Source organism: Oncorhynchus keta, chromosome 4 (genome assembly GCF_023373465.1).
Source record: "Oncorhynchus keta strain PuntledgeMale-10-30-2019 chromosome 4, Oket_V2, whole genome shotgun sequence".
Classification (NCBI taxonomy): Eukaryota; Metazoa; Chordata; class Actinopteri; order Salmoniformes; family Salmonidae; genus Oncorhynchus; species Oncorhynchus keta.
The window spans coordinates 7,230,849-7,302,937 of record NC_068424.1 but is presented as its reverse complement, the minus strand read 5'-3'; the positions used below and the strand labels follow the sequence as shown (position 1 = coordinate 7,302,937).

At 44.0% G+C, this 72,089-nt stretch overlaps 1 protein-coding gene across 3 annotated transcripts; it reads left to right on the top strand.

The window, feature by feature from the left end:
• The first annotated feature begins 30,846 nt into the window (after positions 1–30,846).
• LOC118382281 (polypyrimidine tract-binding protein 2-like) lies at positions 30,847–51,115 on the top strand. Of its 3 annotated transcripts, XM_052499197.1 has the most exons (14): positions 30,871–30,963; positions 31,748–31,775; positions 31,894–32,029; positions 33,263–33,329; positions 34,675–34,877; positions 36,570–36,866; positions 38,215–38,325; positions 38,499–38,700; positions 39,124–39,239; positions 46,247–46,280; positions 46,814–46,906; positions 47,314–47,530; positions 48,198–48,275; positions 48,554–51,115. In XM_052499197.1, exons 4-14 carry the CDS (start codon positions 33,281–33,283, stop codon positions 48,681–48,683), a joined length of 1,530 nt encoding a protein of 509 aa, XP_052355157.1. In that variant the 5' UTR covers positions 30,871–30,963; positions 31,748–31,775; positions 31,894–32,029; positions 33,263–33,280; the 3' UTR covers positions 48,684–51,115. The 3 variants fall into 3 exon arrangements, with proteins under 3 accessions (XP_052355136.1, XP_052355157.1, XP_052355147.1); XM_052499176.1 differs by lacking the exon at positions 31,894–32,029 and having other exon boundaries at positions 30,847–30,963; XM_052499187.1 differs by lacking the exons at positions 30,871–30,963; positions 31,894–32,029 and adding an exon at positions 31,465–31,485.
• Positions 51,116–72,089: the final 20,974 nt, after the last annotated feature.

Sequence of the window (72,089 nt, the reverse complement as noted above, 5' to 3'; positions counted from 1 at the left end):
TGCTAACCATGTGTATGTGACAAATAAAATTTGATTTGATTTGATTTGATTTGACTACCATCCTTACGTATAGTCCCTGACTACCATCCTTACGTATAGTCCCTGACTACCATCCTTCTGTATAGTCGTATAGTCCCCATGACTACCATCCTTACGTATAGTCCCTGACTACCATCCTTACGTATAGTCCCTGACTACCATCCTTACGTATAGTCCCTGACTACCATCCTTACGTATAGTCCCTGACTACCATCCTTAGTATAGTCCCTGACTACCATCCTTACGTATAGTCCCTGACTACCATCCTTACATAGTCCCTGACTACCATCCTTACGTATAGTCCCTGACTACCATCCTTACGTATAGTCCCTGACTACCATCCTTACGTATAGTCCCTGTCATCCTCACGAATAGTTTTTGCTGTGCACGTGATGTCATCACATAACTATAAATCTCCGTTCCACATTTCATTCTAAATGCCTACTGCTTGCTAAATCTATTTTTCAACTATATCAAAATAATGTTTCTTTCAAGAATGGCTGAATTGCTTGGTCTTTATTTTGTTGTTTGACTGGATGTAAAGTTTCACCGTCCAATATTTCAGATCTACAAAAGTGCAAGTGTAACCATGGCACGGACCGTGGCCATACTGTGGCACGTGAGAATGTCACGCCTTGACCTGAGATATGGTTAGGTCAGGGTGTGACTAGGGTGGGTACGCTAGTTTTTGCATTGTCTATGGGTTTTTGTATGTCTAGGTGGCCTGATATGGTTCCCAATCAGAGGCAGCTCTTTATCGTTGTCTCTTGTTGGGGATCATATTTAGGTAGCCATTTCCCTTTGGTGTTTGTGGGATCTTGTCTATGTGTAGTTGCCTGTCAGCACTCGTTTGTATAGCTTCGCGGTTCGTTTTTGGTATTTTGTTCGTTTGTTCAGTGTTCATTCTTTAAATAAATAAGAATGTACGCATACCACGCTGTGCCTTGGTCCGATCCTTATAACGAACGTGACAGAGAGTTAATGGAATACGGCAAATATTAGTAAATTCTTGCATTCTATCCATGCTGGCTTTTGCGGGCTACCTGAAACAGATCGGTGAGAGGGCATACAGACTGTCGCCAATTTATTCAAGCACAATTTGTCTAAATGGATGATAGAAACGCGTCAAACCCTCCTTTTTCTATTTGACATTAGTTTTTTTGCAAAACAAATGTATGTATTTTCTGTTGTGAGAGAACAATTATAGGCAATTGTCAATGTAAACTTTCTAAATGTTGACAACAACAACAAAAAACGCTTGAAGGAGAAGAGGTTCTCAATATACATCCTATGGGGAATGATCAAAGGCCTGGGTTCATTCAGAGGTCTGCAGTGCCACGGCAGAAATGCATTTTCGACGGCTCCCGGTCATTTACAGGCCAAGTTTGACTGTTCATTTGGAGCCGGGTGAACGTGGCCCATCCGTCATGAGCTTTTAAAAGTCAACGTGTGAGAAATGACAAAGCGGTTCTGGAACATTGCTCAAACCTAAAAGGTGAGTTCATATGTGCTCTATAAAACACAAGGCTAGTAAGCTATTTCCCTCCTCCAACCCTCCATCCCTCTTTCTCTCTCTCTCTCTGACAGGCTCCAGATGGTTAGATAAACAAGAGGCTAGACGAGAGAGTGCAGTTGTTCGACTTGACATTTAAAACAGAGAATCGTAAACTGTGAAGTGTAGCTCTAAAAGGGCACGGAGTTCAAAAATAATAATAATAATCTTTATCTGTTTCTGCATACTAGTATTTGTATTTTTTGCCTGGAGCTTTGCCCATACTATGACATGGAGGTAACGGAGGAGAACCTAAACATAATATTTACACGCAAATACTTTTTAGATCCCAAACTGGTCTTGAAGCTGTAGGTAAAGATTCATCATTTTGAGTGACCTGTAATTTTAGCCTGCAGGTAGAAAGCTTTAAAACTTGTGAGCCTTTATCATGTCTTATAATAAGGCACGCGAAAAGCAGTGACGGCCTCCTTTAGTTCCAAAGAGAGGAAATTGCTGCTATTGTTCACAGAGTGTGGTCAGCCAAGCCAACTGGGCTTCATGGTTTTACAAGCCAATCGGGGCTTTAAGCTTCATTAATCTTGACATCGAGAGGTAAACCTCTAATTGAGACAGTCAGTGTGAGATGACATTCAGAGGTAAACCTCTAATTGAGACAGTCGGTGTGAGATGACATTCAGAGGTATATCTCTAATTGAGACAGTCAGTGTGAGATGACATTCAGAGGTAAACCTCTAATTGAGACAGTCAGTGTGAGATGACATTCAGAGGTAAACCTCTAATTGAGACAGTCAGTGTGAGATGACATTCAGAGGTAAACCTCTAATTGAGACAGTCAGTGTGAGATGACATTCAGAGGTAAACCTCTAATTGAGACAGTCAGTGAGAGATGACATTCAGAGGTATATCTCTAATTGAGACAGTCAGTGTGAGATGACATCTAGAGGGAAACCTGTAATTGAGACAGTCAGTGTGAGATGACATCTAGAGGTAAACCTCTAATTGAGACAGTCAGTGTGAGATGACATTCAGAGGTAAACCTCTAATTGAGACAGTCATTGTGAGTGGACATCTAGAGGTAAACCTCTAATTGAGACAGTCATTGTGAGTGGACATCTAGAGGTAAACCTCTAATTGAGACAGTCATTGTGAGTGGACATCTAGAGGTAAACATCTAATTGAGACAGTCATTGTGAGTGGACATCTAGAGGTAAACCTCTAATTGAGTGTGAGATGACATCTAGAGGTAAACCTCTAATTGAGACAGTCAGTGTGAGATGACATCTAGAGGTAAACCTCTAATTGAGACAGTCAGTGTGAGATGACATTCAGAGGTAAACCTCTAATTGAGACAGTCAGTGTGAGATGACATTCAGAGATAAACCTCTAATTGAGACAGTGTGAGATGACATTCAGAGGAAAACCTCTAATTGAGACAGTCAGTGTGAGATGACATTCAGAGATAAACCTCTAATTGAGACGCTCTAACCACTAGGCTACGCTGCCGCCCCAGCAGTAAAACAGTGTTTTAAACAGTATTAAAACAATATTAAAACAGCAGTAAAACAGTATTAAAATAATATTTAAACAACATTAAAAGAGCATTAAAACAGTATTAAATGTACCCGGAGGAGCACTTTGAATTTATTTCGTCATTGGATTTATTGCGCTGCCAAATCCATGTCTGTGTTTTTTTGGCGAGTTGTTTATGGGATAGCTAGCAACTTGTAAACAATTACCCGTTCCTATATGACTACTAGTTTAATAGCAATATTGAATAATACAATACAATAATACAATCTTCAACCTAGCCTAAAACTCCAATCTTCTGATATTTAAAAAAAAAGGTTCCAAATGTAACCCCTCCCACCAGAAAAGGTTCCACATGTAACCCCTCCCACCAGAAAAGATTCCACATGTAACCCCTCCCATCAGAAAATATTCCACATGTAACCCCTCCCATCAGAAAATATTCCACATGTAACCCCTCCCATCAGAAAATATTCCAAATGTAACCCCTCCCATCAGAAAAGATTCCAAATGTAACCCCTCCCATCAGAAAATATTCCAAATGTAACCCCTCCCATCAGAAAAGATTCCAAATGTAACCCCACCCCCCTCCCATCAGAAAAGATTCCAAATGTAACCCCTCCCATCAGAAAAGATTCCAAATGTAACCCCACCCATCAGAAAAGATTCCAAATGTAACCCCTCCCATCAGAAAAGATTCCAAATGTAACCCCTCCCATCAGAAAAGGTTCCACATGTAACCCCTCCCATCAGAAAAGGTTCCACATGTAACCCCTCCCATCAGAAAAGATTCCACATGTAACCCCTCCCATCAGAAAAGATTCCAAATGTAACCCCTCCCATCAGAAAAGATTCCAAATGTAACCCCTCCCATCAGAAAAGGTTCCACATGTAACCCCTCCCATCAGAAAAGATTCCAAATGTAACCCCTCCCATCAGAAAAGGTTCCACATGTAACCCCTCCCATCAGAAAAGATTCCAAATGTAACCCCTCCCATCAGAAAAGATTCCAAATGTAACCCCTCCCATCAGAAAAGATTCCAAATGTAACCCCTCCCATCAGAAAAGGTTCCACATGTAACCCCTCCCATCAGAAAAGGTTCCACATGTAACCCCTCCCATCAGAAAAGATTCCAAATGTAACCCCTCCCATCAGAAAAGGTTCCACATGTAACCCCTCCCATCAGAAAAGGTTCCACATGTAACCCCTCCCATCAGAAAAGATTCCAAATGTAACCCCTCCCATCAGAAAAGGTTCCACATGTAACCCCTCCCATCAGAAAAGATTCCAAATGTAACCCCTCCCATCAGAAAAGGTTCCAGTTTGAACCCCTTTATACAGGGGTTCCTCGAATGACCTTTTCAGAGGGGAAAATACAATAACATAAAAAAACAAGAACAGCAACAGTACAACATGAACAGCAACAGCACAACATGAACAGCAACAGCACAACATGAACAGCAACAGTACAACATGAACAGCAACAGCACAACATGAACAGCAACAGCACAACATGAACAGCAACAGTACAACATGAACAGCAACAGCACAACATGAACAGCAACAGCACAACATAAACAGCAACAGTACAACAAGAACAACAACAGTACAACAAGAACAGCAACAGCACAACATGAACAGCAACAGCACAACATGAACAGCAACAGTACAACAAGAACAGCAACAGTACAACATGAACAGCAACAGTACAACAAGAACAGCAACAGCACAACAAGAACAGCAACAGCTCAACAAGAACAGCAACAGCTCAACAAGAACAGCAACAGCTCAACATGAACAGCAACAGCTCAACATGAACAGCAACAGTTCAACAAGAACAGCAACAGCACAACATGAACAGCAACAGCTTAACATGAACAGCAACAGCACAACATGAACAGCAACAGCACAACATGAACAGCAACAGTACAACATGAACAGCAACAGCTCAACATGAACAGCAACAGCTTAACATGAACAGCAACAGTACAACATGAACAGCAACAGCACAACATGAACAGCAGCCGATCCAATGCAGCGTCTCATTTAGTTCCTTTTCCGTTTCTCATCCAAACTCTCCACATTAATTATAGCAGGGACTGTCTCTGCATGATAGAGCCAAACTATTACAGCTAAACACACAATGCAGGAATGATTAAAGGGGCCCCTAAAAAAATGTTTTTATTTTTTTATTTCCCTGTCTGGAACACCTTTATTTAACCAGTCCCTGGTAGGCAGTGACGATGGAAATATGACTGACTATAAGCTTCAACAAAAGAACCGGACAAGAAAGGTAAAAGAAAATATTTAAAAAGTTGAGGCTGAACATTGACTGCTGCCTCAGGTATTTCTCTTTACTTTTTTTAAAATGTTTTTATTTTTTGAGAACACCTTTATTTAACCACTAGTTGAGAACACCTTTATTTAACCAGGTAGGCCAGTTGAGAACACCTTTATTTAACCAGGTAGGCCAGTTGAGAACACCTTTATTTAACCAGGTAGGCCAGTTGAGAACACCTTTATTTAACCAGGTAGGCCAGTTGAGAACACCTCTATTTAACCAGGTAGGCCAGTTGAGAACACCTTTATTTAACCAGGTAGGCCAGTTGAGAACACCTTTATTTAACCAGGTAGGCCAGTTGAGAACACCTTTATTTAACCAGGTAGGCCAGTTGAGAACACCTTTATTTAACCAGGTAGGCCAGTTGAGAACACCTTTATTTAACCAGGTAGGCCAGTTGAGAACACTTTTATTTAACCAGGTAGGCCAGTTGAGAACACCTTTATTTAACCAGGTAGGCCAGTTGAGAACAAGTTCTCATTTACAACTGCGACCTGGCCAAGAATAAAGCAAAGCAGTGTGACACAAACAACAACACAGAGTTACACGTGAAATAAACTAAACGTACTGTCAATAACACAGTAGAAGGAGTACATCTGTATACAGTGTGTACTGGAACACAGAGACTACAGGCCGTCTCGAGGCTCACTGTACATGTCACGACTTCCTCCTAGTCACCACCGATCCATGTTTCAGTTTCCTTTGTTTTGTCTGTATTACGCCTGGTTTCAATTCCCATATCATGTTCCTCATTTAACCCTCTGGCACACATGTTCTGTTCTGTCCATGATTGTTGGTGTCTTAAGTGGTTGTTGATTGTGCTCGTGTGTAGTGTATGTTCCTATGTGGAATTTTGTTTTTGACTTTTGTGAGTAAACTCCGTTGTGTTGCTCAAGACTGTGTCCTGCTCCTGGCTCCGCCTACATCTCTGCACCCAATCGCTGACAGTACATTTAATACACCGTTATACAGTGAAGTGAACACACCAGATATGCTACAATACCCACACTAGCCTTGGCCTACTATTAACAATGCATGTCCAATGGATAGTGGCATTGTGTTCTACTGTGCATACTGGAACGGGTGTCACCATCTACAACAGCATGTGTTGATAACCATAGTGTAAACGGGGCCACAGCAATACATAGTGAATAACCAGAACGTCACAGGCAAAACAAGAGACGTGTGTCTTCCCACCAGTACGTATTCGTGCTTCTACACCTGCATTGCACCCCTCATAGCCTCATTCCTCTCTAGGTTTCTTCCTAGGTTCTGACCTTTCTAGGGAGTTTTTCCTAGCCACCGTGCTTCTACACCTGCATTGCTTGCTGTTTGGGGGTTTTAGGCTGGGTTTCTGTACAGCCTAAAACCCCCAAACAGGCGGCAGCGTAGCCTAGTGGTTAGAGCGTTGGACTAGTAACCGGAAGGTTGCGAGTTCAAACCCCCGAGCTGACAAGGTACAAATCTGTCATTCTGCCCCTGAACAGGCAGAATGTTCCCAGGCCGTCATTGAAAATAAGAATATGTTCTTAACTGACTTGCCTGGTTAAATAAAGGTAAAAAATAAATAAATAAATAAAATATCAGCTGATGTACAAAGGGCTATATAAATAAATTTGATTTGTTAGACAATGTTGTAAGTCATTTATGTGTCAGCTGATATTGCTCTCTTGCAAAGAGATGATTTATGAAATCACAGATTGCAACAATCAGATCATATCATTACATCATATTTGAGAGGTAATGAAAAGATCAAGTTGTCCTTTATTGGAAATGTGAAATACTCTTAAGGAAGGACAAGATGGGGCAAGCTGTTCCTAGTACAATAGGGAATAAGTACTTACTTAGCTAATAGGAGACAATGCCAATAGTGTACAAAGCTGTCATCAAGGCAAAGGTGGCTACAGAATTTCAAATAAAAAATATATTTTGATTTGTTTAACACTTTTTTTTTGGTTACTACATGATTCCACGTGTGTTACTTCATCGTTTTGATGTCTTCACTATTATTCTACAATGTAGAAAATAGTCCAAATAAAGAAAAACCCTTGAATGAGCAGGTGTGTCCAAACTTTTGACTGGTACATTATATTGGCAAATTGGGTAAAATTGAAATATGGGTAGGTCTATTAGGAGTTACCACGACTAAGAATTAATATGTAAAACTGTGGTCGCCTGATTATTAATCCTCCCCAAAAAACAGTTACCCATTTAATTAAGAAGATCTACCGAGAGTACAGAGAGAGCTCCAATGTTCCCCAGTACAGACACATTGCACAATATTTATGCATGACCGTTCTCTCTCTCTCTCTCTCTCTCTCTCTCTCTCTCTCTCTCTCTCTCTCTCTCTCTCTCTCTCTCATGCTCTCTGTTTCTCTCTCTCGCTCTCTCTCTCTCTCTCTCTCTCTCTCTCTCTCTCTCTCTCTCTCTCTCTCTCTCTCTCTCTCTCTCTCTCTCTCTCTCTCTCTCTCATGCTCTCTGTTTCTCTCTCTCTCTCGTTCTCTCTCTTCCTCTCTCTCTCTCTCTCTCTCTCTCTCTCTCTCTCTCTCTCTCTCATGCTCTCTGTTTCTCTCTCTCTCTCTCTCATGCTCTCTGTTTCTCTCTCTCTCTCTCTTCCTCTCTCTCTCTCTCTCTCTCTCTCTCTGCTCTCTGTTTCTCTCTCTCTCTCTCTCATGCTCTCTGTTTCCTCTCTCTCTCTCTTCTCTCTCTCTCTCTCTCTCTCTCTCTCTCTCTCTCTCTCTCTCTCTCTCTCTCTCTCTCTCTCTCTCATGCTCTCTGTTCTCTCTCTCTCTCTCTCTCTCTCTCTCTCTCTCTCTCTCTCTCTCTCTCTCTCTCTCTCTCTCATGCTCTCTGTTTCTCTCTCTCTCTCTCTCTCTCTCTCTCTCTCTCTCTCATGCTCTCTGTTTCTCTCTCTCTCTCGCTCTCTCTCGCTCTCTCTCTTCCTCTCTCTCATCTCTCTCTCTCATTCTCTCTCTCTCTCATGCTCTCTGTTTCTCTCTCTCTCTCTCTCTCTCTCTCTCTCTCTCTCTCTCTCTCTCTCTCTCTCTCTCTCTCTCTCTCTCTCTACCTCTACCTCAGGGACACACAGAGAGACTTTTCGGCATTCTCAATTATCCAAATCACCCATCATTCATGATTAACACCCCGGCCGTCCTATAATCTAAACTAGAACAACCCTAAATCCTCTTAGATATCATCCTGACCAACTTGCCCTCTAAATACACCTTTGCTGTCTTCATCCAGGATCTCAGCAATCACTGCCTCATTGCCTGCGTTAATAATGGGTCCACAGTCAAACGACCACCCCTCATCACTGTCAAACGCTCCCTAAAACAGCTAGCGTTTCTAATCGGGTATCCTAGAATGATATTGACCTAATCATCAGTAGAGGATGCCTGGTTGCTCTTTAAAAGTGCTTTCCTCACCATATTAAATAAGCATGCCACATTCAAAAAATGCAGAACTAAGAACAGATATAGCCCTTGGTTCACCCCAGACTTGACTGCCCTCGACCAGCACAAAAACATCCTGTGGCGGACTGCAATAGCATCGAATAGCCCCCGCGATATGCAACTGTTCAGGGAAGTCAGGATCCAATATACTCAGTCAGAATAAGAGCACCTCTTCCCAGCTGCACACTGTACTGAGGCTAGAAAACATTGTCACCACCGATAAATCTACGATAATTAATCATTTCAATAAGCATTTTTCTACGGATGGCCATGCTTTCCACCTGGCTACCCCTACCCCGGCCAAAACAGCTCTGAACCCTCCCCCCGGATTCTCCTTTCTAAAATCTTCGAAAGCCAAGTTAACAAACAGATCACCAACCATTCCGAATCACACAGTACCTTCTCCACTATGCAATCTGGTTTGCGAGCTGGTCATGGGTGGACCTCAGCCACGCTCAAGGTCCTAAATGATATCATAACCGCCATCGATAAAAGACAGTACTGTGCAGCCGTCTTCATCAACCTGGCCAAGGCTTTCGACTCTGCCAATCACCACATTCTTATTGGCACACTCAATAGCCTTGGCTTCTCAAATGACTGCCTCGTCTGGTTCACCAAGTTCAGTATGTAAAATCGGAGGGCCTGTTGTCCGGACCTCTGGCAGTCTCTATGGGGGTGCCACAGGGTTAAATTCTCAGGCCGACTCTTTTCTCTGTTTATATCAATGATGTCGCTCTTGCTGCTTGTGATTCTGTGATCCACCTCTACGCAGACGACACCATTCTGTATACATCTGGCCCTTCTTTGGAGGGGGGCGGCAGGGTAGCCTAGTGGTTAGAGCCTTGGACTAGCAACCGAAAGGTTTCATGTTCAAATCCCCAAGCTGACAAGGTACAAAACTGTCGTTCTGTCCCTGTCGTTCTGTCACTGTTCCTAGGCCATCATTGACAATAAGAATAAGTCTTAACTGACTTGCCTAGTTAAATAAAGGTAAAAATAATAATAATAATATTTGGACACTGTGTTAACAAACCTCCAAACGAGCTTCAAGGCCAACACTCCTCCCGTTGCCTCCAACTGCTTTAAAATGATAGTAAAACTAAATGCATGCTCCTTTTTATTTCATCTTTATTTAACCAGGTAGGCTAGTTGAGAACACCTTTATTTAACCAGGTAGGCCAGTTGAGAACACCTTTATTTAACCAGGTAGGCTAGTTGAGAACACCTTTATTTAACCAGGTAGGCTAGTTGAGAACACCTTTATTTAACCAGGTAGGCCAGTTGAGAACACCTTTTATTTAACCAGAGAGTTGAGAACACCTTTATTTAACCAGGTAGGCCAGTTGAGAACACACTTTATTTAACCAGGTAGGCCTTTTATTTAACCAGGTAGGCCAGTTGAGAACACCTTTATTTAACCAGGTAGGCCAGTTGAGAACAAGTTCTCATTTGCAACTGCGACCTGGCCAAGATAAAGCAAAGCAGTGAGACACATACAACAACACAGAATTACACATGGAATAAACAAACATACAATCGATAATACAGGAGAAAATAATATATATACAGCATGCGCAAATGAGGTAGGATAAGAGAGGTAAGGCAATAAATAGGCCATGGTGGTGAAGTAATTACAATATAGCAATTAAACACTGGAATGGTAGGATGTGCAGAAGATGAATGTGCAAGTAGAGATACTGGGGTGCAAAGGAGCAAGATAAATCAAGGTGCAGCGTGGTAGGTGTACATCTATCTTTTTTTGATGACACCAAAAAAAATAAAAAATAAATACAAAACGAAACGCACAGTTCTGTAGGGCTGGAAAGCAACAGTACAAAAACAAGATCCCACAAACTAAAGGTGGAAAACAGCTGCCTCTGATTGGGATCCATACTCGGCCAACAAAGAAATAGAAAAACTAGAATGCCCACCCAAATCACACCCTGACCTAACCAAATAGAGAAATAAAAACTCTCTCTAAGGTCAGGGCGAGACAGTATGGGGATGAGGTAGATTGGATGGGCTATTTACAGATGAGCCATGTACAGGTGCAGTGATCTGTGAGCTGCTAGTGAGGGAGATAAGAGTCCAGCTCCAGAGATTTTTGCAGTTCGTTCCAGTCATTGGCAGCAGAGAACTGGAAGGAAAGGCGGCCAAAGAGGAATTGGCTTTGGGGGTGACCAGTGAGATTTTCCTGCTGGAGCGTGTGTCAACAGAGAACTCCGCACGCCCGACCAGCATCACTACTCTGGACGGTTCTGACTTAGAATATGTGGACAACTACAAATATCTAGGTGTCTGGTTAGACGGTAAACTCTCCTTCCAGACTCACATAAATCATCTCCAATCCAAAATTAAGCATATAATTGGCCTTCCTATTTTGCAATAAAACCTCCTTCACACAGACTGCCAAACATACCATCGTAAAACTGACTATCCTACCGATCCTTGACTTTGGCGATGTCATTTACAAAATAGCCTCCAGCACTCTACTCAGCAAACTGGATGTAGTCTATCACAGTGGCATCCATTTTGTCACGTATACTACCCAACACTGCGATCTTTACGCTCTCGATGGCTGGCCCTCACTACATATTCGTCGCCAGACCCACTGGCTCCAGGTCATCTATAAGTCTTTGCTAGGTAAAGCCCCGCCTTATCTCAGCTCATTGGTCACCATAGCAACACCCACCCGTAGCACGCGCTCCAGCAGGTATATTTCACTGGTCATCCCCAAAGCCAACACTTCCTTTGGTCGTCTTTCCTTCCAGCCGTTGTATGTGTCTCACTTGCTTTGCATTATCTTGGCCAGGTCGCAGTTGTAAATGAGAACTTGTTCTCAACTAGCCTACCTGGTTAAATAAAAGGTGAAATCAAATCAAATCAATACATTTGGGTGTGTGAGTAAGAAGTCGAACATTGAGAAATAAACCCTTCACTTACAGAAATTAGCATTTGCATTGACTATTTCTCAATTGGCCTGCTGACGCACCTGCATATTAAAGACATAATCTCTGAACTTTATTAATGGTGTGCTTAAAGAGGCATGTAGATGGGCAAACAGTTCCATACACCCCTGATCTGATTTAGATGAGAAGTTGCAAACCTCTCTTTGTCACTGCGAGGACCAGATGTCCACATGAAGGAGAGAGGAGTCAAAATTATCAAATGAAATGTATTTGAAGGGCACCTTCACCCATTCTTCTGCAGTGTCTTACTGTATTGGGCTCCACTTCTGTTTTCCTTATTTCTGAACGTAAAACATTCATTAGTATTGTATTATTAATTAGTATTAATTAGTATTGTATTATTAATTAGTATTAATTAGTATTGTATTATTAATTAGTATTAATTAGAATTGTATTATTAATTAGTATTAATTAGTATTGTATTATTAATTAGTATTAAATTATTAATTAGTAGTAATTAGTATTATTAAGTATTATTAATTAGTATTGTATTATTAATTAGTATTGAATTATTAATTAGTATTAATTAGTATGGTATTATTAATTAGTATTAATTAGTATTGTATTATTAATTAGTATTCTCCACAAAGTGTTGTTTACCCATTACATCTATTGGTGGTTGGAGAAATACAAAATGTAAACAATGATCTGTTGTAAGGAACCCGTCCGTCTGAATAAAGATTCAGCTGTCTTTGGTGGACACTTGATTGAGAAGTCAATGACAAAACTATTCAATATGCTTCCATTGTGGTGATAGTTTCTCTGTGAGTGAATCAGAATATTTGGCAGTGTCATATCGGGACTGAGCTAGACCCCAGAGGATAACCACGGGAACCATGTTGGACTGCACATATCTGTGTAAATCACGTGTAAACATTGCTGGGTTGATGCTGAGGGGAAAAAAACACTCAGGTCCAATCAGTTAAACGTCTGTGAACACGTCTCACAGAAATGAGTGGATTTATTTGTGCTTTCCCATGCACTCAAGGACACACACAATGAGCAAAACGGTGCACGCATTGAGCAAAACCATCGCTACAATTTGAAAAGATGATCCAAGGTCAGTTCCAAATATTTACATACAAGTGAAAGCAGTGAGATAAAGTAATTGGGAAACTGAATATGAGTGAATTCACAATCGGGAGACTGGAGACAGGAGACGGGAGACGGGAGTGAAGTCATACCACATTCACAATCTGTTAAATGGCCACTGACTAGTATATCCTTCACTGACACTGGTCACAAACTGGTTGAATCAAAAGTTGTTTCCACGTCATTTCTCAACGTATTGTGACGTGGAATCTCTCCGTGGAAAATACAATGGATTTGAAAAAAGTAATCAGCTTAAAACTGTTGATTTGAGTTATGAAGATAATACAAAAAAAAGACAAATGGGAGGAGAGGAGATAAACTACCACAATCATGCATCAATCGTGGCCTGAGTTTAGTGGTGTGGATCGCCGCCTAGCTGTGTCTCTCTCTGTCTGTGATGGCAGAGGTGATGGGCCATTAGAGACAGAAGAGGGGAGACGGGAGACGGGAGACGGGAGACTGGAGACTGGAGACTGGAGACGGGAGACGGGAGACGGGAGACGGGAGACTGGAGACTGGAGACGGGAGACTGGAGACTGGAGGGGGGAGACTGGAGAGGGAGAGGGAGGCTGGAGAGGGGACTGGAGACTGGAGAGGGGAGACTGGAGACTGGAGAGGAGGGTGGAGACTGGAGAGGGAGAGGAGACTGGAGAGGGAGACTGGAGGGAGGGAGAGGGAGACTGGAGAGGGGAGAGGGAGACTGGGACTGGAGAGGGAGGGGAGACAGGAGAGGAGACTGGAGACTGGAGACTGGAGAGGGGAGACATGAGACTGGAGAGGGGAGACTGGAGAGACTGGAGAGGGGGGAGAGGGGACTGGAGACTGGAGAGGGGAGGGGGAGACTGGAGAGGAGAGGGGAGACTGGAGAGGGAGACTGGAGAGGGGAGACTGGAGACTGGACGGGAGACTGGAGAGGGAGACTGAGGGGAGACTGGAGACTGGAGAGGGGAGACTGGAGAGGGGAGACTGGAGAGGGAGGGGAGACTGGAGAGGGGAGAGACTGGAGAGGGAGACTGGAGACTGGAGAGGGGAGACTGGAGACTGGGAGAGACTGGAGACTGGAGGGGAGACTGGAGAGGGGAGACTGGAGACTGGGGGGGGGAGACTGGAGAGGGGAGACTGGAGACTGGAGAGGGGGGAGACTGGAGAGGGGAGACTGGAGAGGGGAGACTGGAGAGGGGAGACTGGAGACTGGAGAGGGGAGAGGGAGACTGGAGAGGGGAGACTGGAGAGGGGAGACTGGAGACTGGAAAGGGGAGACTGGAGACTGGAGACTGGAGAGGGGACTGAGACTGGAGACTGGAGGGGAGAGGGAGACAGGAGAGGGACTGGTGATGGGAGACTGGAGAGGGGAGACAGGAGAGGAGACTGGTGATGGGAGACTGGAGAGGGGAGACTGGAGACTGGAGAGGGGAGACTGGAGAGGGGAGACGGGAGAGGGGAGACAGGAGACTGGAGAGGGGAGACTGGAGAGGGGAGAATGGAGAGGGGAGACAGGAGAGGGGAGACAGGAGAGGGGAGAGGGGAGACTGGAGACTGGAGACTGGAGAGGGGAGACTGGAGACTGGAGAGGGGAGACTGGAGACTGGAGAGGGGAGACTGGAGACTGGAGACTGGAGAGGGGAGGGGAGACTGGAGAGGGGAGACTGGAGACTGGAGAGGGGAGACTGAGACTGGAGACTGGAGAGGGGAGAGGGGAGACAGGAGAGGAGACTGGTGATGGGAGACTGGAGAGGGGAGACTGGAGAGGGGAGACTGGAGACTGGAGAAGGGAGACTGGAGAGGGGAGACTGAGACTGGAGAGGGGAGACTGGAGAGGGGAGACTGGAGAGGGGAGACTGGAGAGGGGAGACATGAGACTGGAGAGGGGAGACTGGAGAGGGGAGACATGAGACTGGAGAGGGGAGACTGGAGAGGGGAGACTGGAGAGGGGAGACAGGAGACTGGAGAGGGGAGACTGGAGAGGGGAGACTGGAGAGGGGAGAGGGGAGACTGGAGACTGGAGAGGGGAGACTGGAGAGGGGAGACTGGAGACTGGAGAGGGGAGACTGGAGACTGGAGACTGGAGACTGGAGACTGGAGAGGGGAGAGGGGAGACTGGAGAGGGGAGAGGGGAGACAGGAGAGGAGACTGGAGAGGGGAGACTGGAGACTGGAGAGGGGAGACTGAGACTGGAGACTGGAGAGGGGAGAGGGGAGACAGGAGAGGAGACTGGTGATGGGAGACTGGAGAGGGGAGACTGGAGAGGGGTGACTGGAGACTGGAGAGGGGAGACTGGAGAGGGAGACAGGAGACTGGAGAGGGGAGACTGGAGAGGGGAGACAGGAGACTGGAGAGGGGAGACTGGAGAGGGGAGACTGGAGACTGGAGAGGGGAGACTGGAGACTGGAGAGGGGAGACTGGAGAGGGGAGACTGGAGAGGGGAGACTGGAGAGGGAGACTGGAGACTGGAGAGGGGAGATTGGAGAGGGGAGATTGGAGAGGGGAGACTGGAGAGGGGAGACTGGAGAGGAGGGGAGACAGGAGACTGGAGAGGGAGACTGGAGAGGGGAGACTGGAGAGGGGAGATGGAGAGGGGAGAGTGGAGAGGGGAGACTGGAGACTGGAGAGGGGAGACTGGAGAGGGGAGACTGGAGAGGGGAGATTGGAGAGGGGAGATTGGAGAGGGGAGACTGGAGAGGGGAGACTGGAGACTGGAGAGGGGAGATTGGAGAGGGGAGACTGGAGAGGGGAGACGGGAGACAGGAGACTGGAGAGGGGAGACTGGAAAGGGGAGACTGGAGACTGGAGACTGGAGAGGGGATACTGGAGACTGGAGGGGAGACTGGAGGGGAGAGACTGGAGAGGGGAGACAGGAGACTGGAGAGGGGAGACTGGAGATGGGAGAGTGGAGACTGGAGTCGAGAGACTGGAGAGGGGAGACTGGAGAGGGGAGACTGGAGACTGGAGAGGGGAGACTGGAGAGGGGAGACTGGAGAGGGGAGACTGGAGACTGGAGAGGGGAGACAGCTTGCAGCTCTGTTTCGCCTCATTTCCATCATCATTCTATAGCTTCAGCTGTGATCATAAGGCTTTCTATAGCTTCAGCTGTGATCATAAGGCTTTCTATAGCTTCAGCTGTGATCATAAGGCTTTCTATAGCTTCAGCTGTGATCATAAGGCTTTCTATAGCTTCAGCTGTGATCATAAGGCTTTCTATAGCTTCAGCTGTGACAATATTGTGCAGTGGGTGACACGTCAGGGAAAAACATGATGCTATTACTCTGTTAGTATCCAGGTATAGTCTCCTACTGGCAAGCACAGGGTGGGATGTGCTGCTAAATAGGAGGCTGGAGGATTACTAAACATTGGACCAAATTTAGAAAGATTCAACCAAATTCCATTTCCCTCTTCAGTCTGTCTGTAAACTGATAAACTAATGTCATAAACAAGTTAGAAGAAAATAAAATAAAAGATAGCAACACGTGCATTGAAGGCAGGAAATGAAACAGGAAGTTAGATATAAGGTACACTTTCCAATACTCTCCCTTTACAGTAGCGGTCTATTGGTCAAATCACTGGGGAAGCAAGGACAGAGGAAAAGCCATGTTATAACCTGCTAGTTCGTATGCCTTCGGGAACAGTGTTATATAGGCCTAAGGACGAGAAAATAAGAAGACAAAAATTTAACCACACCTTTGTTTCATCACAAAACAGGAACACAACCGGTGTCTGGTGAAGTCCACAAAACAGGAACACAACCGGTGTCTGGTGAAGTCCACAAAACAGGAACACAACCGGTGTCTGGTGAAGTCCACAAAACAGGAACACAACCGGTGTCTGGTGAAGTCCACAAAACAGGAACACGACCGGTGTCTGGTGAAGTCCACAAACATGAACACAACCAGTGTCTGGTGAAGTCCACAAAACAGGAACACAACCGGTGTCTGGTGAAGTCCACAAAACAGGAACACAACCGGTGTCTGGTGAAGTCCACAAAACAGGAACACGACCGGTGTCTGGTGAAGTCCACAAAACAGGAACACAACCGGTGTCTGGTGAAGTCCACAAAACAAGAACACAACCGGTGTCTGGTGAAGTCCACAAAACAGGTGGCATGTCACAAACAGTTACATTTTTATTTGTTTTTATGCCAATTAGCTATCGCCAAGGCATCAGTTACTCTTCCTGGGGTCCAAACACATAACAGAACATTACATTATTACATCACTATATCTACAATACAAAATGTATAATACCACCATACAACAATATTACAATGTACAGTACCAGTCAAAAGTTTGGACACACCTACTCATTCAAGGATTTGTCTTTATTTTTTACTGTAAGGGTTTTCCTGTGGTGAACGAGAAGCGGACCAAAATGCAGCGTGGTGGTTATTCATGTTCTTTAATAAAGGAACTAGACATGAAATAACTAACAAAACAATAAATGTGCGAAAACCTAAACAGTCCTATATGGTGCAAACACAGAGACAGGAACAATCACCCACAATCACCCCCCAATGGTGGAACAAACTCCCTCACGACGCCAGGACAGCGGAGTCAATCACCACCTTCCGGAGACACCTGAAACCCCACCTCTTCAAGGAATACCTAGGATAGGGTAAGTAATCCTTCTCACCCCCTAAAAGATTTAGATGCACTATTGTAAAGTGGCTGTTCCACTGGATGTCTTAAGGTGTATGCACCAATTTGTAAGTCGCTCTGGATAAGAGCGTCTGCTAAATGACTTAAATGTAAATGTAAATGTAAACACACAGTGAAACCCAGGCTACCTAAGTATGATGCTCAATCAGAGACAACTAATGACACCTGCCTCTGATTGAGAACCATACTAAGCCCGAAACATAGAAATACCCAAACCCTAGAAAAACAAACATAGACTGCCCACCCAACTCATGCCCTGACCATACTAATTAAATACAAAACAAAGGAAATAAAAGTCAGAACGTGACATTGACTAAATTCTACATTGTAGAATAATAGTGAAAACATCAAAACTATGAAATAACACATATGGAATCATGTAGTAAATAAAAAGGTTTTAAAATCAAAATCTATTTTATATTTGAGGTTATTAAAAATAGCCACCAACTTTCTTTGATGACAGCTTTGCAAACTCTTGGCATTCTCTCAACCATCTTCACCTAGAATGCTTATCCAACCGTCTTGAAGGAGTTCCCACATATGCTGAGCACTTGTTGGCTGCTTTTCCTTCACTCTGCGGTCCAACTCATCCCAAACCATCTCAACTGGGTTGAGGTCGGGTGATTGTGGAGGCCAGGACATCTGATGCAGCACTCCATCACTCTCATTCTTGGTCAAATAGCCCATACACAGCCTGGAGGTGTGTTGGGTCATTGTCCGGTTGAAAAACAAATGATTGTCCCTCTAAGCGCAAACCAGATGGGATGGCGTATTGCTGCAGAATGCTGTGGTAGCCATGCTGGTTAAGTGTGCCTTAAATTCTAAATAAATCACAGACATTGTCACCAGCAAAGCACCCTCACACCATCACACCTCCTCCTCCATGCTTCGTGGTGGAAACCACACATGCGGAGATCATGTTTTCACCAACGTCTCACAAAGGCACGGATATTGGAAACAAAAACCTGAAATTCGGACTCATCTGACCAAAGGACAGATTTCCACTGGTTTAATGTCCATTGCTTGTGTTTCTTGGCCCAAGCAAGTCTCTTCTTATTATTGCCGTGCGGTAGCAGAGAAAACAGTCTATGTCTTGGGTGACTGGAGTATCTGACAATTTTATGGGCTTTCCTCTGACACCGCCTATTATATAGGTCATGGATTGCAGGAAGCTTGGCCCCAGTGATGTACTGGGCAGTACGCACTACCCTCTGTAGCGCCTTATAGTCAGATGCTGAGCAGTTGCCATACCAGGCGATGATGCAACCGGTCAGGATGCTCTCAATGGTGCAGCTGTAGAACTTTTTTAGGATCTCCAGTGGCATGTCTTGTGGGGTTAGCATAGATGCCTGAGCTGTGTGCAAGTAGTTTAAACAGACATCTCAGTGCGTTCAGCTTGTCACCACTTCATACAAAAACAAACAGTCATGAAGTCAATCTCTCTTCCACTTTGAGTAATGATTGTGCAGTTGAAGTCGGAAGTTAACATACACTTAAGTTGGAGTTAGGGCGTCTCATCAGAGGGACACCTGTCCAGTGAAATTGGAGGGTGCGCAATTCAAATAAATAATCATTACAATTATGGATATTAAACATTTAGGAACATACAAGTGTCTTATTTCGGGTTAAAAGCTTAAAATCTTGTTCATCTAACTGCATTGTCCAATTTACAATAGGCTTTACAGTTAAGGTATGGCATGCGATTGTTAGAAGACGGTGTTAGAAGACGGTGCCCCACATCAAAATATTTTTAACCATCACAGGCTTCATAAAATCACAAATAGCGATGAAATATTCACTTACTTTTTGAAAATCTTCCTCTGATTTGTCATCCAAAGGGTCCCAGCTATAACATGTAGTGTCGTTTTGTTAGATAAAATCCTTCTTTATATCCCAAAAAGTCAGTTTAGTTGGCGCCATCGATTTGAGTAATCCACTCTTTCAACATGCAGAGAAAGGAACTTAAAAAACTACTGCTAAACTTTGTTAAAACAAGTCAAAATAAGTTTCTATTTCATTCTCAGGTACCCTAAAATGTAATTAAACTATAATATCTCATATGGAAATAAGTATGTTCAATAGAATAGCAAAATAAGCAGGTGCGCGTCTTCTTTGTCGCGATCGCACAGACTGATTTCCGACTCCCAGTACCAAAACTCAAAATTCCTCATCATTTGGGAAGAAACAAGCCTGTAACCTTTAATAAAGACTGTTGGCATCTAGTGGAAGTCATAGGAATTGCAGTCTGGGAGCTGGAATTGCATATGACCTATAGCTTTCCATTGTTAGAGCATGGGCTCTCAAAAATAAAGAAAAATAGACCCTAGCCTGAAGAAGTTAAAACCAGTTAAGTGTTAGGGGGAGCTATATTAATTTTGGGATGAAAAACGTTCCTGTTTTAAACAAGATATTTTGTCACGAAAAGATGCTCGACTATGCATATAATTGACAGCTTTGGATGGAAAACAATCTGACGTTTCCAAAACTGCAAAGATATTGTCTGTAAGTGCAACAGAACTGATGTTACAGGCGAAACCCAGATAAAAATATAACCAGGAAGTGCCGCATTTTTTAAAACCGCCTCATGCCAATGACTCCTTATATGGCTGTGAATGAGCTACGAATGAGCTTACGTTTTCCACGTATTCCCCAAGGTGTCTACAGCATTGTGACGTCTTTTTACGCATTTCCATTGAAGAATAGCCGTAAGGGACCATATATAACAAGTGGTCATATGGTGTCTCCCGCAGAAAATCTTGCGTAAAATACTGAGGTAGCCATTTTTCCAATCGCTTCTTATGAGAAACCAATTGCCTCCACGGATATATTATCGAATATATATGTTAAAACCACCTTGAGGATTGATCCTAAACAACGTTTGCCGTGTTTCTGTCGATATTATGGAGCTAATTTTGAAACAAGTTCGGTGTTGTAGTGGTAGCATTTTCTGGTCGATTTCTCAGCCAAGCATGATGAACAAACGGGAGCTATTTCGCCTACAAAAATTATCTTTTTGGAAAAAAGGAACATTTGCTATCTAACTGGGAGTCTCCTGAGTGAAAACATCCTAAGTTCTTCAAAGGTAAATTATTTAATTTGGTTGCTTTTCTTATTTTCGTGAAAATGTTGCCTGCTGCCAGCAGAGCCTAGCATAGCATTATGCTATGATAAACTGACACAAATGCTTGAAGCTATGATTACGCTCCCGGATCCGGGATTGCTAGTCGCAAGAAGTTTTAAAACTCATTTTTCAACCCCTCCACACATTTCTTGTTAACAAACTACAGTTTTGGAAAGTTGGTTAGGACATCTACTTTGTGCATGACACAAGTAATTTTTCCAACAATTGTTTACAGACAGATTATTTAACTTATAATTCACTGTATCACAATTCCAGTGGGTCAGAAGTTTACATACACTAAGTTGACTGTGCCTTTAAACAGCTTGGACACCTTTAAATGTCATGGCTTTAGAAGCTTCTGATAGGCTAATTGATATAATTTGACTCAATTGAAGGTGTACCTGTGGATGTATATCAAGGCCTACCTTCAAAATCAGTGCCTCTTTGCTTGACATCATAGGAAAATCAAAAGAAATCAGGCAAGACCTCAAACGCCTGAAGGTACCACGTTCATCTGTACAACCAATAGTACGCAAGTATAAACACCATGGGACCACGCAGCCGTAATACAGCTCAGAAAGGAGACGCGTTCTGTCTCCCAGAGATGAAGTACTTTGGTGCGAAAAGTGCAAATTAATCCCAGAACAACAGCAAAGGACCTGGTGAAGATACTGGAGGAAACAAAAGTATCTATATCCACAGTAAAATGAATCCTATATCGACATAACCTGAAAGGCCACTCAGCAAGGAAGAAGTCACTGCTCCAAAACTGCCATGAAAAAGGCAGACAGTGGTTTGCAACTGCACATGGGAACAAAGATGGTACTTTTTAGAGAAATGTCCTCTGGTCTGATGAATCAAAAATAGAACTGTTTGGCCATAATGACCATCGTTATGTTTGGAGGAAAAGGGGGAGGCTTGCAAACCCGAAGAACACCATCCCAACCGAGAAGCACAGAGGTGGCAGCATCATGTTGCGGGGGTGCTTGCTGCAGGAGGGACTGGTGCACTTCACAAAATAGATGGCATCATGAGGAAGGAAAATGATGTGAATATATTGAAGCAACATCTCAAGACATCAGTTTAAGCTTGGTCACAAATGGGTCTTCCAAATGGACAATGACCCCAAGCACACTTCCAAAGTTGTGGCAAATTGGCTTAAGGACAACAAAGTCCAGGTATTGGAGTGGTCGTCATAAAGCCCTGACCTCAATCCTATTCAAAATGTGTAATAGTAAAATACTATAGAAAATTTGTGGGCAGAACTGAAAAAGCGTGTGCGAGCAAGGAGGCCTACAAACCTGACTCAGTTACACCAGCTCTGTCAGAAGGATTTAGCCAAATATCACCCAACTTATCAGGCCCTACACCCAAACAAGGGCACTGCGAAGGCTTGTGGAAGGCTACCTGAAAACTGTTTGACAAACCAAGTTAAACAATTTAATGGCAATGCTACCAAATACTAATTGAGTGTCTGTAAACTTCTGACTCACTGGGAATATGATGAAAGAAATAAAAGCTGAAATAAATAATTATTCTATTATTCTACTATTCTAACATTTTACATTCTTTTTTAAATAAATTGGTGATCCTAATTGACCTAAAACAGGGAATTTTTACTTGGATTAAATTTCAGGAATTGTGAAAAACTGAGTTCAAACTTATCTAAACTTCCGACTTCAACTGTATATAATTAATGTTAGCTCTCCATGTACTTTTAAGGGCCAGCCATGCTTCCATGTTCTGTGTCAATTGTAATTTTCACAAGTCCCTCTTTGTGGCACCTGACCACATGACTGGACAGTAGTTCAGGTGCGTCAAAATTATAGGAACTGACTTGTTGAGCTATTAAGAAGGCAGATCAGCGCTTTTTTACGTACAGATTTGTTAGCTACAGATGCATCAATATGTTTTGACCATGACAGTTTACAATCTAGTGTTACTCCAAGCAGTTTAGTCACCTCAACTTGCTCAATTTCCAAATCATTCATTACAAGATTTAGTTGAGGTTCAGGGTCTAGTGAAAGATTTTTCCCAAATGCAATGCTTTTAGTTTTTGAAATATTTATGACTACCTTGTTCCTTGTTCCTTGCCACTCATTCTGAAACTAACTGCAGCTCCTTGAGTTGCAGTCATTTCAGTTGCTGTTGTAGCTAAATGTATAGTGTTCAGTCATCCGCATACATAGAAACACTGGCTTTACTCAAAGCTAGTGGCATGTCGTTAGAAAAGATTGAAAAAGTAAGGGGCCTACACAGTTGCCCTGGGGAATTCCTGATTCCAACTGTATTATGTTGGAGAGGGTTTATTTAATGAACACCGTCTGTGTTCTGTAGACAGGTACCTTTTTTATCCACCTTATAGCAGGGGTGTAGAGCAATGACACATACATTTTTCAGCAGCAGACTATGATCGATAATGTCAAAAGTCGCACTGAAGTCTAACAAGACAGCCCCCACAATATTGTTATCATCAATTTCTCTCAGCCAATCATCAATCATTTGTGTAAGTGCTGTGCTTGTTGAATGTCCTTCCCTATAAGCATGCTGAAAGTCTGTTGTCAATTTGTTTACTTTAAAATAGCATTGAATCTGGTCAAACACATTTTTTCCCAAAAGTTTACTAAGGGTTGGTAACAGGCTGATTGGTCGGCTGTTTGAGATAGTAAAGGGGGCTTTACTATTCTTGGGTAACGGAATGACTTTTGCTTCCCTCCAGGCCTGAGGGCACACACTTTCTAGTAGGCTTAAATTGAAGACATGGCAAATAGGAGTGGCAATATCGTCCGCAATTATCCTCAGCAATTTTCCATCCAGGTTGTCAGACCACGGTGGCTTGTCATTGTTTTTCCCCTCTTTCCTAACTCACTTTACGGAATTCAAAAGTACAATTCTTGTCTCTCATAATTCGGTCAGATATACTTGGATGTGTACTGTAGTGTCAGCATTTGTTGCTGGTATGTCATGCCTGAGTTTGATCATATTGCCAATGAAAAAATCTTTATAGTAGTCTGCAATATCAGTGGGTCTTGTGATGAATGAGATATCTGATTCAATGAATGATGGAGCCAAGTTTGCCTTTTTGCCCAAAATGTAATTTAAGGTGCTCCAAAGCATTTTACTATCATTCTTTCTATAATTTATTTTTGTTTCATAGTATAGTTTCTTATTCTTTTTATTCAGTTTATTCAATTGATTTCTCAATTTGATGTACGTTTGCCAATTGGTTGTGCTGCCAGACTTATTTGCCATTCCTTTTGCCTCATCCCTCTCAACCATACCATTTTTTAATTCCTCATCAATCCAAGGGGATTTAACTGTTTTTACTGTCATTTTGTTAATGGGTGCATGCTTATTAGTAACTCAAGTGCAGTGTCTGGTTGCTCCTCATTACAAACCACAGACCAGCAAATATTCTTTACATCATCAACATAAGAATCCCTACAAACTTGTTGTATGACCTCTTATACACTATATTAGGCCCAGCGTTAGGATCTTTGGTTCTCCTAGATATGGCTCCTATATTGTGATCACTACATCCAATGGATTTGGATACATTAGTAAAGATGTGATCAATATAAGTTAATGATTTAATTCCTGTTCTGTTTGTAACTACCCTGGTAGGTTGAATGATCATCTGAACCAGGTTGCAGGCACTGGTTAGAGTTGGAAGCTTTTTCTTGAGTGGGGAAGGTTGATGAAAGCCAGTCAATATATAAATCACCCGGGGCCTCCCGGGTGGCACAGTGGTCTAAGGCACTGCATCGCAGTGCCACCAGAGATTCTGGGTTTGAGTCCAGGCTCTGTCGCAGCCGGCCATGACCGGGAGGCCCATGGGGCGGCGCACAATTGGCCCAGCGTCTTCCGGGTTAGGGAGGCAGGGATATCCTTGTCTCATCGCTCTCTAGCGACTCCTGTGGCAGGCCTGGCACAGTGCACGCTGACACGGTCGCCAGGTGTACGGTGTTTCCTCCGAGACATTGGTGCGGCTGGCTTCCTGTTTGGATGGGCATTGTGTCAAGAAGCAGTGCAGCTTGGTTGGGTTGTGTTTCAGAGGACTCATGGCTCTCGACCTTCGCCTCTCCCGAGTCCATACGGGAGTTGCAGCGATGAGACAAGACTGTAACTACCACCAATTGATATCACAGACATTATCAAGCATTTCACACGTTATCCAGATACTGACTGTTAGCACTTGGTGGTCTATAGCAGCTTCCCACAATAATGGGCTTTAGGTGAAGTCATATTACTTCAACAGTATGTATCATGAGATCCTCTCTAAGCTTTACAGAAATGTGGTTCTGAATATAAACAGCAACACCGCCCCCATTGGCATTTCTGTATTTTCTGTAGATGTTATAACCATTTATTGCTACCACTGTATCATCAAAAGGTATTATCTTAGTGTGTTTCAGAGATAGAATATGAATGTAATCTGTTACAAGAAAGTTATTGACTTCATGAACCTTGTTTCTTGTACGTTAATATGGGCGATTTTTTTTGCACTTTTCTGGGTTGCTTGTTTGTTTTTAATGGTTTACTGGAAGCTAATCAGAGGTAAACTTGCTCATGTTATTTATATTGGAGCTGATAGTGCACAAAGTAGACTTTTTTTCTGTCAATTATGTTTTGCTTTCGATGTGATTGGTGTGAAGGCAAATCCAAAATGGCTTCCCTTGGTACTTTTTGGGGGGGGCGCCCCAAGACCATTCACGGTTGAGTCACTCAGTTTAGCTTAACGCTGATTGGCTATTATTGTATTTTTTTTATTTTTTTTTATAAAGGGAGGCCAAATGCTGGTTGGCTTCCCTTGCGTTCAGTGCTGTGGGCAACAATGTCATACTCTTTTTGACCAGACAGCATCAGATAGATTGGCTACACATACTGAGACAGATGGGTGCTGTTTCTTTCGCTCACATTTTTTCGCCAATGAGATACGTTTAGCCTCTTTCAAATGTAATACATTTTATTAAACAGAAAGACGTTTTTTATGTTTTTTTTCTTTCTCAATCTTTTGGAGAAGCCCGGCTTCCCTTGGCATCCATAAATACACACCACTGTCCCTATATGATGTAAAATGCATTATTTTGTGTCCTCCTCCCATGCAAAACCGTTAAAGCATTCAGAAATTACTTGTCTGCTACCAAAGAGGATTTGCCCTGGTTCCGCCACTCTCCAAGATACCCCCGTCCGTCCGTCCGTCCTATAAACAGAACCAAGTGGAGCAGCTGTCTGCATGTGAGGTTGTCCTTCAGCTCAGCTGCAACACCTCTACATTCATATTTCATCACACAATCACACATTGACCTTGTTGGGCTGCCCATTTCGTAGCTATTCGTTAGATGTAAAAATGCAAATCTCACAACTCCCATTCACCACCAAAGCAAACAATACTGAAAGCAAATATAAACAATATAGGGAATCATTTAATATTTTTTCAGTCCCCCATGATCTCTACTACTTTGTTATTTAAACAATTAATCAAGGACATTTAAAACGCTCTATGACATCTAGGGAAAAATATGACTTGGTTGGGAAAATACTTCTCTTGCCATCTAAAGTCACGGGCTGAGTTCAGCACTCAACCTTTCCTAGATGCACAACGTGTATTAGTGCTGGCCTTAACGTTCACCCTGAAAATGCCTTGTATCATCGTCATAGATATCTTTTTTCACATTCGGCACCTACATGTCTTATCACAAGGTTTGGAACAGAGGACATAGACTTCAGTTAATAGACGCATAAAACCAAACACATCATCTACTGTATTTACACACTCGCATATCCCACAGCGCTGGCAAGACCCTCTGCGTCGACCGACAGCACAAGAAAGATTTCAATAGAGCACCGAATTGGAAATAGAGTAGTAGAGAATACTGAAGTTTTTGCCAGGGCTATAAACACATTGACTCAGCTCGGCTGGACTGAGATGGTAGGGAAACAGCTTCACGTACTTCTGGGAGACTCAAAAAAATGTACGCAGAAAATTGTAAATCAATACAGGTGTATCACTAGCAAAAACAGTGCAATTTTAGCTACACAAGTGACGGCAGGCCTTATGTTGTCATTTATCCTTGGGGGGAGGGAGGTGTTCTACCAAACAAAAATAATAACATTTAATGAAACATTGAATTTGCCCTTACTGGTATTAGCCCATAGACACACGTTGAATAATATAGGCATACACGGAAAAACAGATGACAAAAGAAATCAAATCTTTCTATCTGCAAATTAAATGTAGGCCTAACCATACTTTATAAATCATATATAATCAATTATACTATTTAGGCCCATATAGCATTTACGAAAGTCATCAATTAGCTATCGTTTCAATTCAACCCAGTGGTTGAGTCACTAAAGTGACTGTTCCACTGGATGTCATAAGGTGAATGCACCAATTTGTAAGTCGCTCTGGATAAGAGCGTCTGCTAAATGACTTAAATGTAAATGTGGTTCAACTAAAAATAACAACACATAAAGGCCAAGGGATTCAAGCGTCGGTTGAGTCACTCAGTTTAGCCAAGGGATTCAAGCGTCGGTTGAGTCACTCAGTTTAGCCAAGGGATTCAAGCTTCGGTTGAGTCACTCAGTTTAGCCAAGGGATTCAAGCTTCGGTTGAGTCACTCAGTTTAGCCAAGGGATTCAAGCTTCGGTTGAGTCACTCAGTTTAGCCAAAGGATTCAAGCGTCGGTTGAGTCACTCAGTTTAGCCAAGGGATTCAAGCTTCGGTTGAGTCACTCAGTTTAGCCAAGGGATTCAAGCTTCGGTTGAGTCACTCAGTTTAGCCAAGGGATTCAAGCTTCGGTTGAGTCACTCAGTTTAGCCAAGGGATTCAAGCTTCGGTTGAGTCACCCAGTTTAGCCAAAGGATTCAAGCGTCGGTTGAGTCACTCAGTTTAGCCAAGGGATTCAAGCTTCGGTTGAGTCACTCAGTTTAGCCAAGGGATTCAAGCTTCGGTTGAGTCACTCAGTTTAGCCAAGGGATTCAAGCTTCGGTTGAGTCACTCAGTTTAGCCAAGGGATTCAAGCGTCGGTTGAGTCACTCAGTTTAGCCAAGGGATTCAAGCTTCGGTTGAGTCACTCAGTTTAGCCAAGGGATTCAAGCTTCGGTTGAGTCACTCAGTTTAGCCAAGGGATTCAAGCTTCGGTTGAGTCACTCAGTTTAGCCAAGGGATTCAAGCTTCGGTTGAGTCACTCAGTTTAGCCAAGGGATTCAAGCTTCGGTTGAGTCACTCAGTTTAGCCAAGGGATTCAAGCTTCGGTTGAGTCACTCAGTTTAGCCAAGGGATTCAAGCTTCGGTTGAGTCACTCAGTTTAGCCAAGGGATTCAAGCTTCGGTTGAGTCACTCAGTTTAGCCAAGGGATTCAAGCTTCGGTTGAGTCACTCAGTTTAGCCAAGGGATTCAAGCTTCGGTTGAGTCACTCAGTTTAGCCAAGGGATTCAAGCTTCGGTTGAGTCACTCAGTTTAGCCAAGGGATTCAAGCTTCGGTTGAGTCCAAATGTCATTTTCAAGGTAATCATTTATATGTTGGATTCACTTCTCTATCTGTTCTCAGATGGTCACACGATGGATCATTCTGTCACGTTCTGACCTTAGTTCCCTTTGTTTTGTCTTTTGTTTTAGTATGGTCGGGGAGGGGGGTTGGGTGGGTTGTCTATGTTAGTTTTTCTATGATTTGCTATTTCTGTGTTTGGCCTGGTATGGTTCTCAATCAGAGGCAGCTGTCAATCGTTGTCCCTGATTGAGAACCATATTTAGGGAGCCTGTTTTCTATTGTGTTTTGTGGGTGGTTGTTTTCTGTCTTTGTGTGGTTTTGTGCACCAGACAGAACTGTTCCGGTTGTTTCCTTTGTTTTTCAGTTTACATTAAAAAAATATGAACACGTACCATGCTGCTCATTGGTCCTCACCTTCTTCCCAAGACTGCCGTTACACATTTAGCTATTTGACTTTAAATTATAGGAACCCTGAAGGTATCAAATCTGTTTTTTTAATTTTTTAAATATTTTTTTATTATTTGAACAAATATTGAATTAGGCCTTTACTAATATAGCCCATAGAAACACATTGAATAACACATTAATATAGCCCATAGAAACACATTGAATAACACACTAATATAGCCCATAGAAACACATTGAATAACACACTAATATAGCCCATAGAAACACATTGAATAACACATTAATATAGCCCATAGAAACACATTGAATAACACATTAATATAGCCCATAGAAACACATTGAATAACACACTAATATAGCCCATAGAAACACATTGAATAACACACTAATATAGCCCATAGAAACACATTGAATAACACATTAATATAGCCCATAGAAACACATTGAATAACACATGAAACAAAATGGCAAAACAAACAGTAAAAAACAAACCCCATAAGGAATAAAGATTTGAAATGTCTTTCCTATTTCTCTGAGATATAAGAATGAAATATTTTTCTTTTTTTGGACACACTTAACCACCTTTTTTTTGTTGCCACAAAACTATTTCCATTCTTCCATTATAATTTTTAAAACCGGTACTGGGTTACCTTCAGATGAGTCCCGTGAAACGGAGAACACTGTCGTGTTCGTGAGACTCTCCCCTTTCCATAGTGGGCTGGTATTAGTTTGTAACCCAAACGGTTCTGACGCTACAGACGGAAGTTGGTACCGACTTCAGACGAGTCCCGTGTTCCTGAGAATCTCATCTTTCCATAGAGGAAACACAGAACAAAAAAATAAACGCAACATGCAACAATTTCAAAGATTTTTTACTTAGTTCATATAAGGAAATCAGTCAATGTAAATAAATTCATTAGGCCCTAATCTATGGATTTCACATGGCTGGGAATGCAGAGATGCATCTGTTGGTCACAGATGCCTTAAAAAAAAAGTAGGGATGTGGATCAGAAAAGCAGTCGGTATCTGGTGTGACCAATATTGGTCTCATGTAGCACGACATCTCCTTCTCATAGAGTTGATCAGTCTGTCGATTGTGGCCTGTGGAATGTTGTCCCCACTCCTCTTCAATTGCTGTGCACAGTTGCTGGATATTAACGTGAACTGGAACACGATGTCGTACACATGGGTCCAGAGCATCCCAAACATGCTCAATGGGTGACATGACTGGTGAGTATGCAGGCCATGGAAGAACGGGGACATTTTCAGCTTCCAGGAGTTTTGTACAGATCCTTGTGACATGTGGCCGTGCATTATCATGCTGAAACATGAGGTGATGGCGGCGGATGAATGGCACAATAATGGGCCTCACGAACTCATCACAGTATTTTTGTGCATTCAAATTGCCATCGATAAAATGCAATTGTGTTCATTGTCCATGGCTTATGCCTGCCTGCCCATACCATAACCCCACCACCACGTGGCACTCTGTTCACAACATTGACATACATTGCCCACACAACGCCATACATGTGGTCTGCGATTTGTGAGGCCGGTTTGACATACTGCCAAATTCTCTAAACGAAGTTGGAGGCGGCTTATGGTAGAGAAATGAACATTAAATGATCTGGCAACAGCTCTGATGGACATTCCTGCAGTCAGCATGCCAATCACATGCTCCCTCAAAACGTGAGATATCTGAGGCATTGTGTTGTGTGACAAAACTTCACATTTTAGAGTGGCCTTTTATTGTCCCCAGTACAATGTGCACCTGTGTAATGATCACGCAGTTTAATCAGATTCTTGATTTGCCACACCTGTCTGGTGGATGGATTATCTTGGCAAAAGAGAAATGCTCACTAACGGGGATGTAAACAAATGTATGCACAAGATGTGAGAGAAACCAACACTTTACATGTTGGGCTTATATTTGTGTTCAGTGTATGTGTGTAATATAGCCAAGCCCGTGTTTGATATAGGCACAAGGAGCACAACCTAGAGTCACATTAAAAGGATAAACAAACAGACCTACAGCCTAAAAAATAAAACCCAACAACTCAATGTCCACAGCAAATGATGTAGACTAATTAATGACAATGCATCAATTTAAATGCCTCTATGAAATACAAAATAGCGTACCATTGTGTCTTAAAATGTTAAAATTGGTTTTACAGAGAAAAATATATTCTGCTGCGTGTAAAACGAAACACGTTTTTTTGTTCGACTATTTCCGCCGGATTCGACTATTTCCGCCAAGCTCTCAAGTCCCTCCATTTTGTTGTATGTGCTGTTGGCAAGAGAAGTGCAAAAAAAAAAAACTGTTGTCGTTTATAACGATATTCTAGCAATGGACGGGTATGTATTGGCCATCTATGTGTTTTTCATGAACGATTAATCATCTTCGGCAAGATTTAGTTGTTTCAATTCGAGTAACTTGCTTACCTCACCCTAGCTTGGTTTTTATGTATTTAAGCTAAAGCTAGCTAGCTAACGTTACGTTAGCTTGACTAGCTAACGCTAGCTAACTCCTGGATGGACATGTGAACTGCCAGACGACGATGGCTAGTTAGCTTTAGTTAGAGAACTAAAATTATATTTTGTTTATGTAACTGTTAATAAACTAACTGCTAATAAATTGACTGGGCAATCACGTTCAGCTAACGTTAGTTAACTAGCTAGCTCAAGCGGCTAGCTCTGGCTAGTCTTAAGAGATGAGGACCATTCGAGCATGACAGGGTGTGTCGTCACTTGTCCGGTGATCATTCATTTTATCCTTTGTTGATCGGAAATGTAGCTAGCGTACGCTATCCACTCAAAAAAAACTAACCAAACACCATTAAACTACAACATCGCTGGCTAACGTGCATTGCCATACAGGTTACCAATTTTATAGGTAGTCAACGTGTGTAGGTGACTAGCTATGTTGTAACTAGCTGGTGTGGAGAGAAAGAGAGAAACGTTTGTCATTGGTGGTTTTCTTTGTTTTGCGTGTATCCACGGCACTAACGTTAGCCTGCTAGCTAACTTCCTTAGCTACTAGCTAGTTGAACTCCAGACGAGTAAAGCAGCATGCTGCTATAATTGTGGGAAGATTTGGCTTAACGAGGTAGCTAATCATTCTGTTCCCTCTCTTTTTCAGTATGGGAGATGTTGCAGTTGGTGTGAAGGTAAGCTTCAGCCCAATGCCCTCTCTATGGCAAGTAGCCTAGTGGTTAGACCGAAAGGTTGCTGGCTCGAATCCCGGAGCGGACAAGGTACAAATATGTCGTTCTGCCCCTGAACCAGGTGTGCCCGATGTGAAATGGCTGGGTCCCTGGTTCGAGCCTAGGTCGGGGTGAGGAGAGGGACGGAAGCTATACTGTTACACACTGTTCCCTGGTAGACTGTCAATGTAAATAAGAACTTGCCGAGTTAAAATAAGGTAAAAATATGTATTTATATTTATGGCAAAGGTTATAGCGAGTTAGATAAATGGAAACCATATCTTGAAATTCCCTTTGATTGCTATGGCAATACAAACACATTTTTTTCTTACCCAGTTGAGTTGTTACATTGGGCTACATCAGATGAATGTATCTCACGCTGGTCAAATTTTGCCTCCATGCAGTTTGTTGAACCCCTAGAGTACTTTATGGGCAGATACCTAACACTGACACGCAACTCACATTTACCTCTCTCCCATTGACGACAATTGTTTAAAATAAAGTTGTGCTTTCAAGTCAGGATCTGGGCATAGGCCTACTGGTATGAGTACAGAATCCTAAATGTAACTTACTACTGTTGAGAGAGTATGTCGTATCGGGGCCCACAAAAAAAAGGTCCTAACTTCTAGCTTTCATGATATTAGAACAACCGTAAGTAACTAAATAGGAACAACGTAAGTCGCATCTGTTTAGGGAGAAACTTGTTCTCTTATAAATGCTTCGTGGTCCTGTACCCTTCCAACTTGATTTATGTCCAATAACCCTTGTTCCATCTGGTGCAAAACAAAGGTGACTTCCTCTAAACGGAAATACTCTTTGCCTCTCTGTTTATTTCATCAATGTTTCACGTACAAAATAAAGTTTGCTTTGCGAAGCATTCGTTTCAGTTACATCCCCTGCCCTGGTGTGAATTAGCCTTGGCCTAGTTGTCACGTTTTTAAGTTAGACAACTTACTAAAATGTATTTGTGAACTCTGGTCCTACAGAGTTATTGTGTCTATACATTTTTGTTAGAGATGAAGAAATATTCAGACAAAAAGAAAAAAAAAAGCTTAAGACCCAGGTCTGTCTCTAATGGCTCCAGGCATAGCGTAGTTTTAGCGGAACTCTGAACGCGTCAGCCACCAACTGAAGCCCGGCGGACAGGCGCTTACTGAAGCCCAGCGGACAGACGCTTACTGAAGCCCAGTGGACAGACGGCTCAGATCCTTTGGGGATTTCCCAGATGAAATGATATGCCTGACATCTTGAGACTCCATGAGATTAGACTGATTGACACTAGAAAAAAGAAAACGAGGCAACTCTTTCTGGTGTTTTGTGTTCCCTCCCCCCTCTGTATTCTCTACCTGTCCAGAGAGAGATCTGTATTTCATTGTTGTCTTTCAGGGGCTCTGCTTGCTCTCAATTTCTTTCTCTCTTTCTCTCCCTCTCTCTTTGTTTTCTTTCTCCAGAGAGGATCAGATGAGCTGATGTCAACCAGTGTCTACAACAGCGGATCTGACATGAGCAGTATCGGTGGTAAGTTGGGGATTATTTTTTGCCAGCCCTCTCTGAGGGGATATTTGCATAAGTAATTTGACCGTGTTCCGACAAATCAGTAAAATATGAATGAATGTTTGAAGTAGAGCGGCTGTATTGGTCAATGTCTTCCTCGTGGCAGGTGTTTCAGTATGTGTAGGTGGGTACACGCTAGCATGTGACTGAAATAGAGTTGCGGTGCATTTCAATAGGCTATATCTCTCTTCGGGACATGGCTGTAATGTCTTGGAGAAACTATAGTATGGTATTTCAAGATAAAAATAAACTAATTTTTACAGTCAAGTCGGTTAAGAACACATTCTTATTTGCAATGACGGACTACCGAGGAACAGTGGGTTGACTTCCTTGTTCATGGGGCAGAAAGACAGATATTTGTCTTGTCAGCTCAGGGATTTGATCTAGCAACCTTTCGGTTACTGGCCCAACGTTTTAACCACTAAGCTACCTGCCGCCGGGGCTGAAGAGAATGAAGCCTGACACGGGTTGACTGGGGAAGCTTCCGTATTCATGGAACTTGAAATCCTCAACAAAACATTAAGGACACCTGCTCTTTCCATGACACAGACTGACCAGGTGAATCCAGGTGAAAGCTATGATCTCTTATTGATGTCACTTGTTAAATCCACTTCAATCAGTGTATATGAAGAGGACAAGACTGGTTAAAGAAGGATTTAAGGATTGAGACAATTGTGTATGTGTGCCATTCAGAGGGTGACTGGGCAAGACAAAGGATTTTAAGTGCCTTTGAACGGGGTGTGGTAGTAGGTGCCAGGTGCACCGGTTTGAGTGTGTCAAGAACTGCAACGCTGCTGGGTTTTTCATGCTCAGCCGTGTCCGGTGTGTATCAAGAATGGTCCACCACCCAAAGGACATCCAGCCAGGTTGACAAAACTGGGAAGCATTTAGATCAACATGGGCCAGCATCCCTGTAAAGTGCTTTTGACACCTTGTAGAGTGTATGCACACATGACTGTAAGTCGCTTTGGATAAAAGCGTCTGCTAAATGGCATATATTATTATAATAGAGTCCCCATGCCCTGATGAATTGCGGCTGTTCTGCGGACAAAAGAGGGGGGGGGGGTTCCTAATGTTTTGTACACTCAGTGTATATTGCATTCAGATGCTAAATACAGTATTATACTTTAAATGTTTGAGCAACACTAATACTGAAGTTCAGGTGTGACGTGTTCGTCCATCGTAAGAGGATGGAGTCGCGTGGTGTTCATTCCGTGCTCCTCTCAAGTAAGTGGGTGTTTTGTGCTTTCTGGGGGTGGCTTTAGAGCAGAGCAGGATTGGGACAATAAAAGCTATGTCTTCTATCTAGATGTTACAGCCAATGGGAGTGACAATAAATCCAATGGGAGCGACAGTAAAAAGCTGAGAGTGGAAGACCGGATGGAGGCCCCTCCCTCTCGTGTGCTGCACATCAGAAAACTGCCCAATGAAACTTCAGAATCGGAGGTCATTGCCCTGGGGTTACCTTTCGGGAAGGTCACAAATATCCTGACGCTTAAGGGGAAAAACCAGGTGAGTGTACCCAGATAGAGAAACAGGCGATCAGTAATGTTTTACTCTGCCCAAAATCTATATGAAAAATAAGCCCACGATGTAAAGAATTTTTGTATTTAGGTTAATGAGTGTCGAATTTGGTTAATAAAAAAATGTAATTGCTAATTTGCTACGTGAGTTCTACTCGATCTAATAGCAGTTACGTAATGGTTAGGTTGTTTCAAATGCACTGATATAAGTGGACATGTGGCATTTTGCAAGTGGGGTGGGGGGGGTAGGGAGGTGGGGGAGGGTTGAAGAGGAGGAGGCTTGGCTTGAAACGCTGGGCATCTTATGTATTAGGTCCACACAGTTATACTTATGTCTTAACTTCTGAAAGTTAACGTTGGACTAACAAGTTTGTATGCAGAGTGGCACCAGAATTAAAATAAAAACATATACTTTTTAGTTAATAAATCCAATTTAAATGTTAGCTTAATTTTACTAGGCAAGTAGGTTAAGAACAAATTCTTATTTACAATGATGGCCAAACCCGGACGACGCTGGACCAATTGTGCGCCGCCCTATAGTACACCCGATCATGGCCAGTTGTGATACAGACTGAATTTGAACCAGGGTGTCTAGTGACACCTCTAGCACTGAGATGCAGTGCTGTAGACAGCTGTGCCGCTCATGTCTTCTCTAATAAAAAATCTCTCCCTAATTTCTGAATCGAGTAATGTCAGTAGGCTACAGCAGCATATGTTTCAGAGGGGCAGGTAGCCTACACAGGCACAAACACTGGCAAAGATTTTCATTTGGCAGGCAGACGCTGGAACATGTATCTGAGTGACAGAGTAAGGGCTTTGCATAGGCACTATGTTGTTATTAACTGGTTCCCATGCTTTTAAAATAAAGGTTCTGTTCCGTAACAGTGTAGATCACTTTCGTTCCTGGTTCTGATTCTGTTCCTTGACAATGTATTTTTCTGATCTCTTCCTTGAACCGGTTCCAACCCCTGCTTGAAAGAGGAGATGGCCTCAATGGCGCTGCCCCAGCTGTCACGGACACTAATATGGCACAGTAACAAAGATACTATGGCCTGTAGTTCACATGCGTATCTGCCCTCTCATTGGCTAGAAGGGTCCCACCTGATCTCGCCTGCCTTCCATCTTTGAGGACATCTTTTTCCATTGTTAGAGCGGTCGGTCAGTCGACTGTCCTGTCAATTTAATAGACGATCTTTGGCCCATCTTCCAACCAAGATATATGATGTGACTTTGAGATTTGGTCTTTGCGATTTTCATAGGCCTTCGTCGAGTGGTAGACTACAACGGCAGTGTTTTTTCAGATATGAACAAAATGTGTTGTTGTCTTATTACCTGGCTACTAGCAGTGGGTATTATATTTACAGTTAGCTAATGTGTTTTAGTTATTGAGGTGGGGAATTCTCTCAAATAAATTGGAATATGATGTTGGTGCACATAAAGATGTAGGCAAATTCATTTTATTGAACTTTTTTTTATTTTATATTATAAAAAATATACAAAATGTTTTTGTTGAGGTGTGTGACCAAATCGTGGGCTGGTGCCACCAGGGGAAAATGTTTGAACCCTGGATACAGACACGGTACAGTTTCATTGAACTGTATCATAAGACACTTCCCAGGATGCCGTTGCTTATTTCTTCTAACAGAAGTCTTAATGCTGTTCCTATCCTATTGGTCTTCAGGCTTTCTTGGAGCTGGGCACAGAGGAAGCAGCGATAACCATGATCAACTACTACTCTACTGTGACACCGCATGTTCGGAACGTCCCCGTGTTCATCCAGTATTCCAACCACAAAGAACTCAAAACGGATAGTGGAAACCAGCGGGCCCAGGCGGTCCTGCAGGCGGTGTCAGCGGTCCAAGGAGGAGGTACTCCTGCGTCGGGCTCCGTCGTAGATCTAACCGCTGCGTCCAGCCCTGTGCTCAGAATAATCATTGACAACATGTTCTATCCAGTCACTCTGGATGTGCTGCAGCAGGTAACCTACATTCACTATGTATTCTTATTTTTTTCTCATAGGTTTGGCAGAGGGCAGATTTATGAATGCAATGTACGATATATTTTTATCCTCCATTTTGTACAGACGTGATCTGAATCTATGGCGCTGTACTAGATGGCAGCCGTTTCGCTCCGACCAGACGTTGCTATTTGTGGTTGTTTCTCTTTGCTTTGTTTTCATGCACTATTAATTCTTACAACCGACAATAACGTTTGAACATCGGACCAGCAGTTACTTACTCCAATTCCGTCTTCAACTTCTACTCATCTTCCCTGGGCTCTCTGTAATTCTGACCCAATTTTTGGCTAACACGCCGGCTTTAGAGGCAAAAGGAGGATCCTGGTGAGATTAAGGCAAAGGTTAAAACCGGCCACCTCTGCCCCCCCCTCCAACCCGCTGGCCAACATAGTCACTCGACAATAAGATGGATGACCTCCGGTCGCAGATTTGCTACCAACAATGGCTGTTCCACTGGATGTCATAAGGTGTATGCACCAATTTGTAAGTCGCTCTGGATAAGAGCGTCTGCTAAATGACTTAAATGTAAATGTAACAAGACTCGAAACGCCCCCCCCCCATACACATCGACAGGCCTGAAGTGGAGCAGGTCGAGAGCTTCGAGGTCCTCTGGTGTCCAAATCACTAAAGACTTAAACAAAGAAGACGCAGCGGCATTAAGACAGATGAAACGGACCCCTCAAATTCCTCGGTGCCGTTGAGAGCATTTTGATTGGCTGTATCACTGGCAATGGCACCGCCCTCCATCGCATGGTTCCACAGAGGGTGGTGAGGACAGCCCAGTACATCACTGGGGCCCAGCTCCCTACCATCCAGGACCTCTATATCAGGAGGTGTGCTAGGAAGACCTGGAAAATCATTAGACTCCAACCACGAGGGAGGGGAGGAGGAGGGTAGGGGAGGGGGCGCAAAAACCGGACAGGAAGATCATGTCAGTGACTCAACCCACTCAAGTGACATACCCCTCATATGGGCGGCATGGAAGAGCACCAGTAAGCCAGTGACTCGTCCCCTGTAATAGGGTTAGAGGCAGAGAATCCCGGTGGAGAGCGAGGGGAACCGGCCAGGCAGAGACAGTGCCTTGCCAATTCACATTGTTATTGATTATTGCACGGTTGGATTTTGAGTTTGCATGAAAGGCATTTCGCTGTACTTGTGACATGACAACTTGACGATCTCTTCTGCCCATTTATCTCATCACAGTAGTTTCATATTCCATCTGATAGTTAAACATCAGCTATTTCGTAGAGGTTGTCTTCTCAATACTTTTGTATTGCTGCTGTTTTTTTTTTGGGGGGGGGGGGTTCAGATCTTCTCAAAGTTCGGAACAGTCATGAAGATCATCACATTCACCAAGAACAATCAGTTCCAGGCTCTGCTGCAGTTCAACGACCCACCCACCGCCCAGCAAGCCAAAATAGTGAGTGGGACATTTCATTGTTCATTATCAATTTGTTGTGTACTGAATTTTATAATTTCATTACATGTTTGTGTGCAAATAAAGTAAATTTGTATAGTTGCTGTTTTGATTTCTGGTATTTCCCGGTACACTTATCAAATAACCCCAACTGGAATCGTTCCATTGTTCCTCAGGCCCTGGATGGTCAGAACATCTACAACTCGTGCTGTACGCTCCGCATCGACTACTCCAAGCTGGTCAACCTGAACGTGAAGTACAACAACGACAAGAGCCGTGACTACACCCGGCCAGAGCTCCCTGCAGGGGACGGCCAGCCTGCCATGGACCCCAACATGGCTGCTGCCTTCCAAGGCAAGGACTCCAACTCTCTGCTCGGTAAGATCCCAGGTCGACCCCCTCCCCCCCTCAGCTCTAAGTTCCCAGGTAGACGACGCCCCCCTCTGCTAGGTAGACGACCCCGCCCCCCCTCTGCTCGGTAAGATCCCAGGTAGACGATCCCCCCTCTGCTCGGTACGATCCCAGGTAGACGATCCCCCCCTCTGCTCTAAGATCCTAGGTAGAACCCCCTCTGCTCGGTAAGATCCTAGGTAGAACCCCCCCCCCCCAGGTAGACGCCAGGTAGACGCCTGACTGCCGGGGAAACATTAGTTTCACATCGTCCAGGGCTCTGGGTGGGCGGACTTTGCTTATTTTCCACCATTCAGTTGGTCCTAGAGGGAAATCTCTGCCCTCACTAGCCCAGGGTGAGCTGAAATTCATCCTTTTGGGTCTAAATCCTGACCCCTCTGACCTCTCCAGGTGGCCTGAGCCCGCTGAATGCTGCCGCGGCGGCGGCTGCTGCTGCAGGAAGGGTAGCTCTGTCCGGTCACACTGGAGCCAGTGGCGTGCTCCTGGCCTCCAATCTCAACGAAGAGGTCAGTAATGATCTTTCTACCCCCTCCAGACGTAACTCATTACAAACCAACACTATTTCCACTTTCTCTCTCCATCTCTCTCTCTCCTCTCCATCTTTCTCCTCTCTCTCCACTCAATCTCTCTCCCTCTCTCTCCTCCTGTCTGCCATGTTAACACTCTAATCTCTCCTCCTCTCTGCCATGTTAACACTCTAATCTCTCCTCCTCTCTGCCATGTTAACACTCTAATCTCTCCTCCTCTCTGCCATGTTAACACTCTAATCTCTCCTCCTCTCTGCCATGTTAACACTCTAATCTCTCCTCCTCTCTGCCATGTTAACACTCTAATCTCTCCTCCTCTCTGCCATGTTAACACTCTAATCTCTCCTCCTCTCTGCCATGTTAACACTCTAATCTCTCCTCCTCTGCCCTGCCATGTTAACACTCTAATCTCTCCTCCTCTCTGCCATGTTAACACTCTAATCTCTCTCCTCTCTGCCATGTTAACACTCTAATCTCTCCTCCTCTCTGCCATGTTAACACTCTAATCTCTCCTCCTCTCTGCCATGTTAACACTCTAATCTCTCCTCCTCTCTGCCATGTTAACACTCTAATATCTCCTCCTCTCTGCCATGTTAACACTCTAATCTCTCCTCCTCTCTGCCATGTTAACACTCTAATCTCTCCTCCTCTCTGCCATGTTAACACTCTAATCTCTCCTCCTCTCTGCCATGTTAACACTCTAATCTCTCCTCCTGTCTGTTAACACTCTAATCTCTCCTCTCTGCCATGTTAACACTCTAATCTCTCCTCCTCTCTGCCATGTTAACACTCTAATCTCTCCTCCTGTCTGTTAACACTCTAATCTCTCCTCCTCTGCCATGTTAACACTCTAATCTCTCCTCCTCTCTGCCATGTTAACACTCTAATATCTCCTCCTGTCTGTTAACACTCTAATCTCTCCTCCTCTCTGCCATGTTAACACTCTAATCTCTCCTCCTGTCTGTTAACACTCTAATCTCTCCCTCTGCCATGTTAACACTCTAATCTCTCCTCCTCTCTGCCATGTTAACACTCTAATCTCTCCTCCTGTCTGTTAACACTCTAATCTCTCCTCCTCTGCCATGTTAACACTCTAATCTCTCCTCCTCTGCCATGTTAACACTCTAATCTCTCCTCCTCTCTGCCATGTTAACACTCTAATCTCTCCTCCTCTCTGCCATGTTAACACTCTAAACTCTCCTCCTCTCTGCCATGTTAACACTCTAATCTCTCCTCCTCTCTGCCATGTTAACACTCTAATCTCTCCTCCTCTCTGCCATGTTAACACTCTAATCTCTCCTCCTCTCTGCCATGTTAACACTCTAATCTCTCCTCCTCTCTGCCATCACTCTAATCTCTCCTCCTTCTGCCATGTTAACACTCTAATCTCTCCTCCTCTCTGCCATGTTAACACTCTAATCTATCTCCTCCTCTCTGCCATGTTAACACTCTAATCTCTCCTCCTCTCTGCCATGTTAACACTCTAATCTCTCTCCTCTCTGCCATGTTAACACTCTAATCTCTCCTCCTCTCTGCCATGTTAACACTCTAATCTCTCCTCCTCTCTGCCATGTTAACACTCTAATCTCTCCTCCTCTCTGCCATGTTAACACTCTAATTAACTCTCCTCCTCTCTGCCATGTTAACACTCTAATCTCTCCTCCTCTCTGCCATGTTAACACTCTAATCTCTCCTCCTCTCTGCCATGTTAACACTCTAATCTCTCCTCTCTGCCATGTTAACACTCTAATCTCTCCTCTCTGCCATGTTAACACTCTAATCTCTCCTCCTGTCTGCCATGTTAACACTCTAATCTCTCCTCTCTGCCATGTTAACACTCTAATCTCTCCTCTCTGCCATGTTAACACTCTAATCTCTCCTCCTGTCTGCCATGTTAACACTCTAATCTCTCCTCTCTGCCATGTTAACACTCTAATCTCTCCTCTCTGCCATGTTAACACTCTAATCTCTCCTCCTGTCTGCCATGTTAACACTCTAATCTCTCCTCTCTGCCATGTTAACACTCTAATCTCTCCTCCTGTCTGCCATGTTAACACTCTAATCTCTCCTCTCTGCCATGTTAACACTCTAATCTCTCCTCCTCTGCCATGTTAACACTCTAATATCTCCTCCTGTCTGTTAACACTCTAATCTCTCCTCCTCTCTGCCATGTTAACACTCTAATCTCTCCTCCTGTCTGTTAACACTCTAATCTCTCCTCTCTGCCATGTTAACACTCTAATCTCTCCTCCTCTCTGCCATGTTAACACTCTAATCTCTCCTCCTGTCTGTTAACACTCTAATCTTCCTCCTCTGCCATGTTAACACTCTAATCTCCTCCTCTGCCATGTTAACACTCTAATCTCTCCTCCTCTCTGCCATGTTAACACTCTAATATCTCCTCCTGTCTGTTAACACTAATCTCTCCTCCTCTCTGCCATGTTAACACTCTAATATCTCCTCCTGTCTGTTAACACTAATCTCTCCTCCTCTGCCATGTTAACACTCTAATCTCTCCTCCTGTCTGTTAACACTCTAATCTCTCCTCCTCTCTGCCATGTTAACACTCTAATCTCTCCTCCTGTCTGCCATGTTAACACTCTAATCTCTCCTCTCTGCCATGTTAACACTCTAATCTCTCCTCCTCTCTGCCATGTTAACACTCTAATCTCTCCTCCTCTCTGCCATGTTAACACTCTAATCTCTCCTCCTCTCTGCCATGTTAACACTCTAATCTCTCCTCCTCTCTGCCATGTTAACACTCTAATCTCTCCTCCTCTCTGCCATGTTAACACTCTAATCTCTCCTCCTCTCTGCCATGTTAACACTCTAATCTCTCCTCCTCTCTGCCATGTTAACACTCTAATCTCTCCTCCTCTCTGCCATGTTAACACTCTAATCTCTCCTCCTCTCTGCCATGTTAACACTCTAATCTCTCCTCCTCTCTGCCATGTTAACACTCTAATCTCTCCTCCTCTCTGCCATGTTAACACTCTAATCTCTCCTCCTCTCTGCCATGTTAACACTCTAATCTCTCCTCCTCTCTGCCATGTTAACACTCTAATCTCTCCTCCTCTCTGCCATGTTAACACTCTAATCTCTCCTCCTCTCTGCCATGTTAACACTCTAATCTCTCCTCTCTGCCATGTTAACACTCTAATCTCTCCTCCTGTCTGCCATGTTAACACTCTAATCTCTCCTCTCTGCCATGTTAACACTCTAATCTCTCCTCTCTGCCATGTTAACACTCTAATCTCTCCTCCTGTCTGCCATGTTAACACTCTAATCTCTCCTCCTCTCTGCCATGTTAACACTCTAATATCTCCTCCTCTCTGCCATGTTAACACTCTAGCCATGTTAACACTCTAATCTCTCCTCCTCTCTGCCATGTTAACACTCTAATCTCTCCTCCTCTCTGCCATGTTAACACTCTAATCTCTCCTCCTCTCTGCCATGTTAAACTGGTTAATCTCTCCTCCTCTCTGCCATGTTAACACTCTAATCTCTCCTCCTCTCTGCCATGTTAACACTCTAATCTCTCCGTCCTCTCTGCCATGGAACACTCTAATCCCTCTGCCATGTTAACACTCTAATCTTCCTCCTCTCTGCCATGTTAACACTAATCTCTCCTCCTCTCTCTGCCATGTTAACACTCTAATCTCTCCTCCTCTCTCTGCCATGTTAACACTCTAATCTCTCTCCTCTCTGCCATGTTAACACTCTAATCTCTCCTCCTCTCTGCCATGTTAACACTCTAATCTCTCCTCCTCTCTGCCATGTTAACACTCTAATCTCTCCTCCTCTCTGCCATGTTAACACTCTAATCTCTCCTCCTGTCTGCCATGTTAACACTCTAATCTCTCCTCTCTGCCATGTTAACACTCTCATCTCTCCTCTCTGCCATGTTAACACTCTAATCTCTCCTCCTCTCTGCCATGTTAACACTCTAATCTCTCCTCCTCTCTGCCATGTTAACACTCTAATCTCTCCTCCTCTCTGCCATGTTAACACTCTAATCTCTCCTCCTCTCTGCCATGTTAACACTCTAATCTCTCCTCCTCTCTGCCATGTTAACACTCTTTCCTCCTCTCTGCCATGTTAACACTCTAATCTCTCCTCCTCTCTGCCATGTTAACACTCTAATCTCTCCTCCTCTCTGCCATGTTAACACTCTAATCTCTCTCCTCCTCTCTGCCATGTTAACACTCTAATCTCTCCTCCTCTCTGCCATGTTAACACTCTAATCTCAGTCCTCCTCTCTGCCATGTTAACACTCTAATCTCTCCTCCTCTCTGCCATGTTAACACTCTAATCTCTCCCTCCTTCTGCCATGTTAACACTCTAATCTCTCCTCCTCTCTGCCATGTTAACACTCTAATGTTAACACTCTAATCTCTCCTCCTCTCTGCCATGTTAACACTCTAATCTCTCCTCCTTAACTCTAATCTCTCCTCCTCTCTGCCATGTTAACACTAATCTCTCCTCCTCTCTGCCATGTTAACACTAATCTCTCCTCCTCTGCCATGTTAACACTCTAATCTCTCCTCCTGTCTGTTAACACTCTAATCTCTCCTCCTGTCTGTTAACACTCTCCCTCTCTCCTCTCTGCCATGTTAACACTCTAATCTCTCCTCCTCTCTGCCATGTTAACACTCTAATATCTCCTCCTCTCTGCCATGTTAACACTCTAATCTCTCCTCCTGTCTGTTAACACTCTAATCTCCCTCCTCTCTGCCATGTTGACACTCTAATATCTCCTCCTGTCTGTTAACACTCTAATCTCTCCTCCTCTCTGCCATGTTAACACTCTAATCTCTCCTCCTGTCTGTTAACACTCTAATATCTCCTCCTCTCTGCCATGTTAACACTCTAATCTCTCCTCCTGTCTGTTAACACTCTAATATCTCCTCCTCTCTGCCATGTTAACACTCTAATCTCTCCTCCTCTGCCATGTTAACACTCTAATCTTCCTCCTCTCTGCCATGTTAACACTCTAATATCTCCTCCTCTCTGCCATGTTAACACTCTAATCTCTCCTCCTGTCTGTTAACACTCTAATCTCTCCTCTCTGCCATGTTAACACTCTAATCTCTCCTCCTCTCTGCCATGTTAACACTCTAATCTCTCTCCTGTCTGTTAACACTCTAATCTCTCCTCCTCTGCCATGTTAACACTCTAATCTCTCCTCCTCTGCCATGTTAACACTCTAATCTCTCCTCCTCTCTGCCATGTTAACACTCTAATATCTCCTCCTGTCTGTTAACACTAATCTCCTCCTGTCTGTTAACACTAATCTCTCCTCCTCTGCCATGTTAACACTCTAATCTCTCCTCCTCTCTGCCATGTTAACACTCTAATCTCTCCTCTCTGCCATGTTAACACTCTAATCTCTCCTCTCTGCCATGTTAACACTCTAATCTCTCCTCCTCTCTGCCATGTTAACACTCTAATCTCTCCTCCTCTCTGCCATGTTGACACTCTAATATCTCCTCCTGTCTGTTAACACTCTAATCTCTCCTCCTCTCTGCCATGTTAACACTCTAATATCTCCTCCTCTCTGCCATGTTAACACTCTAATCTCTCCTCCTGTCTGTTAACACTCTAATATCTCCTCCTCTCTGCCATGTTAACACTCTAATCTTCCTCCTGTCTGTTAACACTCTAATCTCTCCTCTCTGCCATGTTAACACTCTAATCTCTCCTCCTTTCTGCCATGTTAACACTCTAATCTCTCCTCCTCTCTGCCATGTTGACACTCTAATATCTCCTCCTGTCTGTTAACACTCTAATATCTCCTCCCCTCTCTGCCATGTTAACACTCTAATCTCTCCTCCTCTCTGCCATGTTAACACTCTAATCTCTCCTCCTCTCTGCCATGTTAACACTCTAATCTCTCCTCCTCTGCCATGTTAACACTCTAATCTCTCCTCCTCTCTGCCATGTTGAGCTGAAGCTGGTTAACTCTCTCCTATTCTCTCTTTCTCCTTTTGCCTGACTGAGCTGAAACGTAACTCTCTCTCCTCTCTGCACTCTCACCTATCCTGACTTCACCTCTCCGTCTCTATGGAGAGGACCCTGTATTTCAGAGACTTAAACTTGCAGTTATATATTTTTATTTGGGCCCCACACCCTGTTGACATGTATGTCTGTGGGGGTCAAACATGATCTATGGTTGCCATAGTGCTTCCAGGTGGTTTCATGTCTGTTCTTGCATGTCGATGACACCAAACAGAGATTTGACTGCATGCTCTTTCTACTAGTTATCTTCATTTCACCCCCTTATTTACTATGTACCGATTGATCCTGGACTTCATGCGTTAGCCTATCGCATGCCTTTTTATGTTTGTTCATTGCTAGGCTATAATGTTTATGATTTTGACATTTACTGTACCTTATCCGTGTTTGTCAAGGGGATGATATACATTTGGCCCAGTTGACTTGCTTATTTAGTTGTGATAAAGTACATGAACCAGTCAGTCTGACCAAACTCCTGCATCATTTCCTGTGTACTGACCTGTATTTTAATTTGTCTCCCTCCCTCACTTTGTTTTTTTTACATTTGCATTTTCCTTCCCTCTCTCCCTCCCCATCTAATTACCCTTCATATCTCTCCCCCCACTCTCCCTCTCTCCCTCCCCACCTAATTACCCCCCCTCTCTCTCTCTCTCCACCTACCTTCCCTCCCCCTACCTACCTACCGACTCTTCATCCCTCCCTCCCCATCTACCTAACCTTCATCCCTCTCACGCTCTCTCTCCTCCACCCCCCGTGCTCATGCTTGGTGCTTGAACAAAACCTGTTCCCTCGGACCAACCTTTAACCCCCAAATTTAACTGCCTTGAACCATACTCCATGACCACCTTCACCATTCTACGGGAAACCACCCTCCTGGATGATCTGTCCACCTCCGCTCTCTCTACCTCCGCTCCGACTCTTCTACCTGTCTTCCTGTCTTCTGCTGCTTGCTCTCTTCTCCTCTTCTAAAGATGGTTACGCCCCAAAGTCTGTTTACTCTCTTCGGTATGTTGTTGTTAGCTCTCTGTTGCTCTTCTGTTGTTGCTTATTTCTGTTCTAAAGAGACATTACCTTTTTTTTTTTTTTTTTAATTGTTCATTTCCATATTGCAGTAATTGTTTTTGACTTTTTTTAGTTTTGTTGCTCCTCGGTTATCATTTGGTTCTCTGTCTCTCTCTTTGGCTATCCAAATTGATCCCATCCGTAGATTTCTGTTAAAATGCATGGTACATTGATTTGGCATAGCCTGTACAGTAGTTTAATTCGCCAAACATGTCCTTAACGTGTCTGTTTATGGGGTGTCTCAATCTGTCCTTAATATACACACACACACACACACCTCTTGCTCAACTCTCTTCAAATGTTAATTCTGATGAATGATCTCTAGCCAACATTCAGTCTCTCTCTATCTAGCCTCTTACTCTGTCTCTGCCTTGCCTAAACTTTCCCTCTATCTCAAGTGCTAAAGTGTTTCCTCACTGTCTCCTCTTCCTCCTCTTCCTCGCCCTCCTCTCGTCTGCTCATGACTTTAACCCTAGGGGTGTATGGTGATGCCCAGAGGGTGAAGATCCTCTACAATAAGAAAGACAGTGCTCTGATACAGATGGCTGATGCCAACCAAGCCCAGCTAGGTAAGACCCTGGCCCCGGCTAGGTATGGCCCCGGCCCCGGCTAGGTAAGGCCCCGGCTAGGTAAGACCCCGGCTAGGTAAGGCCCCGGCTAGGTAAGGCCCCGGCTAGGTAAGGCCCCGGCTAGGTAAGGCCCCAGTTAGGTAAGACCCCGGCTAGGTAAGGCCCCAGTTAGGTAAGACCCCGGCTAGGTAAGACCCCAGTTAGGTAAGGTAACATGATCCTCCTCAATTGTCTCATGTTTATTGACTGATAAAAAGGAAATTTCCCCAGATTTATTTAGTCTAGTTGATTGATTGTTCCAGTCTTTTGAAGTAGATCCTCTCCTAAATGTGTGTGGTGGGGGTGGTTGTCTTGGGACACAGTACTGCTGTATAAAAACTAACTCGGTACAAATGAAATGCTTCCAGCCATGAGTCACCTGAATGGGCAGAAGATGCATGGGAAACCAATCAGGGTGGCTCTGTCTAAGCACACCTCGGTGCAGCTGCCCAGGGATGGACTGGATGACCAGGGCCTCACCAAAGACTTCACCAACTCGCCCCTGCACCGCTTCAAGAAGCCTGGCTCCAAGAACTTCCAGAATATTTTCCCTCCCACCACTACTCTTCACCTCTCCAACATCCCGTAAGTCTACCACCTGGCCTCTACACTACACACTGATCTAAGAACAGTTTTGCATTAGCTCATAATGGTTATTGTTAGGATTTGGACATGGTAAGCAGATTCTGTATCTGTTGGCGCATTCCCCTAGACACTGATTTTTAAGGACAGTTTTGTTCTTTCTCACTAGGACTTGGGGAGGGTAATCTGACCCCGGGGAAGGGTAATCTGAGGCAACATCTATACCTGGAAGAAAAGTTGAAGGGAGCTTTATGTCTAGGGGAAAACACCAACAGACAGAGGATCTGCTTACCACGTTCAAATCCTAACAATAACCATTATGAGTTAATACAAAACTGTTCTTAGATCAGTGAAGTCTTAGGGCTTCCCGAGTGGCGCAGCGGTCTAAAACACTGCATCTCCGTGCTAGAGGCGTCATTACAGACCCTGGTTTGATTCCTGGCTGTAGCACAACCGGTCGTGACTGGGAGTCCCATAGGGCGGCGCACAATTGGCCCCAGCGTCGTCCGGGTTTGGCCCTGGGTTTTGTGATCTGTGCCCCTGGGTTTTGTGATCTGTGCCCCTGGGTTTTGTGATCTGTGCCCCTGGGTTTTGTGATCTGTGCGCCTGGGTTTTGTGATCTGTGCCCCTGGGTTTGTGGCTAGAATGCTAAGTTCACGTGTTTCCACAGAACGGACGTTTCCGAGGAAGACCTCCGACTGCTGTTCTCCAACGCCGGGGGAACCGTGAACGCATTCAAGTTCTTTCAGTACGTCTCTCTTCGCCGTTTCCATAACAACAGAACTGAGCTACAGTTGTTCTTCAATTGGTTGTGAATGAACTTGAGCATTGATTTATTTTTTATTTTTTCCCCAAACACTCCTTAGCTCTGTTGCTAGCTCCAGGGAGTATGTGAGACTTGCTTAGGTTGTGTTCCTGTCCATTCTGTGGGGTGTGGTTGAGAGCGGAGCAGAACATACACACTACATTCTGATTGGACAGATCCAAGATGTATTTCAATGTGTTTAACCGTTCTTCCGTTCCCAGGGATCACAAAATGGCGCTGCTCCAGATGTCAACGGTGGAGGAGGCCATCCAGGGTCTGATCGACCTCCACAACTACAACATGGGTGACAACCATCACCTGAGAGTCTCCTTCTCCAAATCCACCATCTAAACTTATGCATAATGATCGATCCTCCACAACATCCATCGCTTTCTGTTTTCCCTAGCAGATTTTTGGCTGGCATTTGTTAAACCCTGTTGACTCGTTCCAGACTCTGGGGACCACATTTGGACCTTATTGTTTCTTTCTTAGTGTTATCAGTCATTCCTTCAGAGAACCAGAAACCCAAACCGGGGGGAGAAAATGTTGTACTTCTATGTTTTGAGGACATTTTAACCCCTTCACCTGATCCTGACCCCTGTGTTAGTCCCATACCCTCTGACCCCTGTGTTAGTCCCATACCCTCTGACCCCTGTGTTAGTCCCATACCCTCTGATCCTGACCCCCGTGTTAGTCCCATAGCCTCTGATCCTGACCCCCGTGTTAGTCCCATAGCCTCTGACCCCTGTGTTAGTCCCATAGCCTCTGATCCTGACCCCTGTGTTAGTCCCATAGCCTCTGATCCTGACCCCTGTGTTAGTCCCATAGCCTCTGATCCTGACCCCTGTGTTAGTCCCATAGCCTCTGATCCTGACCCCTGTGTTAGTCCCATAGCCTCTGATCCTGACCCCTGTGCTAGTCCCATAGCCTCTGATCCTGACCCCTGTGCTAATCCCACGACCCCCTGGCCCCTGTGTTAACCCACGACCCCCTGACCCCTGTGTTAGCCCACACCTCCCTGACCCCTGTGTTAGCCCACACCTCCCTGACCCCTGTGTTAGCCCACACCTCCCTGACCCCTGTGTTAGCCCACACCCCCTGACCCCTGTGGTAACCCACACCCCCTGACCCCTGTGGTAACACACACCCCCTGACCCCTGTGGTAACACACACCCCCTGACCCCTGTGGTAACACACACCCCCTGACCCCTGTGTTAGCCCATACCCCCTGACCCCTGTTAACCCACACCCCCCTGACCCCTGTGTTCGTCCCATACCCTCTGATCCTGACCCCTGTGTTAACCCACACCCCCCTGACCCCCGTGTTAGCCCACACCCCCCTGACCCCCGTGTTAACCCACACCCCCCTGACCCCTGTGTTAATCCTATAACCCATTTGTATGATCAGCAAACTATTTGCCTTTCCTAGCTTCTCATTATGAAGGGTGGATGATTGGACATGGGCGCCTCCTTTTGACTAGGATGATTTAGTTCTACAAGATATGTGCCTTACCAGACTATCAACTCTTTTTACATCCCAAATATTGACATGAATCCCCGTCTGATTTTGAGGCACATTTAATTTTGATGTGAAATTTAACATGATTTCGTCTCTTCTCCCGTGTCACTGTTGTAGTTTGTACGTTTCTGCCATCCAAGTTTAGCCTTTTTCAGTTGCTGTTCAATTTGTGGAGCCCCCCCCCTCTCTTTTTTTTCTTCGTTAAATTCACTGTGGTTGTTGTGGAGTGGGGAACAATATGAGATTGAAGTTGAATCAGTCTTTTTATTTTACTTTTAGCTCCTTTAGACCACGTTGCTTGAAGGTTTCTTGTAGAGGAATAACCAACAATACCGAATTATTATTATTATATTATTATTTTTTTAACCCGTTATTTTTCCTTTTTTAAATTTTTTTTTTTTTTTAGATTACACATTTACTAAAATAGTCTTAATGTTTCTGTTCATTATAGGTTTTCACTTCCCTTGTTTTTCATCACATTCATGTACATGGGTAGGAGGTGAGAGGTTTTCTATGCTTCTACTGCCTGTTCTCTCTAGTTCTTGGAATAAAACATTACGTAATACTTTTACTAATTTGAACTGCACTTAACGGTCACGATGTTGTCATACACATGACGAAGCAAATGTTATGACTGTTTTTGAGACATACAGTTCAAGCGAAGTGTTACCAAAAAAAAAAAATCTGCTTTTGCATGTGTTGGAAGAGGTTAGCGAAGTAGAACCTGTTGTGAAGTCAACGTGTTGCTGTTTATAGAGGGACAACCCCTGGTTGGGACCAAGGACGGTGCCTTTTTTTAGTCTTTAATTTACAGTTGTATCACAAAGGAAAAATAATCCACATTTTAATGAACCCCCCCTCTGATATATTTTGTATGTCTGGGAGGAGAGAAGGGGGAAAAAAGAAGGTAAGGTACAGGGCACGATTCATTATCAACGACATTAATTCCTTATACAGTTATTTTAAGCAGACCTACTACACATAATACCCATTATGATTTTAAGAATCCCACAACCTCAACTTGCTGGATAGAAGTGTGTTTTCAAGAGAGAAAAAGTCGTGTATTTTCTATATTGGTTACATTTTTTTACATCTCTGGGAATGTTGAGATTCAGATAGTTTGGAAGCGGCACAATTAAAATAATTTTCTAACAAAAAGTCGGGAGATTTGGTCGGACGTGTTTTAGATGTTTCTCTTCTATCGTGTGTGTGTGTTCTGCTTTTCCTCTGTAGCATGTTCAATAAACTTCTGTAGCTCTATTCACTTCTGTCTCTCTCTGCGACCTGCTCATCTTTTCTCCACTCGCGCTTATATATTATTTTGATTGTATTTTATTCCGATCCCCATTAGATGTTACTAAAGAGCATCTACTCTTCCCGGGCTCCACATAGAACATGACATTAATACAGAACGGCAATATACAAGATAAGCACATTGCTTAGCTTTACAACAGGAGTATAGCCTACTTGGCTGGCATGAAAATGAACCACGGAAAAAGCGTCCTCCCCATTCTCTATTTAAGTGCGTGGAATTACTGTTCCCATGGCCCTGTTCTGAGACCGGTACATATATGTTTAGATAAGGTTTGTTTGTATCAACTAAAGTGGCCGAGTAACTTCTTAAAATTAAGCACATTAATTTGCTTTACAACAGGGGTGGAGCCTAAACTGGCACACATAGGCGGCACGTGAGTTTCAAGTTTGGGGAAGATAATTTTCACCATAAATACACCTTTTATAATAATCGTGTTTGCGGTCACTTGGAAACGATATTCTCCCACTAATTGATGGCATTTTGGAACATTCGCGCATATATAGCCTTCTGCCTTGTGCGCCTCGCTGCGCTTATAATGTGAAGAAATAGCCTAATAGTTTATCAACATTTTAAGCTAAACCTTCTGATCTGTTGCATCAGCCTCATTGCTTAATTTTTGTTTTTGTTGTCGGTTGCAATTGATCTTAAATTTATACAACTGTCCCAGATGTTTGGAATATTTATTTAATGACAAGTTGACCAATGGAATAGGTCAACTTGTTGCACTATGGGGGATAGTAGATTGCTGTTCGTTAGGCCTACTCACCCTGTGGACAGATCTTCTAGCATATATATATATATATATGCCATTTAGCAGACGCTTTTTTTTTTTTAGCAGACTCATCTTCAATATGCGCCTTGGAATTCGATAAGATGGACCCAGCATTTGTGTCCCGACGTGTCTGTCTTCACTTGGAGCCTACTTCATAGCTGAGATGCCTGTGAGCAGGACCTGATCATCTACGTTGGCTAACAAGAATTAAGATATCTGAGTGAGCCATGTGAGTGAGAGCTGCTTCAGTAAGAAGGGAATTATTGGCATATAGAAAAGATGGGAGACAAATGGAGTGGAGGTTGGATTGCCTGCTGAGACTTCATAGGCCAGTGAGTAAACTTCCACTACAATCCATTCTACTGACCAATGTGTAATCATTGAAAAACAAAATGCTTAATATACATTCAAGACTATCCTACCAACACTACATTAATAACTGTAACATCTTATGTTTCACAGAGTCGTGACTGAACGACACACGGATAATGTAGCTGCCGGGATTTTCCGTGCATCGGCTGGACAGAAAAGCTACGTCTGGTAAGGGGTGTGTATCTATTTGTCAACAGCTGGTGCGCGATGTCTAATATTAAAGAAATCTCAAGGGTATTGCTCGCCTGAGGTAGAGTACCTCATGATAAGCTGTAGACCACACGATCTACCAAGAGAGTTCGAAATTATATTGTTCATAGCCGTCTTTTTACCACCACAAACCAATGCTTGCACTTAGATCGCACTCAATGAGCTGTTTAAGGCCATAAGAAAACAAGACAATGCTCATCCAGGAGCAGCGCTCCTAGTGGCCGGGGACTTTAATACAGGCAAACTTAAATCCGTTTTACCTCATTTCTACCACTTCTTTTGTGTCAGGGCTTGAAAACTATTACGGACTACAAAGGGAAACCCAGCCGTGAGCTGCCCAGTGACGCAAACCTACCAGTCAAGCTAAATGTATTTTATGCTCACTTTGAGGCAAGCAACACTGAAGCATGCATGAGAGCACCAGCTGTTCCGTACGACTGTAATAACGCTCTCGGTAGCTGAGGTGAGCAAGACTTTTAAACAGGTCAACATTCACAAAGCCGCAGGGCCAGACGGATTACCAGGACGTGCATGCACGGACCAACTGGCAAGTGTCTTCACTGACATTTTCAACCTCTCCCTGACTGAGTGTGTAATACCAACATGTTTCAAGCAGACCACGATAGTCCTTGTGCCCAAGGAAGTGACGGTAATGTGCCTAAATTATTACCGCCCCATGGCACTCACGTCAGTAGCCATGAAGTGCTTTGAAAGGCTGGTCATGGCTCACATCAACAGCATCATCCCGGATACTCGAGATCTACTGCAGTTCGCATACCTCCCCAACAGATCCACAGATGACGCAATCTCAACTGCACTCCACTCTGCCCTTTCCCACCTGGACAAAAGGAACATCTATGTGAGAGTGCTGTTCATAGACTACAGCTCAGTATTCAACACCATAGTGCCCACAAAGCTCATCTCTAAGTTATGGACCCTGAGACTAAACACCTCACTCTGCAACTGGATCCTGTACTTCCTGATGGGCTGCTCCCAGGTGGTAAGGGTAGGCAACGACACTCCTCCACTCTGATCCTCAACACTGGGGCCCCTCAGGGGTGCGTGGTTAGTCCCCTCCTGTACTCCCTGTTAGCCCATGAATGCTTGGCCAAACACGACTCCAACACCATCATTAAGTTTTCCAACAACACAATAGTGGTATGCCTGATTACCTACAACAATGAGACTGCTTATAGGGAGGAGGTCAGAGACCTGACAGTGTGGTGCCAGGACAACAACCTCTCCTTCGACATGAGCAAGACTAAGGAGATGATCGTTGACTACAGGATAAGGTGGGCCGTACAGACCCGCATTAGTATCGACGGGGCTGTAGTGGAGCGGGTCGAGAGTTTCAAGTTCCTTGTAGTCCACATCACTAACAAGCTATCATAGTCCAAACACACCAAGACAGTTGTGACACCTTTTCGTCCCTCAGGAGACTGAAAAGATTTGACATGGGTCCCCAGATCCTCAAAAAGTTCTACAGCTGCACCATTGAGAGCATCCTGACCGGTTGCATCACCGCCTGGTACGGCAACTGCTCAGCATCTGACCATAAGGTGCTACAGAGGGTAGTATGTACGGCCCAGTACATCACTGGGGCCAAGCTTCCTGCCATCCAGGACCTATATACTAGGCATTGTCAGAGGAAAGCCCATACAGTTGTCAGACACTCCAGTCACCCAAGTCATAGACTGTTTTCTTTGCTACTGCATGGCAAGTGGTACCGGAGCACCAAGACTATGACCAAAAGGCTCCTTAACAGCTTCTACCCCCAAGCTGCTGAGAAATGTATCAAATTGCCCCCATTTGTTTTTCCACTGCTGCTACTCGCTGTTTAATATCTATGCATAGACACTTTACCCCTACCTACATGAACAAATTACCTTGACTAACCTGTACCCCCGCACATTGACTCGGTACTGGTACCCGCTGTAGATAGATTTGTTTTTGCTATTTTGTCTTACTTTTATATATATATATATACATTTTTAACTTGAGTTTATTTGCAACTTTTTTCAAATCATCATTAGTCACTTCATGCAGCTTTTAGAATATATTACAAATGGAAACATACAGTGGGGCAAAAAAGTGTTTAGTCAGCCACCAATTGTGCAAGTTCTCCCACTTAAAAAGGCCTCTCATGCCTGTAATTTTCATCATAGGTACACTTCAACTATGACAGACAAAATGAGAAATATATCCAGAAAATCACATTGTAGCATTTTTATGAATTTATTTGCAAATTATGGTGGAAAATAAGTACTCAGACACTTTGCTATAGGACTTGAAATTGAGCTCATCCTGTTGTTTTCATTGATAATCCTTGATGTTTCTACATCTTAATTAGAGTCCACCTGTGGTAAATTCAATTGATTGGACATAATTTGGAAAGGCACACACCTGTCTATATAAGGTGCCCCAGTTGACAGTGCAAGTCAGAGCAAAAACCAAGCCATGAGGTCGAAGGAATTGTCCATAGAGCTCCGAGACAGGATTGTGTCAAGGCACAGATCTGGGGAAGGGTACTAAAACATTTATGCAGCATTGAGAGAACACAGTGGCCTCCATCATTCTTAAATTGAAGAAGTTTGGAACCACCAAGACTGGCCGCCCAGCCAGGGAGAAGGGCCTTGGAAAGGGAGGTGACCAAGAACCCAATGGTCACTCTGACAGAGCTCCAGAGTTCTTCAGTGGAGATGGGAGGACCTTCTAGAAGGACAACCATCTCTGCAGCACTCCACCAATCAGGACTTTATGGTAGAGTGGCCAGACGGAACCCACTCCTAAGTAAAGGGCACATGACAGCCCACTTTAAGTTTGTCAGAAGGCACCTAAAGAACTCAGACCATGAGGAACAAGATTCTCTTCTCTGATGAAATCAAGATTGAACTCTTTGGCCTGGAACTAACTGCAAAACATCACTGAAGCTGTGGACTCATATCTCCCTCACTAACTTTAAGCATCAGCTGTCAGAGCAGCTTACAGATCATTGCACCTGTACATAGTCCATCTGTAAATTGCTCACCCATCTACCTCATCCCCATATTGTTTTTTTTATTGCCTTACCTCCCTAATCTTACTTCATTTGCACACACTGTATATAGACTTTTCTATTGTGTTATTGAATGTACGTTTGTTTATTCCATGTGTAACTCTGTTGTTGTTTGTGTCGCACTGCTTTGCTTTATCTTGGTCAGGTTGGAGTTGTAAATGAGAACTTGTTCTCAACTGGCCTACCTCGTTAAAATTAAGGTGGAAAGAAAATACTCAACTAGTCTAAAGAAGGCCAGTTTTATGGCTTCTTTAATCAGCACAACAGTTTTCAGCTGTGCTAACATAGTTGCAAAAAGGGTGTTCTAATGATCAATTAGCCTTTTCAAATGATAAACGTGTATTAGCTAACACAACATGCCATTGTAACACAGGGGTGATGGTTGCTGATAATGGGCCTCTGTACGCCTAATGTAGATATTCCATTAAAATCAGCAGTTTCCAGCTACAATAGTCATTTACAACATTAACAATGTCTACACTGTATTTCTGATCAATTTCATGTTATTTTAATGGACAAAAAAATTAGCTGTTCTTCGGAGAAAAAAAAGGACATTTCTAAGTGACCCCCAACTTTTGAACGGAAGTGTAACATCTACCAACTATTGACCAATAACTGTTTCTGCACTGTGAAATGTTAAAAAGTAGTCTGATGGTCTGCTAACACTTTCCTGTACCTGACCCGTGGCTGCTGTGCTTGCAGTGTTGTTATTGAGTCACTTCATCAGCAGGGCTGTAAAATGATGGATGCCCTGTCTGACTGTCTGATGAAGACAATTCTCCAGCTCTGCTCTGTAGTTTATGTGCTTGGCCTGATGTGATTCATCATGACCTAGACTGACTTCCACCGTAACGCAACACGCCACTGTCAGTTTGCCAACCTGTGTTCTCCATGTACCTTTTTTATCATCCGAAATGACGGCGCAAGTGAGCAGACGACCCAGACCAAATCAATAGCTCGTCTTGCCCCAATGTATCACGGTGGAGACATCTGTATCCACTCTCCATCACCCAGTCAACAAAATGGGAGCCGTTCTTAATTGTCCTGTCTTTGTTTGTTTTTTTGGATCTTTCTTTATGATGTCGTGGCTGAGAACTTGCTGTTGGCGTTGAAGACGTGTTCTCTCTTTCCCTGTACAAGTTGCAATTATGTCTCAAATGCTTCTGCTTCAGATCTATGTGTAACAGTATAACTTTAGACCTTCCCCTCGCCCCCATCCCCGGGCGCGAACCAGGGACCCTCTGCACACATCAACAACAGTCACCCACGAATCATCGTTACCCATCGCTCAACAAAAGCCACGGCCCTTGCAGAGCAAGGGGAACTACTACTTCAAGGTCCCGATTGAAACGCTATTTAGCGCGCACCGCTAACTAAGCTAGCCGTTTCACAACCGTTACATATGCATAGTCACTTTAATGAACTCTTCCTACATGTACATACTACCTCAACTAACCGGTGCCCTGGCACATTGACTCTGTACCGGCACCTCTCTGTATATATTGTTATTTCTTTAAATATATTTTATACTGCTCCTCTTTAATTACTTGTTACTTTTATCTCTTATTCTTATTCTTCGTAACTGCTAATCCATACTGCTCCACACAGCCAATACACATAGACCTCTTAATCTCTTCTCATGTGGCAGCCTCCCCTTGGCCCGAGGTAATGCTACTGTTCAGCAGGCCCGGTTGCAAAAGTACTGTATTGGTTTAGATTGTGTTCCTGTTTGAGAGAGAAAGAGAGACTGCATTTTACTACATGATCTCCTCGGTGCTGAGATCCCCCTCACAACTAAACTTCCCACTCCCACCCCCACCCTTTCCCTCACTTGGTCTGGCCCAGTGGAAGTACATGTTGTGGGATCGGCATGGCGATTGCTGTCACCAATGCCAAGGGCAAGGGGGGACGATCATGGCTACAGAGAGATCCTTGATGAAAACCTACTCCAGAGCGCTCAGGACCTCAGACTGGAGAAAAGTTTCACCTTCCAACAGGACAATGACTTGAGGCACACAGCCAAGACAACGCAGGAGTGGCTTCGGTACAAGTCCCTGCATGTAATTGAGTGGCCCAGCCAGAGCCCGAACTTGAACCCAATCGAACATCTCTGGAGAGATCTTAAATTGCTGTGCAGCAACACTCCCAATTCAACTTGACAGAGCTTGAAGCATCTGCAGAGAAGAATGGGAGAAACTCTCCATATACAGGTGTGCCAAGCTTGTTGCGTCATACCCAAGAATGACGCTGTAGTTGTTGCCAAATGTGCTTCAACAAAGTACTGAGTAAATGGTCTGAATATTTATGTAAATGTGATATTTAATTCTTGTTTGCTAAAAATCTGTTTTTGCTTTGTCATTAAGGGGTATTGTGTGTAGAGTGATGAGCGAAAATGAAAACAATATTAAACCATTTCAGAATGTCTGTCACGTAACAAAATGTGGAAAAAGTCAAGGGGTCTGAATACTTAACCGAATGCACTGTGCCGTGTTTTTTTGAGAAGACTAGTATGTTTCACTTCTTACTACTGTCTCTGGAGTCATCTGGAGAAACACTACCTGGATTGGAGATTTAGGGAGTGGATCCGCCCCACATAAAACTGTCCTGACTCCTGACTGCTGACTGCTGACTCCTGACTCATGATCAATGACAGAATCCTCTTGCGGTTTTACACAAATTACATTTTTTTTTTTTTTTTTTTGTAGCTTTTCTCAGAAAAATGTATAATATTTCATACTCAATATTATAGCCAAGTTAAGGAGAAAATCCAGTCAATAGTATGAATTTAATTTATGTGTAGATTGTAGTCTTAATTAGATTGATCTCCTACTGTACCTTAATACGAACAAATACAAACAAATACAGATGTCATGGGGCGGCAGCGTAGCCTAGTGGTTCGAGCGTTGGACTAGTAACCGGAAGGTTGCGAGTTCAAACCCCCGAGCTGACAAGGTACAAATCTGTCGTTCTGCCCCTGAACAGGCAGTTAACCCACTGTTCCCAGGCCGTCATTGAAAATAAGAATTTGTTCTTAACTGACTTGCCTGGTTAAACAAAGGTTAAAAAAAATTAAAAAAAATCACAATGCCGTTTTTCCATGTTGAATCAGTAAAGGAACTGGTTAGAGGTGGGAGAATATAACACTTCCGCACTCTGTTTTTTTTTTTTTTTTTACTTCATTGGCGCCATTAAAGTTGACGGCAATATTTCTTTCATAGGGAACAACTCTACCTTCTGAGGTGGGGATTCGTCACGTGGTAATTTAAGGTTTGTTCATCTCAAGAGCTTGCCCGTCGGACATGCAAATCAAAAAGCCCTGATATTTCCATTCCTCACGAGCCTACACATTATCACATTTTATTATCTTATGTAGATTATATCTGCATTTTTCACATACAGATGGAGGAATAAGGGAGGTATCATACAGATGGAGGAATAAGGGAGGTATCATACAGATGGATGAGTAAGGGAGGTATCACATACAGATGGAGGAATAAGGGAGGTATCATACAGATGGAGGAGTAAGGGAGGTATCACATACAGATGGAGGAGTAAGGGAGGTATCACATACAGATGGAGGAGTAAGGGAGGTATCATACAGATGGAGGAGTAAGGGAGGTATAATATACAGATGGAGGAGTAAGGGAGGTATCACATACAGATGGAGGAGTAAGGGAGGTATCACATACAGATGGAAAAATAAGGGAGGTATCACATACAGATGGGAGAGTAAGGGAGGTATCATACAGATGGAGGAGTAAGGGAGGTATCACATATAGATGGAAGAGTAAGGGAGGTATCACATACAGATGGAGGAGTAAGGGAGGTATCATACAGATGGAGGAGTAAGGGAGGTATCACATACAGATGGAGGAGTAAGGGAGGTATCACATACAGATAGAGGAGTAAGGGAGGTATCATACAGATGGAGGAGTAAGGGAGGTATCACATACAGATGGAAGAGTAAGGGAGTATCACATACAGATGGAAAAATAAGGGAGGTATCACATACAGATGGAGTAAGAGGTATCATACAGATGGAGGTATCACATACAGATGGAAGAGTAAGGGAGGTATCACATACAGATGGAGGAGTAAGGGAGGTATCATACAGATGGAGGAGTAAGGGAGGTATCACATACAGATGGAGGAGTAAGGGAGGTATCACATACAGATGGAAGAGGAGGTAACAGATGGAGGAGGGGAGGTATCATAGATGGAGGGTAAGGGAGGTATCACATACAGATGGAAGAGTAAGGGAGGTATCACATACATATGGAGGAGTGGGAGGTATCATACAGATGGAGGAGTAAGGGAGGTATCACATACAGATGGAGGAGTAAGGGAGGTATAATTGCAGATGGAGGAGTAAAGGAGGAATCACATACAGATGGAGGTCCCTTGATATCCATGGAAATCTAAGTATTTTTATTGTCTCTTTTCAACTGAGAGACATCATGGAAAATCGAGTGTCCTCAGAACTACTACCACCCTTAGTGTCCTCATAGCCATATGATGTAGAACTCACACCGTTACAGTGTCCTCATAGCCATATGATGTAGAACTCACACCCTTACAGTGTCCTCATAGCCATATGATGTAGAACTCACACCCTTACAGTGTCCTCATAGACATATGATGTAGAACTCACCCCCTTACAGTGTCCTCATAGCCATACCCCACAAAAACCCCATGACAAAAACGCACCACAATAACCCATGTCACACCCTGGCCTGACCAAATAAATGAAGACAAACATACATTACTTCGACCAGGACGTGACAGTACCCCTCCCCCTAAGGTGCGGACTCCCGGACGCACATCAAAACAATAGGGAGGGTCCGGGTGGGCGTCTGTCCATGGTGGCGGCTCCGGCTCGGGATGTGGACCCCACTCCATCAATGTCTTAGTTCCTCCCCCTCGCGTCCTAGGATAGTCCACCCTCGCTGCCGACCATGGCCTAGTAGTCCTCACCCAGAACCCCACTGGACTGAGGGGCAGCTCGGGACTGAGGGGCAGCTCGGGACTGAGGGGAAGCTCAGCACTGAGGGAAAGCTCAGCACTGAGGGGAAGCTCAGCACTGAGGGAAAGCTCAGCACTGAGGGGAAGCTTAGCACTGAGGGAAAGCTTAGCACTGAGGGGAAGCTTAGCACTGAGGAGAAGCTTAGCACTGAGGAGAAGCTCAGCACTGAGAGGAAGCTCAGCACTGAGAGGAAGCTCAGGCAGGTAGTTGGCTCCGGCAGATCCTGGCTGGCTGGTGGATCTGGAAGTGTCTGGTTGACTGGCAGATCTGGAAGAGTCTGGCTGACTGGCAGATCTGGAAGAGTCTGGCTGACTGGCGGATCCTGGCTGACTGGCGGATCCTGGCTGACTGGCGGATCTAGCTGCTCTGGCTGCTCCATGCAGACTGGCAGCTCTGGCTGCTCCATGCAGACTGGCAGCTCTGGCTGCTCCATGCAGACTGGCAGCTCTGGCTGCTCCATGCAGACTGACAGCTCAGGCTGCTCCATGCAGACTGGCAGGTCTGGCTGCTCTATGCAGACTTGCAGCTCCATGCAGACTGGCAGCTCTGGCTGCTCTATGCAGACTGGCTGCTCCATGCAGACTGGCAGCTCCATGCTGACTGGCAGCTCTATGCAGACTGGCAGCTCTGGCTGCTCCATGCAAACTGGCAGCTCTGGCTGCTCCATGCAGACTGACAGCTCTGGCTGCTCCATGCAGACTGACAGCTCTGGCTGCTCCATGCAGACTGACAGCTCAGGCTGCTCCATGCAGACTGACAGCTCAGGCTGCTTCATGCAGGCTGGCAGCTCTGGATGCGCTGAACAGGCAGAAGACTCCAGCAGCGCTGTAGAGGAGGAAGGCTCTGGCAGCGCTGAACAGGCGGGAGACTCCGGCAGCACAGGAGAGGAGGAAGGCTCCAGCAGCGGTGTAGAGGAGGAAGGCTCTGGCTGCGCTGAACAGGCGGGAGACTCCAGCAGCGCTGGAGAGGAGGAAGGCTCTGGCTGCGCTGAACAGGCGGGAGGCTCCGGCAGCGCTGTAGAGGAGGAAGGCTCTGGCTGCGCTAAACAGGCGGGAGACTCCAGCAGCGCTGGAGAGGAGGAAGGCTTTGGCTGCGCTGAACAGGCGGGAGGCTCCGGCAGCGCTGTAGAGGAGGAAGGCTCTGGCTGCGCTAAACAGGCGAGGCGCACTGAAGGCCTGGTGCGTGGTGCTGGCACTGGTGGGACTGGACCGAGGACACGCACAGGAAGCCTGGTGCGGGGAGCTGCCACCGGAGGACTGGTGTGTGAAGGTGGCACAGGATGGACCGGACCGTGAAGGCGTACTGGAGAGCCTGAGAGCATGACTGGCACAGGACGTGCAAGGCTAGGTAGGTACACAGGAGGCCTAGTGCGTGAGGCTGGCACAATTTTCACCAGCCGACTAACACGCACCTCAGGACGAGTATGGAGCGCTGACCCAGGTGCCATTAAATCCCCGACACGCTCCGTCGGGCGAATATCGTATTTAAAGCACCACTAGCAACTCCCTCATAACTCTCTCCTCCACTTTCCCCATGAACTCCTTCACAGTTTCTGCTTCACTCACCTCCAACACCGGCTCTGGTTCTGGTCTCCTCCTTGGCTCCTCACGATAAACAGAGTTGGCTCAGGGCTGAACCCTGACTCTGCCACACTCTCCCTGAGGCCCCCCCCAAGACATTTTTGGGGCTGACTCTCGGTCTTCCGTCCGCGCCGCCATGCTTGCTTCGCCAACTCCATTCTCCGATAACCTGCTTCGCACTGCTCCAGCGAATCCCATGCGGGCTCCGGCACTCTCTCTGGGTCGACCGCCCACCTGTCTATTTCCTCCCAAGTAGTGTAGTCCCGATATTGTTGCTACTGCTGCCGCTGTTGCTTCTCCTCATACCAGCGCCTCTCAGCTCTCGCCACCTCCAGTTCTTCTTTGGGGCGGCGATATTCTCCAGGCTGATCGCAGGGTCCTTCTCCGAACAATTCATCCTCCCATGTCCATTCCTCTTTTCGCTGCTTCTGCTGTCGCTGCCTGTCACCACGCTGCTTGGTCCTGGTGTGGTGGGTGATTCTGTTACGACTTTCTTCCGTTGAAGGAGAAGCGGACCAAAATGCAGCGTGGTGGTTACTCATGTTCTTTAATGAAAAAATTAACTATACATGAAATAACTTAAATATACAAAAACAACAAACGGAACGTGAAAACCTACACAGCCTATCTTGTGACAACAAACACGGAGACAGGAACAATCACCCACGACACACTCAAAGAATATGGCGGCCTAAATACGGTTCCCAATCAGAGACAACGATAATCACCTGACTCTGATTGAGAACCGCCTCAGGCAGCCATAGACTATGCTAGACACCCCACAAAAACCCCATGACAAAAACGCACCACAATAACCCATGTCACACCCTGGCCTGACCAAATAAATGAAGACAAACATACATTACTTCGACCAGGGCTTGACAGGGTCTATTGATTTAGTCTGTGTCTGTCTTATTTTGGTCTGGGTCTATTGTTTTAGTCTGGGTCTAATGTTTTAATCTGGCTCTATTGTTTTAGTCTGGGTCTGTCTGTGGTTTTAGTCTGGGTCTATTGTTTTAGTCTGGATCTATTGTTTTAGTCTGTGTCTATTGTTTTAGTCTGGGTCTAATGTTTTAATCTGGCTCTATTGTTTTAGTCTGGGTCTGTCTGTGGTTTTAGTCTGGGTCTATTGTTTTAGTCTGGATCTATTGTTTTAGTCTGGGTCAATTGTTTTATTCTGAGTCTATTATTATATTCTGAGTCTATTGTTTTAGTCTGGGTCAATTGTTTTAGTCTGGGTCTATTGTTTTAGTCTCTGTCTGTCTGTGATTTTAGTCTGGGTCTATTGTTTTAGTCTGGGTCTAATGTTTTATTCTGGGTCTATTGTTTTAGTCTGGGTCTGTCTGTTGTTTTAGTCTGGGTCTATTGTTTTAGTCTGTGTCAATTGTTTTAGTCTGGGTCAATTGTTTTAGTCTGAGTCTATTGTTTTAGTCTGGGTCAATTGTTTTAGTCTGGGTCTTGTTTTTTTCTGGCTCTGTCTATTATTTTAGTCTGGGTCTAATGTTTTAGTCTGGGTCTATTATTTTAGTCTGGGTCTATTGTTGTAGTCTGGGTCTGTCTGTGGTTTTAGTCTGGGTCTGTCTATGGTTTTAGTCTGGGTCTATTGTTTTAGTCTGGGTCTATTATTTTAGTCTGGGTCTGTTTATGGTGTTAGTCTGGGTCTATTGTTTTAGTCTGGGTTTGTTTTTTAAATCTGTGACTGTCTATGGTTTAAGTCTTGGTGTTCTCCCAATATGGAGAAAAAATATGGTGTGCGGGCGGTCAACAGTCAGACATGCTGAACACAGCCTCCCTTCTCTCCTCGACATTTACACGTAGAATATACACAAATACTTGTACTGGCTCTAACAGACACACACAGACAGACATACTCTCTCCGTCGGAATGGAAGGCATTTATACACAACACAGAACAGACTCAAATACTTTCTTTCCCAATCCCCCTCCCTCCCTCCCTCCCTCTCACTCGCTCCCTTTCTCCCATTCCCCTCCCTCCCCCCTCCCCTCTTTCCTCTTGGCAGGAAAATGGGGTTGTGGGTGTGTGTGTGGGTGTGGGTGTGGATGTGGGTGTGTGCATGTGTAAATAATCTATGAATTAAAGAGACGGGACAGAGCATTAATGAGCTGCTTTGAGAGAGGTGTGCATGTGTAAATAATCTATTATTTAAAAAGAGGAGTAGAATGATTAGGAAACCTTTTCCTGTGATTTGTTCATCCTTCCATCTTCCCATCCTCCTCTTCCTCCTGCCCTCCTCCTCCTCCTCCTGCCACATCCTCCTCCTCTTCGTCCTCCTCCTGCCCCCTCCTCCACCTGCCCCTCCTCTTTCTCCTGCCTCCTCCTCCTCTTCCTCCTCCTCCTCTTGCCCACTCCTGCTTCCTCATCCTCCTGCCCCCTCCTCCACCTGCCTCCTCCTGCCTCCTGCTCTTCCTCATCCTGCCTCCTCCTCCTCTTCCTCATCCTGCCTCCTCCTCCTCCCCCCTCTTCCTCCTCCTCCTCATCCCTCCTCCTCCTCCTCCTGTATAAAAATATTATGTACAATATCAAACTAACTTTTATATAATATACAAATGACTCCCCTCTAGATATTTGAATAATGTATTTGAAGGTTTCAAAGTGAGGTGTGCGATAACCCAGTTAGGCTACAGAGGAAACCATTTAAAAAATATTTATATTTTTTAACCAGAGTTTCTTTCTTTCAATTACAGCAATTGCTTTCCTTGTGGGTTGAGCTATGGGAACCATAGGGTTATTGCACAGTTTCTCTCTGAATATTTTGCCTACAGGGCTTTCACCGGGTAATGTCAATATCAGGTGCTTGGCTCCTTCCTCAAGCCTCCGTCAAACCTCTTGTCACATATCAAGACGTCACTCTACTCAGACATGGGGGATATAGGTAATTTCATCCCACGTTGAAGGCGTGTGTGGTCGTGTGTCAGCTCTTACCAGATATGACACCTGTCCCCTTCAATAGCCCAGGTGTCGCTCTCCTGTCGGTCACATGATCAGAGAGGCATAGGGATGGTCCATGTAAAGACACTTGACTGTAGATGACTGGTGTTTTTATATTGCGTATATGTAACAGTATAACTTTAGACCGTCCCCTCGCCCATACCCGGGCGCGAACCAGGGACCCTCTGCACACATCAACAACAGTCACCCACGAAGCATCGTTACCCATCGCTCCACAAAAGCCGCGGCCCTTGCAGAGCAAGGTGGAACCACTACTTCAAGGTCTCAGAGCAAGTGACGTCACCGATTGAAACGCCACTAGCGCGCACCGCTAACTAGCTAGCCATTTCACATCCGTTACATATATATTATTATTATTATAATAATGTTTATTTTTTTTAAGGGTGTAGATCAGCTTTAATATTGCAGATATATTGTAGCTTCCATCAATGTAATTGTCTGCATCAATTCCAATCCCCCATATATTGTTTTGCAAATAAATGTATATATACTGTATATACATATATAAATACATACATATACACATACGTACATACATACATACATACATACATACATAACCAGAAGGTACAAACCCCGAGCTACATACATAACATACATTCACATAAAATATATGTTCTTATGATTGCCTAGTAAAATAAAGATAAAAAAATACATACATACATTCCATACCTATTTAAAAAATTCTCATTGTTTCTACAGATAAAAAACTAAACTAAAAATATTAAAATATTGATCATTGACTGTGACTTTTCAGATCACCCAGTAGTGCTACATGCAGGGTTAGCTCCAGGTAAATATTGTAATTCTTCAGCCATTCCTGGACCTGTGACCAAAAACAAGCTACATATGGACAGTACCAAAACAAAGGATCTAATGAATCTTGATGACTGGTGTTAGAAGACTTGCCCTGTGTACCTTCTGCCTTCACACTGTGTACCTTCTGCCTTCACACTGTGTACCTTCTGCCTTCACTCTGTGTACCTTCTGCCTTCACGCTGTGTATCTTCTGCCTTCACTCTGTGTTACCTTCTGCCTTCACTCTGTGTTACCTTCTGCCTTCACTCTGTGTTACCTTCTGCCTTCACTCTGTGTTACCTTCTGCCTTCACTCTGTGTTACCTTCTGCCTTCACTCTGTGTTACCTTCTGCCTTCACTCTGTGTACCTTCTGCCTTCACACTGTGTACCTTCTGCCTTCACACTGTGTACCTTCTGCCTTCACTCTGTGTTACCTTCTGCCTTCACTCTGTGTTACCTGCTGCCTTCACTTCTGCCTTCACTCTGTGTTACCTGCTGCCTTCACTCTGTGTTACCTTCTGCCTTCACGCTGTGTTACCTTCTGCCTTCACTCTGTGTTACCTTCTGCCTTCACTCTGTGTTACCTTCTGCCTTCACTCTGTGTACCTTCTGCCTTCACTCTGTGTTACCTTCTGCCTTCACTCTGTGTTACCTTCTGCCTTCACTCTGTGTACCTTCTGCCTTCACACTGTGTACCTTCTGCCTTCACTCTGTGTTACCTTCTGCCTTCACTCTGTGTACCTTCTGCCTTCACGCTGTGTACCTTCTGCCTTCACTCTGTGTTACCTGCTGCCTTCACTCTGTGTTACCTTCTGCCTTCACTCTGTGTACCTTCTGCATTCACCCTGTGTACCTTCTGCCTTCACTCTGTGTACCTTCTGCCTTCACACTGTGTACCTTCTGCCTTCACACTGTGTACCTTCTGCCTTCACTCTGTGTACCTTTTGCCTTCACTCTGTGTTACCTTCTGCCTTCACTCTGTGTTACCTTCTGCCTTCACACTGTGTACCTTCTGCCTTCACTCTGTGTTACCTTTTGCCTTCACTCTGTGTTACCTGCTGCCTTCACTCTGTGTTACCTTCTGCCTTCACACTGTGTTACCTTCTGCCTTCACACTGTGTTACCTGCTGCCTTCACTCTGTGTTACCTTCTGCCTTCACTCTGTGTTACCTTCTGCCTTCACTCTGTGTTACCTTCTGCCTTCACTCTGTGTTACCTGCTGCCTTCACTCTGTGTTACCTTCTGCCTTCACACTGTGTTACCTTCTGCCTTCACACTGTGTTACCTGCTGCCTTCACTCTGTGTTACCTTCTGCCTTCACACTGTGTACCTTCTGCCTTCACACTGTGTTACCTTCTGCCTTCACTCTGTGTTACCTTCTGCCTTCACTCTGTGTTACCTTCTGCCTTCACACTGTGTATCTTCTGCATTCACTCTGTGTTACCTTCTGCCTTCACACTGTGTACCTTCTGCCTTCACACTGTGTTACCTTCTGCCTTCACACTGTGTTACCTTCTGCCTTCACACTGTGTACCTTCTGCCTTCACACTGTGTTACCTTCTGCCTTCACACTGTGTACCTTCTGCCTTCACACTGTGTACCTTCTGCCTTCACACTGTGTACCTTCTGCCTTCACACTGTGTACCTTCTGCCTTCACACTGTGTACCTTCTGCCTTCACTCTGTGTCACCTGCTGCCTTCACTCTGTGTTACCTTCTGCCTTCACTCTGTGTTACCTTCTGCCTTCACACTGTGTACCTTCTGCCTTCACTCTGTGTTACCTTCTGCCTTCACTCTGTGTACCTTCTGCCTTCACACTGTGTAGAATCTGGAGAACTCTCCTACTGTCATTTACTGAACTGACCTAGAATCCCTATCAGTGTTAATTTCGTCAACAAAAATAACGAATAAAATATGAATTAAACTCCTTATTTTTCAGTGGCAATTGACAAGACTATCACTGACTAAGTAGAAACAGATCAAACTATAACTAAACAAAAATTATTTTTATTTTCAGTTGACTAAAACGAAAGTAGACAAAATTACCTCTGTGAATAAAATCTGACGACTATGTGGACTGGGAAAGAGGTTTTGGAGAAATTGAGAGGTTGTCATTGATAATGTAAGCACAATTAATTTCAACAGCACAGATGAGCAGCGCAGTTCAGCAGTGGGAAGGACACGCCACACCAGGCACAGCCTACATCAGCTGGTGAGCTGCGGGGGAGCAAGCGATGAGTTTGGGCAGACAGGCAGACAGGCTCTGCTCTGGGGACACACATGAGGCAGGCCACTCTCTTGCTTCCCTGTAGCTAACCAGTCACCGCCACTCTTCCAGTTAGCAACCCTTTGCCAGGTTAAGAAACACAATTTGCTTTAGGAAATTAAAAACAATAGCAGCATTGAGTTTAATAGTAAAACAACAGTCTAGCTACGTGTTTTTCTCTCCCTTGAGCATAGAAAAGTAGGTTGTCTTTGAATTTATAGTCTCGCTCAACCCTCCTACTTTCCCCACTGTATTTCACAGCCAGGGTCTGTCGCCAACGTAGCCACGTCTCCCTCTTTTCATCAGAGAACATGACTGATGCTAGCGCCCTTTATGGTTCAAAACATATGACCCATAATACCGGCGCTACGTTTTGTTCTTTCTATTGTGTGTTGGCCGGCTGCATTTCACAGTCATAAAGCATATCACAGGCCGTTGTAAAACTAGGCTACTTGCGGACCGGACTGTTAACCATTTGTATAGGCCACACCTTATTCAGTCATGTTACCTAAGTAGCTAGCAATAGCAAAACAACTTGGGGAGCGTTTAGCAGGAGGCAACGTTTTGGAACTCTCAAATAGCAATATGCTATAGAACAAACATGCCACTCTGACATGTTGAATAAGGAATAACGTCGGCTCTATTCATGTGATTTCTATCTGCAAAGTTCGAGAACGTTTTTTCAACTGAACTTGGCCCTGGAAGCCTACTGAATGTAACCATGGTAACGTTACCAGTAGCCTACTGAAAGTAGCAATGGTAACACAACTAAAAGTCTACATGCAAACACTTATGAAAAAGGATAGCAAATAACGTATTGACTAAACGCCTCTTGCCACTGTACTGTATATGACTGGGTTAATAACTCCTCTATATCTAACTGAGATGATAACTCCCATATACCTGACTGAGTAAATAACCCCTCTATATCTGACTGAGTAAATAACTCCTCTATATCTGACTGAGATAATAACTCCCATATACCTGACTGAGTAAATAACTCCTCTATATCTGACTGAGATAATAACTCCTCTATATCTGACTGGGTAAATAACTCCTCTGACTGGGTTAATAACTCCTCTATATCTGACTGGGTTAATAGCTCTATATCTGACTGGGTTAATAACTCTATATCTGACTGGGTAAATAACTCCTCTGACTGGGTTAATAACTCCTCTATATCTGACTGGGTGAATAACTCCTCTATATCTGACTGGGTTAATAACTCCTCTGACTGGGTTAATAACTCCTCTATATCTGACTGGGTTAATAACACCTCTATATCTGACTGGGTTAATAACTCCTCTATATCTGACTGGGTTAATAACTCCTCTATATCTGACTGGGTTAATAACTCCTCTATATCTGACTGGGTAAATAACTCCTCTATATCTGACTGGGTTAATAACTCCTCTATATCTGACTGGGTTAATAACTCCTCTATATCTGACTGGGTTAATAACTCCTCTATATCTGACTGGGTTAATAACTCCTCTATATCTGACTGGGTAAATAACTCCTCTATATCTGACTGGGTTAATAACTCCTCTATATCTGACTGGGTTAATAACTCCTCTATATCTGACTGGGTAAATAACCCTCTATATCTGACTGGGTTAATAACTCCTCTATATCTGACTGGGTAAATAACTCCTCTATATCTGACTGGGTTAATAACTCCTCTATATCTGACTGGGTAAGTAACTCCTTTATATCTGACTGGGTTAATAACACCTCTATATCTGACTGGGTAAATAACCCTCTATATCTGACTGGGTTAATAACTAATCTATATCTGACTGGGTTAATAACTCCTCTATATCTGACTGGGTTAATAACACCTCTATATCTGACTGGGTAAATAACTCCTCTGACTGGGTTAATAACTCCTCTATATCTGACTGGGTGAATAACTCCTCTATATCTGACTGGGTTAATAACTCTATATCTGACTGGGTTAATAACTCCTCTATATCTGACTGGGTTAATAACTCCTCTATATCTGACTGGGTTAATAACTCCTCTATATCTGAATGGGTTAATAACTCCTCTATATCTGACTGGGTAAATAACTCCTCTATATCTGACTGGGTTAATAACTCCTCTATATCTGACTGGGTTAATAACTCCTCTATATCTGACTGGGTTAATAACTCCTCTATATCTGACTGGGTTAATAACTCCTCTATATCTGACTGGGTAAATAACTCCTCTATATCTGACTGGGTTAATAACTCCTCTACATCTGACTGGGTTAATAACTCCTCTATATCTGACTGGGTAAATAACCCTCTATATCTGACTGGGTTAATAACTCATCTATATCTGACTGGGTAAATAACCCCTCTATATCTGACTGGGTTAATAACTCCTCTATATCTGACTGGGTTAATAACTCTATATCTGACTGGGTTAATAACTCTATATCTGACTGGGTAAATAACTCTCTATATCTGACTGGGTGAATAACTCCTCTATATCTGACTGGGTTAATAACTCCTCTGTATATGACTGGGTTAATAACTCCTCTATATCTGACTGGGTTAATAACTCCTCTGTCTGGGTTAATAACTCCTCTATATCTGACTGGGTTAATAATAATCTGACTGGGTTAATAACTCCTCTATATCTGACTGGGTTAATAACTCCTCTATATCTGACTGGGTTAAAACTCCTCTATATCTGACTGGGTTAATAACTCCTCTATATCTGACTGGGTTAATAACTCCTCTATATCTGACTGGGTTAATAACACCTCTATATCTGACTGGGTAAGTAACTCCTTTATATCTGACTGGGTTAATAACACCTCTATATCTGACTGGGTAAATAACCCTCTATATCTGACTGGGTTAATAACTCATCTATATCTGACTGGGTTAATAACTCCTCTATATCTGACTGGGTTAATAACACCTCTATATCTGACTGGGTTAATAACTCATCTATATCTGACTGGGTTAATAACTCATCTATATCTGACTGGGTTAATAACTCCTCTATATCTGACTGGGTTAATAACTCCTCTATATCTGACTGGGTAAATAACCCCTCTGTATCTGACTGGGTTAATAACTCATCTATATCTGACTGGGTAAATAACCCCTCTATATCTGACTGGGTTAATAACTCATCTATATCTGACTGGGTTAATAACTCCTCTATATCTGACTGGGTGAATAACTCCTCTATCTCTGACTGGGTTCATAACTCCTCTATATCTGACTGGGTGAATAACTCCTCTATATCTGACTGGGTGAATAACTCCTCTATATCTGACTGGGTTAATAACTCCTCTATATCTGACTGGGTGAATAACTCCTCTATATCTGACTGGGTGAATAACTCCTCTATATCTGACTGGGTTAATAACTCCTCTATATCTGACTGGGTTAATAACTCCTCTATATCTGACTGGGTTAATAACTCCTCTATATCTGACTGGGTAAATAACTCCTCTATATCTGACTGGGTTAATAACTCCTCTATATCTGACTGGGTAAATAACTCCTCTATATCTGACTGGGTTAATAACTCCTCTATATCTGACTGGGTTAATAACTCCTCTATATCTGACTGGGTTAATAACTCCTCTATATCTGACTGGGTTAATAACTCCTCTATATCTGACTGGGTTAATAACTCCTCTATATCTGACTGGGTTAATAACTCCTCTATATCTGACTGGGTTAATAACTCCTCTATATCTGACTGGGTAAATAACTCCTCTATATCTGACTGGGTTAATAACTCCTCTATATCTGACTGGGTTAATAACTCCTCTATATCTGACTGGGTTAATAACTCCTCTATATCTGACTGGGTTAATAACTCCTCTATATCTGACTGGGTTAATAACTCCTCTATATCTGACTG

What these genes read in the sequence shown, in the direction of transcription:
- LOC118382281 (XM_052499176.1), top strand. An exon ending in TGACATGAGCAGTATCGGTG is followed by an intron (nt 33,330 to 34,674) that starts GTAAGTTGGGGA and finishes TCTTCTATCTAG; the next exon opens with ATGTTACAGCCAATGGGAGT. An exon ending in GGACTCCAACTCTCTGCTCG is followed by an intron (nt 38,701 to 39,123) that starts GTAAGATCCCAG and finishes TGACCTCTCCAG; the next exon opens with GTGGCCTGAGCCCGCTGAAT.